Raw genomic sequence first — 72,089 nt, forward strand, 5'->3', positions numbered from 1 at the left:
ATTCATGGGCACTTAAAAAAAATGTGTTTTCTGCTGGTTTTTGATCGAGTTTTCTTTAAATGCTGATTAGATCCTATTGGTTGAGAGTGTTGTTGAGCTCATCTACATCCTTGCTGGTTTCCTTCTAATTTTTCTATCAATTGCTGAGAGATGGTTGTTCATGTAGTTAACTATAATTGTAGACTTGTCAGTATTTTGGCACATACACATTTAGAATTGTTTTATCTTCTTCATGGGTCAACTGCTTTGTTATCGTTTATAACTTTTTCTTTGCTCTTAAATCTACTTTATCTGATATTGATATAGCCATTCCTTTCTTTTGATATTTACAGGATATATTTTTCATCTTTCTACTTTCAACTTACCTTTATCATCATATTTCAAGTGATTTCTTGTATATGGGATATAATCGAGTTGTTTTATTTATTCTAGTCTGCCAATCTCTGTCATTTAATCTGTGCATTTGGATCATTTACATTTAATGTGATTATTAATACGGTAATTCTCAAGTCTGCCATTTTATTTTATGTTTGTTCTCTCTGTTTATTATTTTATTATTTGCTGTTTTCTATTTCTTGGCTTTATGTGGATTCCTTGAGCCATGTTTAGAATTCTATTTCAATTTTTCTATGGGGCTTGGAGTATATTTTCCTATAAGCTCATTTTGCAATTGTTCTAGATATTGCATTCTATACAAACAGGTTATTACAGTCTATTGGTACCATTATTTTATAATATAAGTTCTAGAAGGGAAGTGTAGGGACTGTAGTGAGCAGAAATTATTTTAAGTATGAGTCTCTGAAAATTTAGTAGAATTAATGAAAGTACAAGTGATCAGGTTGAAAAGTCCATTACATTTACAGCAATAAAACTAAAGCCACTCTCAGGCACACCTTGATAAAAATGCAGAGCGTACAAAACAAACACAAAGTCTGAAAGGCATCTGAGAGAAAGGACCTCCAAGGGAACTATTTTTAGCTTGGTGGACATTTCATCAGCAGTGGCATATGCAGTAAGAGGATGGAACACACAGTTAAAGTGCTGAGGAAACATAACTGTCAATCTAGAAATCAATACCCAACCAAATTATAATTAAAGCGTGAGGGTGAGGTAAGGACGTTGAAAAACATAGAGGTGAAGAAAGCCTTGTGTGTTAAAGGTTACAGTGACTATAGTTTAAATTGTGTAGAAGAAATTTCTGAGGGATGAACCTCGTGAAGTATGGATAGTTAAATAAAACCTTAGCTATTTAGATGCTGTAAGACCTTTCAACTATCTTGTGTATGTACACAATTAAATAAATGAAATATGTATTATTATTTGAAAAACATGTGTCCCTTCACCTTTATTTAAGTTGCCATCTGACATTGTTTTTAATCTTAAATTTGAACACTGGCAAAATTATTCTTGGAGGACCGTACATATTGTCATTTTAAAGTGAAACTGTTATGATACTATATTAAATGCATGTAATGTACCCTTAATACCATAAGCATTTTAGAATTTTCAAAAACTCTGAATGTCATACTTCAGAGCTAACACATTAGCCTCTTAGTGTTTCAGGAACGCTGGCAGAAGGCATGGTACTTCTGGGTCCCAGCAACCATGCAGAATGAGCATCATATTTGCATGAGTCTCCCTTGCCTCCAAGTCCCAAGGGAATGATGCAGAGACAAGATCTGTTGTGCACCCTATAATCAACAGGTCTGTGTTACTGCTGATGAACCCCTGTCTTAGAATATCCTCTGTCTTAGATATCCTCTGCTAGGATATCCTCAGTCTTAGAAAGAGGCTGCTGGTCTGCCTGCCTAACCTCTGGCCTGGAGGGAGGCATTAGCTTTCCTGGTCAAGAAATCTACTCTCTGCATTGGAGGGAGATAGTCTCTTCCATCCAAGGATATTTGCTATTCAAGTATTGAACAGATGATTTGGGACAAAAACTTGTCAGCGTCTCTTCGGGAAATGTGGCGTTTCTGATCTTCACGATCTGGTCCATGCCTACTTCTCCAGCTTTATCTTTGGCTGTCATTCAACATGCACATAATACACACCTGCTTGAAATTTCCTAAAAAAGCCATGCTCATATTTACTGAGTTTACAGGATCTTGCTAGTGCTTTCTATAGCTTATCTCTGATATTTTTTCACAACTCAGCCAAGAGTCACTACCTTAAAAGATAGATGAGACAACTGAGATTTTAAGAGATCAAACTGCATCCTTAAATGGCTTGAGCATGAGATTCTGCTCACAAGTCCCTACCCATTTCCAACTCCCTCTTGGCTCCTTTATGTAATTAATCCCTACTCACATGTTAAGCTTCAGCTTACGTGTCATTTCCTTAGGGATTGTTTGAATCTCTAGGCCAGTGAGTTATGCCTCTAATGAGCTCCCATCAAACACTCCTACATCGCTCATCACACTATTTACATCTGTCTTATCACTTGCCTGTTTTCTTCATTTTAATCTTCTTGATGGCAGGAGAAATGTTTGGTCCATCTTTGCACACTTGTACCTTATGTTCTATTGGTCATAGTAAGCATTTTATAAAAATTTGCTGGTTGATGGGACGCCTGGGTGGCTCAGGTCATGATGTCACTGCTTGTGAGTTTGAGCCCCGCTTCGGGCTCTCTGCTGTCAACGTGGAGGAACCTGCTTTGGATCCTCGGTCTCCCTCTCTCTCTGCCCCTCCCCCTCTTGTTCTTTCTCTCTCTTTCTCTCTCTCTCATAAATAAATAAATTTTAGAAGTTTGCTGGTTAAAGGTACGCATATCACCCCACACTTAGTTTTTGATGAATCTTCCATTCCCTGTTAGGACAGAGGACTCTCGGTTTGTCCTTCTTTGAGGTAACGCATAACATAGCACAGAGGTTGTATAACAGAAACACCTACACAAAGATGCCATGTAACACAAAATGAATTGAATGGCTTTGATTTAGATATATATATCTGTGGCATTATTTAGTCTCCAGTCTGAGGCTTTTTGAATAGAGAAAGAGAATATATTTAGCTCATATATATATATAGATAGATATATAATCGTTATTATCACATTAATTTGTATCATTAAAAATGAAATCACTTGATTTCCCCGAAGTATTATATCCCACTAATGTTGTTTCTTTTATTTCTTTAAGTCCATATATTATCTCCGGGAAAATATTCAGGAAATTCTAAGTAGTAAATGAAGCAAAGACTCATTCATTTGTTTTATTTCTATTTTTTCACTTCCTATGCTATCGATGCTTCTCAAGTTAACTCTAAAGGTTTTGCTTTCCTTTTCGTAATTTGGGTGATGAAGAGAACCGTACATCTAGTTTCTATTACGCCTGGTTTAAATAAAACTTGTAGAAATTTACGGCAGCAATGTCTCCAAATAGCGACCCAGGTCTTTTGATGTTAAATTGGCAATAAATCCATTAAACATGCTTTATCCTAAAGTTCTTTACCTTTAATTTTTATGCACACAGGTGAGGATAATGGAATTGGTACAGCCCTATGCAGACTGCAGTACCACCCCTTTCTTCTTTCTTTCTTTCTTTCTTTCTTTCTTTCTTTCTTTAAGTATACATGTGACATTGAAGCTCGTTAGAAAGTGTCAATCAACCTTGGGATTGTGCATATGTGTGTGTGTGTGTGCGCGTAATCAAGAGAAATAGAGAAATAGTATTCTAAGTACACAGATCCCAGGGGCCAGAGTGTTTGGGTCCAGCCACTTGCCTGCTGATTGACTTTATAAACATTGCTTTAAATTGTTTCAAGTGACTTGGTTCTTTTCTTTTTTAAGTGGAAAATAAAAAGAGTATTTGTCTTAAATGTATATGCATGCGTGCGTATACGTATACACATACAATGTATATACTAAAACCTTATCCAGTTAGCACATAATAAATATTAGAAATACTATTTATTATCATGAAAGCATATGATAGCCATATAGATCAAGAACACATAGAGAGAAACAAAATCTTTCTTCTAGCTTTTCAACGAGGTTTCTGTCCCCCTGTGTAGTAACACAGCAACGGTTCTCCATGTTATTTCTTGATGCCTTCTCTCAGACCAACGTCCTGTCTCATGACTGAGACTTCTAATGGAGGGATCAGACAGCGGGTTTATTATTTCAAGTTGGCATCCTCCCTTTGGTTGAAGCAGAGTACATAACCTGCACAGAAGAAGGGTCAGGTGGGGAACTGTAATGAAAAACCCGAATCAAATAATGTTGGAGAATCAAGATCAAATACGAAGTGTATCACAATCAACTCCACTTCCGCTCTTGACATCACTTCTTCCATGGTCATCTCCTACGTGTTTGGGAAGAGTCCCTAACGCTCTCCTCTTTCCATTAGGAGGTCCCTCAGCACTTAGCTGTCATTATATTTACATTAGTTCAAAATGCTCAGTTGATGGATTCAACTCTCAGTATAGCTGAGACGTGTTAATTTGATTCTGGTGACTGCCGGTTGGCCCTCGTCTTTCTTTGGCATTCAGGTTCCTCTCGGGTCACAGTAGGGATCTCAATCTCAGAAGAGTTCAATGTCTCATCTTGCAGTCACTGCTGACGTGATTCAGAGCCATAACAATTTTCCTCTTTAGTGTGAGGTACCATTAACAGAGGCATTCAGTTTGTTCTCTGCCAGGAACTGAGGGTGGGATTAGTTGTATAGCGTATTCTATATGGCTTATACTTCAGGCTTCCATGAAACAAAGTCACCACTCAACAGAACTTTAAATTAGCATACTCAGGAAATCTGGAGCTCCCAATGCAATTAGCATACAGCTGCTAATTATCAAGTGAAATGCTGCATTGAAGAGGGAAGGGAGTTTGCTGTTGATTTGGGCGTTAACATGAAGAGATAATTATTTCAAGCCACTTTACTTTGACATTTTGGTTATTAAACATATGTTTCTAATTTTTTAGCGTAAAATTTTGCTGGAAAAAATGTATGTGGCAACTGTTTCTTAAAGTTCATTTGAATATTATTCAATACATTCATTTGAATTGTGTATTGTGCTATATACATCTGTACCCTTGCAGACAGAAATATCTAAAATGTATTCTCTCATGAAAATTATTGATAGCTATTGTTAACGTGCTTCATGAGTTACAAAATACTATGTGTAGTACGCACATAAATAAATAACTCTCAATAATATCTTTATAACAGAACCAGCTTCTCCAAATATGTGGCCAAGTATTTCATCCATTTCATTTTTCCCATTTATCACTTTAACACACATCACCTTTGTCTTGCAACTCGAGTGTTTCTCTTTTCAATGTCCCTGCCTGGCTGTCCCCAAACAGCAAATGTTGTCCGACCATTTGTAGGGCTTATTCTATTCCAAAGTATGTTTTTAGAGGAAACTTTGATCAGTTGAGGGCTGCCTTTGCTCCATCCTGTCCCCTACCTTGCCATTGACCACCATCCCTAATGGACCTTTCCATGCTGCAACTAGGCCTTTGATTAGACACCCCCTTGTCCCGGCTGCAGGCTATCCCATCATTGGATCCCAAGCCACACCTGTCCTTTGCATATCCACACGGTCAGCCACTGTTCACAGTCTCATGGGTCTCCATGGGTGTGATTGAAATATGAAAAATATCGGAAAAAGAAATAATGGTCCGAGTTAGGTCGGTATGGTTGAAATATAAAGCTTAAGAAAGTTTGTGGCAATAGATGAGCCTAAGCTGATGAACCTGTAGAGATCTCATGTCATGATGGGTTCTTTTAAGCCACGGATATTTTTGAGAAATAGGGGAAATTTGAAATTTTTTTTTAATTGAAATGTTTTAAACAGTGGAGTAGCACTTTCAATTTTTACTTAATGAAGTTAATGCAAACGGCTGGGTGGATAATAGATGAGAGAAGGATAGATGACAGTAAAATATCCAGACAGGATGCTATTGCAGTAATTCATGTGAAAGGTAATGACAGAGAAAGAAGTGGGTTTGGACAGATGGGTAAGTGCTGTTCACTGAAGTAGGGACCACGAGAGAAAGAGGAAGTTATTTTTCTCAATAAAATGAATGTATAGAATCTTTTCTTATTGAGTCATGGACAAGAAAGCAACAAATCCCACATCCATGCATAATTATGGCAGTTTTAGTCTAGCACGAATAAGTATCCTCTTTGCAATGGCGGTTTGTAGTACAACTGAATAATTATATTCAATATATTATTTCACTATATCCCACTTATACTTTTGATCTTCAAAGAAAATCATCAAGGTCAACTGCACATTCTGTTCTCATGTTTTACAAACATCTTCACTCTGCCTTTGAGGGAACCATCTAAGGCAGTTTATTTTACACGATCCAAATCATATCTCAGGTAAATATCAACATGCCGAACTGAGTTATGGGACTAGAACCCAATTTTTGGATACAAAAGATCTTTTGATTTTTGAGCTCTTATATCACATAGCCTCTCAAAAGCAGGAGGCCTGCCCAAAGGTCACATATTTTCTGACTCCATCAAAGAATTAGATAGTTCTATGTAAAGGTTCACATTTGGCATTATCAATCCAATGTTTTACTATCTTTCATTCCCAAACCTCTACCCATTTTAATTTTTATATGAAAATGTAACTTTATTAATATTCCATAGATAAGACTTTTAACTGTACCATTTATATTAGCTACTATTATTCTCAGTGGGATTAAGGAGAAAAAATAAATCCTAAAATGTTTCCAAAATAGGGAGAAAAGAACAAGTGCTCATAGGACTCAGCAACAGCAGAGGTAAGATTGATGGAAGAAAGATAAGAGTAAATATGAGTTCAATATTTCCAAAAAATGCAGAAATGGGGTGCCATTGACAAAAACAGGGGAGCTGGGAGGTGGGACTGCCTTTACAGGTGGGTGGTGCATTTGATTTTATACATGTGGAAATATATGGAATCGAAAGTCATGAAGAAACATTAAATGAAAAGATGACTAGAGTTAAAGACATTTGATTCAACTGCACAAAGAGAAAAGAAAGACTTACGGAGTGACCTAACATCAAGTAACATACCAATTGTTTTATTCAAGTTTATTTTCACAATGGCCTTACAGATGGTTACTACTATCCCATTTTCAAAGATAACATTAATAAGGGTAATAGGAACAATGTGAACTATCGGTTACAATATTCTTAGCATTTGTGATTAATGCACTTAATACTTAAGAAAGCTTTAGAGATAGGTTCAGTTGTAATCTCATTTTCTACAGGAGGACATTGAGGCACACACAGATCTTAGTTCTTGCTCAAGATTACCTACCAGTGAATGCTTTTCACAAGATTCAGATTCAGGTTATAAAGCCTCTTCACTTAACCAATGGGCTTACTTAACGACCTTTTTATCATAAAGGCGCTGCAGTGATGATTGTAGTGGCTTCATGATTGGTCAAAAATAATGTGTCTATGCACAGGAAAGTCGTGATTAAAAGCTAGTCTTTTTAGATGTAGGTTTCCTTGTGTTCTTCATTCCTTCAGGCTTGCTCTTAAAAACACTTTAACCCAGAAAATCAATACAGCCATGCACGTGGACATGTATTGAAAAGAAATGCTACGGTGAAAAGGGCAACACCTGGTGGATAGTTAAGATAAAAGGAACAAGAGGGACAGGGTCACCAAAGGAAAAGAAAGAGTAGCTAGGAAGTAATGAGAGATCCAGGAACGTAGCTTTGACAAGAATTAATGAAGAAAGTTCCCTGCAGAGAGAGTAAGTAGAAAACAGTTGTCAAAGCCATGGAGACAGTACTGCATCTCCGACTGGGCACATGCAACACGCTGTGGTATCCTAGAGACAGCGTCATCCGAGAAGGACCAGGCTTACGCAAACATCAAACCACAACACACAATGTAAGCGTTTCCCCTGCTCTCGATCCTTCCAAGATGTGAACGCTATTTTTAGACAAATAGAGCTATTTTTGCCTTTTAAAGTTTTTATGATTTTTTAGAAAACAAAAGGGTCGCAGAATTTAGGAAACAATAAAACCAGCGGAAGCTGTGTTCTCTGTACTTGTTCAACAGTTACACATTAGCTTTACCAACTGCAAATAGGACTATTATGTATGTTAATGTAACTGCAGCTTTTAAATCATACTTCTGATGACACTATTTTTAGAATGAAGACCTTTAAGAACACTTTCCCCCCTTTTATTCTAGCTCCTCCAACATCGCTACCAAAAGTAGCAATTACTGTCATCAGTTAATTGAATTGATCTAGTCGTGGGGGTTACAGCACACTCAGGAGAGGGTGCCAACATGAGCCTCATAGGTGGTGTCTCAAGTGCTGGGTTGAGAAGGATTTCTGTGATCATCTTTCAGTTCAGAAAGAAAAAAAAAGTGTTAATTGATTAGTGACATCATTTACAGTGGAGGGAAGAAAGGGGGGGGGTATAGAGGGGGTCATAAATCTACTATTCTAAGATTAGGTACTGCTGTGGACTGAATGTTTGTGCCCCTCCCAAATCCATATGTTGAAGTTTTGGTCTTCAATGTCATGGTATTTGGAGGTAGGGTCTTTGAGAGGTGATCCCGATTAGATCAGGTCATGCGAGCAGGTGGGCTTAATGCCCTTATAAAAAGAAGAGACCCAAGGCCTGTCTCTCTCTCTCCTTCTGCATGCTCACACTCAGGGAAGGCCATGTGAGGATATAAGAAGTTCAATATCGACTGCAACCAGGAAGAGGGCTGTCATCAGACATGACATCTGTTGGTGCCTTAGTCGTGGACTTCCCAGCTTCCAGGACTGCAAGAAATAAATGTTTGTTGTTAAGCTGCCTAGTCTATGGTATTTTCCTAGAGCATCCCATGCTGACTAACACAGGTACGTAGGGCCTAAAGAGTAATAACAGTAGCTTCCTTTTAGGTTGAATTCAAAAGAATTCTTCCATGTAACATGGGATGTAGCGGACGAAGCTCTGTAGGGCTTAGCTGAATGAGACCTGCATGCAAACACGATCTACCCCATGATCACAGCAGATTTGAGACGAATGGTCTGCACAAGGGACTGAGGGTGAATCACTGGGTGTGAGAGTGGTAATGTATAAGTAGAATTACTGAGCCCACCCCTGGTGAGAAGGTGGGCATCCCCAGTCCAGTTAGGAGGATGTCTGACACATAGGTTCCGAGTAGGGAAGGGACTTTTTATAGATCAGGAAAAAAGCTTGAGTATATGGTACATTCATTAAAAAAGAAAGAAAGAAAGAAAGAAAGAAAGAAAGAAAGAAAGAAATCCAAAGGATCATGCTAACTCATAAAAATAATTGCAATGAAAACTATTATTACAAATATTAATTTTAGCTAATATATATTGGTATTTACAGCATAACAGGTGTGGAGTTAACTCTATGTATACCTGTTCATTCATTCATTTGACAATTATGTGACTCTAGCTATGTGCCTGGCTCCGCTGTAATGGACCTTGGTTATTCGATGTGAGCAGATAAGAACTATAGTTCCTTTACTTTTCTCTGAATCTACTCTGATATTGTTTATTTTATTTAAAACATTTTTAATGTTTATTTATTTTTGAGAGAGAGACAGAGACAGAATGTGAGCAGGGGAGGGGCAGAGAGGGAGGGAGAGAGACACAGAATCTGAAGCAGGCTCCAGGCTCTGAGCTGTCAGCAGAGAGCCCAACACGGGGCTTGAACTCATGAACAGTGAGATCATGACCTGAGCCCAAGTCAGATGCCTCACTGACTGAACCACCCAGGTGCCCCAGCTCTGATATTGTTTAAAAGATCAATCTAACCAGAAAGTTCATTCAACTCACTCAGTGGAACAACAAAATGAGCTCAGCGCATGGTTCAAATAACCCTACAATTCTCAAGATTTTCTGAAGTTCGAGGTGTGCCAAACACTATCAATATCTATATTGATATCTATACTTTGGGACAGTTAGATCAGAAGGAAGGAAAGAAGGCATATTAACTGCTAAGTCAGCTTATGTGGCCCATAGTTTTCTAATTAGATTTATTTTGGTTCTCCAGGCATCTTAAATGGCAAAGTGCTTTCTGAACAGTGACTTCAAGAGTCGGTTCTAAATATTATTCAGTTTGAGTTCAAATAGAGGATCCAGAGACATTCAATCTTTAAATAATTCTTGATAATTTGAATTTTCTTCCTTCTTTATTTAAAACATTTTTTTCCTATTGCAACATGATATCTGAGAATCAAAATCTGAAATGTATATTCGGCTTCACTTAAAAACCTTATTTGTGCTTCTGCAAAATATCTTGTGAAATGAGCTGGAAAACCACAGGCAGAAATGAAACCCTAGGAAGAAAGAAGCTGTTCTAATTAGCGTTATTTTCATTTGAAATAGTTTATTTTGATTTTGATAATAAGAAGAAAATGAAATAGATTGAAGTTCCAAAAAGTTATTTGCATTTCCTTTCTAAAAATGGTAAAGATTTGCCACTTATTCTCATCATTTAATATGTGTTTCTAGATCTAAAGGAGGCAGAGAGTGGATAAAGAAGGTGAAAGGGCCATGTAGAAAATGAGGCTGAAACAAGGCAACGGGAGACACCCGAAGCCTGGCAAATGTATTTTCCAAAAAGGACGACCTGATGAAGGCAGTGAGGAAAACAGGTGCTGACCTACCTTGGGAAACGGATGGAGTCTCTGAGACCAAAGCCAAAAGGAATTGCACAAAAACAATACTGTCCAGTTGGTACAGTTTCTCCAGGAATATAGGTTAACAATTCTGGGGCAACCGTACATGCATACTGAAAGTGAACAATTCAGTAAATCCGTAGTGGGGTGGGAGCTGGGTTTTTCACTATTGGAGTCAAAATTAGAGATGAGCAAAAGAGGGAGGTTAGAATGATCCGTGGGATGATGCACGAGAGTTGGGGACATCAGCATGGACTTGTGTTGAGCTTAACAGATACAGACGATCACATACAGAAATGCACGTAGATACGTGCCCGTGTAGGACATACTGTAGACACACGTACGTGTATTATTTCTGCCGCTGACAGAGCCCCAACCAGTGACACGCTGTGACATAAATTACTTCTGACATCCCTCACCCTAAGTCTCATAATGCGCTGTTTGATTTGCATAAGCATTTTTGTTTAATTTCAATGTCGAATTTATCTGAAAAAAAATCGTTATCAATGCAGTTTAATTTTCAGATCATGAAAGACTTCTTGTAATGTTACCATTCCTTTTCGGTGCCAAAATGTATGTCAGGATTTAGAAAACTGTTTTGGATATATAAATACAACTTCGGCACATTGTACACCATGAGTTTAATGTGCATGTGGTGTGGTGTGTGTGTGTGCATGGTGGGTATGAGTGTGTGTGTGTGTGTGTGTGTGTGTGTGTGTGTGTGATTTTAATGGACCTGTTTGCATTTCCAGGGTTCAGTCTGTGAATGGCTCAATCCAGGGACTCCAATTACTCTTGGAGAATTGATTGAATGATGGTATCGATGCACAATAAAACTCAACACCTTCTAGAGTGATTAAATCCCAAAATATGCCAAAATAAGCTGTAGTCTCTTTAATAAGCAATCATATCTACACAACCTAAATAAAGACTGGCGGGAACACAATTTCAATTGTAGCCCAACAGCTCTGGAAACACTGGAATTCTCTCGTGAGTATACACAGCTCAGTAAACGTCAAGGTGAGAGCCATTCTAACACTGCCAGTAATCGCACAATACAGATGAGGTTTTTTAGAGGGATTTCTATCCTGTTTCATGTCTGTGGATGGAAAAAGGAAGAGAAATATTTTAAGACAGAATTCAGTATTGCCACATCTCACATTTGTCACCTCGCCTCAGTCTGCGTTTACCTAAAATATCTCACGGGCATGTTGTCTTGCTTTCAAATGAGCATTTTATTAGTATTTCTTCTCTGAATATACTTATCTTCAAGCCTGCAGCCCACTTCTATGTAACTCGGCAATTACAATCCTCTTAGGTCTGCCCAGTAGTGAGAATATACTCACAAATGTAAGCTGTTTTCAGTCTGTAGGATGCAAATGTAATTAGAATGTGGAAGATGGTTTGGAGTCTAACTTTTTAAGGGGAACTTATGGTATGAGATGGAGGAGAATTTTGCTCCCTAACTAATCGGTCCTATTTAGGAGACAGTGAGTTCTTCTGAATGCCGTGAGGTCGACCACGGTCAAGAAATAGCTTCCATAAAAACGTCTTTTTTAATCTATTCAGACTAATAATAAACAATCGTCAACTGTTCGGTGCAATGATTTTGCAGCGCTCTGAGGTTCTTGGAAATATTTCAAAAGTAGAGGCAAAGAGAGACTCCCCTAAGCTTTCTTCCGTCTCTGTTTTAACAAGTACATTTAAAAAACAATCTCATTGCCAGTCAAGCTCTAGGCGCCTGGCGTGAGCCCCCACTCCCACTGGAGGCAGGATCATCAGTCCCATCTTTAAAATAATCGTACTGATACTGACATCTTCCGATTCCAAGGATTCCGGTCTCATTTGGGGTCCTTTAGGGCACAGAATCTCTCTGGGCACAGTCATAATGAAGATATGAATCAGCGTTCACAGTTTCTCCAGAGATAAAGCAAGCTGTAAAGATGTTTGCAGAGCTATTACTCTTGTTTTGGTTCCCTTTGCTTCTGCAACTTAATTTTTTTTTTTTTCTGGATAATGGGACAGCCCATCTCTAACACTGCATAAATGTTTATCAAACCATCCTTTCCCTCGGATAAAGTGCTGGTTGCCACACTGGTATACCAAAGACACCGTTTGGCTTACAAGGCAAAGTTTTCCAGAAATTCCCTGAACCAATATCATAATTAACCCAGGAATCTATATAAAGCTCAACTGAGATGCTAACATGAAAAACAAAATGCTAAAAATAAGTTTCTCCCAATGTTGGTTAGTTGGATTTTAGGATTTTATTCACGTAAACCAACCCCCTGGTCATGGTTCATCGTCTTCTCTAGAACCAGGCACTGGTTTAAACTGCCTGCTGAGACCTGGTCACAAATGCCCACATAGCAGGTTCACGAGAGTTAGACTGGATACTCCAACATTGCAAGGTCTGTTGAGATATGCCTTTAACAGAGACAATAAACCTATAAGAATGCACTGTTCTGCTTGGAAGATATCAGTGAGCTGCATTCCTAATCAAAAGTGATTGCCAGACCAGAAGTCACTGTTACAAAATTTATCTACACATTGAAGAACAAAAAATAAGAAATGTAACAGACTTTGACAAAGATTTAAAAACATCAGAAACATAAAATGGTCAGAATACTAAATTTCTATTTGTCATCATTGTGTGTGTGTGTGTGTGTGTGTGTGTGTGTTTGGTTTGCAAATAAAGTTGTAAAACTATGACTTTATGCTTTTGCAATAAAATTATAAAGTCCCCTTCGTTCTCTTTCCTGCCCCCTCTCTTCCTTAGAACAAAAGCTAAAATGCTTGCTCGCTGATCCCTACATAACTACGTCATCCATCTGTAAACATCCTATCCCATCCAACATGGCCTCTGATGGAGGGACATATTCATGGGTCAAATAACAACAATTCTTTGGGAATTAACACTGAAAGAAATCTAGCCCCATACTACTCTCTCCAGGATCCACAATGGAGGCTATTACTTGTTAAGACTACTACCGGGGAGTAGGGGTCTGGGACAAGACCGTGTGAAAGCACCACACACTTCATTTCCCTTACTGATAGGCAGCCATTTTTCTGAAATCAATTCTCCCTGGGTTGCTGCAAGGCTTTAGTTAATTTCTAGAGTTCTGACAAAATTGATTTTGACAACATGTGCTAGTTTTTTCATTGCGTTTATGGATGAGTAAACGTTCAGAGGTCCATACTCTGTCCTCTGGCTGATGTTGCCCTGGTTGAAATTCTTGGCACACGGGGAGCTAGCTCTCAGCTGGGGTAGGGGATGGAAATAACTTCCACTTTTGCTAGTTTCTTAATACATTGCTTTTCCATGATGGTTTTCTTAACCCAACACACTCCTATGTAAATAATCTCTTTTGCAAATTATTCTTGTTTAAATCCTTTGGAATGTGTCAATTCTTTCTCATGGAACCATGGACTGATATATAGTAATAAAATTCAATAGCACCCAAACATTTCAAATAACAAATATGTACAAGACAGAGCGCTAAATTCTAGACTGCTTTTAAAGAAAGCCACAATAGATTTTCGATGACAACATAATTTTGTAACTTTGCCTGCTGATAAAATATTTCCTTTAAACCCACTTTGCTTTAGATATAATCCATTCAACAGGCTTTTACTTTCCTTTAAGAAATTGCTACAGATTAAAAAAATAAACATACCAAAACAAATGAAGGATCACATGTATTTCTGTAGTTATTATGGAGATTAATATTTCTCATTAGTATTTTGAAGGAAATATCTATAAATACTTGGGGAGTGCCAATTATAAATGTTATTCTAATTTCCTCAAGCTCTTTTACTTTTGTGATACAATATTTAGATAATAAATGTTTTATTTTTCTTAATTGAATACTGTTTATGTACCGAGACATTTTGTTTAGGGATTTAATTTAGAGGAGATAAATTTTTTGAAAGATGCAGAGATTTTCATGTAAAAAAACTTGAAAGGACTTTTCATTGCTACACTGTGTATAAATGCTACTACAATGGAATTCTGGTTCTACGAGTACAGAAGAGATACGTGGTACTTAAAATGCAATTTAAATAAAATAAATTATTTGCACATAATAATAATTTAAACATAATAGTATAGGTATGTGAAATAATAATATGTAGTTTTTCTCTCGGTGACCTTTATTAAGTCATTTATTTTATTTCACTGTGTCTCAATCTTTCATCTGAAGGAACAATAAGTTGTATACTTCATATATGTCGTCCTAAATTATGGTATCAACTTTTTGAATACTTTGAAATGATTATAGATTCACAGAAAGTTGCAAATATAGTGCAGAGAGTTCCTGTATCCTTGGCAAAATTTCCTCAAATGGTTGCACCTTATACAATTATAGTACCATATCAAACCCAGGAATTTTATGTTGTTGCAATGTTAATGATATGTTTATATTATTTTCATTATTATTTAATATTTTATTATTTTATTATTATTTTATTTTATTATTATTTATTAATAATATTTTAATTTATTATTTAATATCAATATTTAATGTTACTAACATTATTAATATCTTTGTTAATAATATTTTCAACCAAAGCTGTATCTGTCCCATGCCAAGCTTTGATAAATTAAGTCAAGTAATTTAAGTTTATTATTTTAATTAATCATTCACAGATTAGTTCAATCTTAATAGTTGGTTTTGTGATTCCAAACGGAGGAAAAAAAATAGCCCCCAGAAGGTTCTTCAGTTTTTCTTCCTGACATGTTTAAATTTTGCATGATTTTTTAAAGGGAAGAGAAAAAACATTTTAGGAAATTAAAATACTCAGTATTTTCTGATAGGTCAAGCCCTGGGTTTTGATATTTGTTCTATATCAACTATTCATCTACTAAGTGTGGCCATATTATAAAAGTAAGCACCATTACATCTATAGTAATTTTCTTAAGTTGGTATTTTACTAAATATTTCTATCAATAGCTAGCCACAATAAGTTCTTCTGACATCTATACATACAATGTCATTCACTGGCACGTCTAAGTTGATTTATGCTGCTCTTTTAGGGGAAGGGACCTCTTTTTATTTTACCTTAAATGGCTCTACCCTTTAATGTAAATACTCCAAATATAGTAGAACAAGCATACAGATAATAGGGTCTTGACATAGCGTTAATTGGAGCCCACGGAAATGTGCAGCCGCTAACATAAGACACAACATATGTATAATTAAATGTCATTTCTCTTTTTTAAGTTCTTGTGCAAAAAAAAAAGAGTTTTATAAATATTTTTTCTTTCTTGCAAAGGAGTGGCACTCATTAAAAAGAATTGATAATTTCCAGCTTTCTGTTGTCATTTCTCATTTACTCCTCTGTCATCAATTTCTTTGTAAGAGGACAATGGATGTGATTTTTAGTTTCTTCTATCAAATAACTAATTTTTCTGGGATGCGTACATCTAAAATGCCTAAATTACAATACGTACGGAATGCCTAATAGATTTGTAATTTCAGAGTGATCACAAGAAGGAACTGGAGGAGGGGGTGGAGGTCTGTGTTGAGCTCTTTCCTGCTGCTATATTGTCTAAAGGTGCAGATCCCTACTGAAATGAGGGATATGGGAGAAACCTAGGGCAGGAAATCTAAACAATAGTGCCAATATGCTAGTTAGATCATCACATCTGTGATTGTGTGGTCAGGCAATTAGGACTGATGTGTTAAATGTTACCCGGGTAATAAGAATGAAACATAAGTCAACTCATGTAATGACTCAAGGTTTACTTGAAAATTGAGTCAGTCACTTTTTTCTCAATTTTATTACTGTATGAGTTTGCTTTTTATTTTGATTTTACACATTATGGTAAAGGGGAATTGAAAGGATAATGAAAAATACATACTTAAGTGCATATCAGTCAAAGAATAAGGTTTAAAGGCCTGTAATTAATTATTCTTATAGGGGGGCGCCTGGGCGGCTCAGTCGGTTAAAGCCTCCGACTTCGGCTCAGGTCATAATCTCACGGTTCATGAGTTCGAGCCCCGTGCTGGGCTGTGTGCTGACAGCTCAGAGCCTGGAGCCTGCTTCAGATTTTGTGTCTCCCTCTCTCTCTGACCCTCCCCTGTTCACGTTCTGTCTCTCTCTGTCTCAAAAATAAACATTAAAAAAAAAAAAGAATCATGCTTATAGGAATATGAAAATGCCCAATTTTGTTAAAAAAAAAAAAAGGGATCTAGCAAATATCCTAAAACCATGCACAGAAGAAAACTTTCATAAAAATAGAAGTGTGGTCAGTGATACACATACATTCATGAAATTTAAGCTTACTTCAGTGAAATTTGATAAAGGACAGATTCTTTAGATTTACAAATAATTGCCTTTTTGTATCTGTTCTGCCAATCATTGCCTTTTTAAACTTAGTCCCTGCAATCCAATCACTTCAGAATCTGTAAAGATATAAATTTTCCTCTATCAATGTGCAATCTATTGCGTATAGGTTAAGTGTGCAGGTAAAAAAAAAATTGTTAATACAACAAAATACAAAATTCAGTCTCTTTATTCTTTGGAAATTAAAAGTGTTCATGAATGAAGAATCCTATACACAACCACTGTCTTTCAAAAGTATTACAGTGAAAGAACATTCTCAAAATTTGTGAGAGCTCACAAAACATAGGACATATGTTCTCTCTCTTAGAAAAATATATTGGTACACATATTTCAAGAAAAAAAAAGCTAATCAGTTTTCAATGAAAACTTGAATCTAAATTAAATGTGTTTAGTGAAATCTAAATGATTTTTCCAAATTTGAGTATAAAATTACCCCCAAATGTGAATGTTATCTTAGAAAATAATCCCAGACTAAACAAAGATGGAAAAACATAGAGGAGAATGCGGGGTCACATAAGCCAATGTTAAATTACTACATATTATAAGAAGAATAAAACAATTATTTCCTTAATTCAATTAAAAGTGAGAAGAAAAAGACTCATATTTTAAGAGAAAGCAAAATTACTATAATTAATTTTGTGAATCTTAAACACACAAGACCAAAACTATTTCACGTGTATTTATTGTTTTTGCAAGTGCTCATAGAATGTTCGCCAAATAAACCATACCCTGAGCCAGAAGATAGGTCTCATTAAATGTCAATGGATCAACATCATACAGACTATAATCCCTACTCATAAAAGACTTAGCTACGAAAATAAAACTTAAAAAATCACCAATATTTGGATATTAGGCTATATACTTTTCAAGAATTCACAAGTCAAGGATGAAATCATAATGAAGATAATACAATATTTTAGAATGAGTTATAATGAAGATACAACATATCAAAATTGTGGAAGGTAGATGAACAGCGATTTAGAGGAAAATTTATAGCTTTAAACATATAAATTATAAGAAAAATAATTTAAAATAAAATGTTTGAATTTTGATCTCAAGAAGCTAGACAAAAGGGGTAATATATTGAGGCAACAGCCAAATAATAAAGAAAAAAGATAAAAACACAGTTTTTATTTCTATTAATCCCAAATCAGATCAACTGAAGGAGAGAAAGAGTGTAAACACTCTGGTGTTCTTACAAGGATACTAACACTATTATCTTGGGACCCTTGCCTTTTGGGCCCACTTTAACCTTTATTACTTTCTTAGAGGCCCCATTTCCAAATATAGTCACACTAGGGGTTTGGGATTCACCATATGAATTTTGGAGGGACACAGTCAGTCCATTGCAAAGACCAATAAGAAAATGTGCATAGCAGCTTTATAAGTAATAGGCTGAAACTAGAAATAATCCAATGTTCATCAGCAGAATTGATAACTCAAATGCTTAATGGTACAATCAGGGGACAGAATACTAAACAGCAATACAAATAATTAATTATTGATACACATGATAACAAGAATGACTCTCAGCTCTATCGTGAGGAGCAAAAGCAGTCACAAACCAAGGATTATATATCATATGTATCCATTTATAAGAGGTTCAAGAGCAGACAAGGAATAAGCAAATAAAAGCAATAATTTTACAAGTCAGAATAGTGGTGACACGGGACGGGGTAGAATTAAGAAAAGAAAATAAAATACATACAAATGAAAAGAAAAAAAAAGTTCTTTTCAGAATGTCGGTCGGTACAGGATGAATTGTTTCCCATAATTCAAATGTTGAAGTTCTAATGCCTATACTTCAGAATGTGACTGTACTTGGAAATAGGACCTTTAAAGAAGTAATTCAGGGAAAATGAGATCATATGGGTATAATATACTATACTATAATATAATATGATATAATATAATATAATATAAAGTATAATACAATATAGTATAATATAATATAATCAATAAATATAATCAATTAATATAATCAATTAATATAATCAATTAATATAATATAATATAATATAATATAATATAATATAATATAACTGGTGTCCTTATAAGAAGAGATTAGAACATGACACACGGATCATGTGAAGACACAGTGAACAGATGACCATCTATACACCATGGAGAAGCTTTAGAAGAAGTCAATCCTGCAGATACCTCGATCTCAGACTTCCAGCATCCAGAAGTGTGAGAAAATAAATTTCTGTTGTTTAAGCCTCTCAGTCTACAGTACTTTGTTATAGCAGTCCTGGGAAACAATACAACTACATAAAGCTAATAACTGCATTTATTTATTATTTATAATTATTTATCTTAACTTCTAGTACTTAAGACAGAGTAACAATGGCGTAGAAATAGAATAAATCTAGTAACGAAAGGAAAAAGGAACTCACGAAAATTACCACTGATACTGAAAATGCCATTTAACAGATATGACAGTGCATATTAGGGAAAGAAAGCATAAACTTAAAAAAATAGTTTATAATAACAGAAGATCCGTATGGAAAAACAACTGAACCACCATGTTAAACCACAGACAAAACTCATTTCTGGGTTTATTAAAGATCTGGTTGTAAATGTCAAAATTATAAAATATTTAAAAGACACTGTAGAATATTTATTAGTTTAGATAGGAAAACACTTCTCAAGCCAGGTTCATCAAGTACAAACCACAGTGGAAGAGAATGATAAATTTGAGAATAGTAACATTAAGAAATTATGCTCATTAAACTAGACCATAAATCAAATGAAATTAAAGCCACACACTAATAAAAGATATTTCCATACTGTGTAACTGACAAAAATTTAGTATTCCTAAAATATGAATAACGTCATTGAGTCTATAATGAAAAAAAAAATCACACAATCCAAAGGAAGAATGGGCAAAAGACTTGAGTTTTACAAGAAAGGAAACAAAAACGTTCAATAAACCTAGGAAAAGAGCTGTCACCTCATTAGTGATCAGGGAGATGCAAATTAAAGCCATTTCACCAGAGTGGTAAATACTAAAATCTCCAAACAATCAAGCGCATGAAAGAAAGTGGAAAAATAGGAATTCTTTCTATATTGCTGCTGTGAATCTAAATCATACAAAAAAAAATGAAGAGCAATTTGTCATTATCTAGTCAAGTTGACGATGGACAAATCCTGTAAGTCAACAATGACACTGCTTAGCGACATGGTTGAACCTATGCCCCCAGGAGACATACAGTGAATGTTCACCACACGGTTTGAAACTGTCCAACGATGGAAACAAGTAACAGTGAAAACTGGTAACATAAACATAACAAATTGTCCATGTTCCTAAAACTGCAATGCAGCAGTGGAAATGAATGACTTAAGCCTTCATGTGTATGTATGAATAATTTCTCAGTAAAATTTTGAGTGAATGAAGGACGCCACTGAAGAATGCTTTTGGTATGATTCAAATAATTTGACAAAGTAAAACAATTTACTTGGGGAGACCAAATAGTTTAAAAAACAAAAGAAATAGTAAGCAGACACACAAAACAAAATTCACACCGCTGCTAAGCTATGAATGTGGGGGAAAGGGGCCAGGGAAGGACAGACAGGACTTGAAACTGATGATGGTCATGTCTGCACTACCATTACTTGAGTTATTATTCAATTCTTGCACTGTTCGCCTTCAGAAATTTCACTCGTTTTATAGAAATCCTCTTTTTCTAACCAACATTTTATAAACAAATAAGTGCTTTAATAAATAAACATTTTTTAAATAAATGTTAAATACATGGTATCTATGAACTAAAAATGACCATAATTCGGGTAATTAATAGTTATTTATTTAAATTTCATGATAATAGTATGATTCTTTTAATATTTAATAATTTAATCTTTAATAGGCATTTACAGAGCATCAGAGGGGCAAGTCGGTCAACCTGGCTACCAGCTATGTTTTTATATAATCTTTAAGAAATTTATTAACGTTCTATAAAATACAGGCAATTCTAAAGCTATGGGAAAAAAGCTATTATTTTTCAGGGTTTTTTTTTTTGTGAAATTACATCAGTGCTGTATGTGAATGGATTAGAAATACTGGGTAACAAGATAAAGTTAATTTCTTGCTATTTAAAAAAAATAGGGGCACCTGGGTGGCTCAGTCATTGAAGCATCCAGCTCAGGTCGTGATCTCATGGTTCGTGGGTTCAAGCCCTGCACTGGGCTCTGTGCTGGCAGCGTGGAGCCTGCTTGGAATTCTCTCTCCCTATCTCTCTGTCCTTCCCATTCTCTCTCCGTCTCAAAATAAATACATAAACTTAAAAAATAAGCATTACAAAATAAAGAAAAAGGAATCTTTCCACAATAGGCAAGTCTTTAGAGTGAAGAATGAAAATCCTGCTTCAGTCTCTTCTGTTCGACTTCTTTTCCTACTTTTGGGAACAGTGTGTATCTCTCTGAACCTTTTAGTGAGCATTTACAATTAGATGGTAAGTTCAAAAATATGTTTTAGATAAGTTAAGTCTTTCTTTTGCATAAATATAGTCATACCTTCAGTATGTCTCTGAAACCCTTCATTCTTCACTTAATACATTTTGAAGATTTTTTTTGTGTCTCTTCTACCATTTCCATTGTATTTAATCTCAGTGAAGTGTCTTACCCATGATTTATAAAACTAGTCCTCTGCTGATGGATATTTTTGCTGTTAATGTTGCACCATTAAAAAAATATTGCAAATATCCCCATGATTATTTCTGTGTATACATAAATTAATATTTCTATAAGATTCCCTGCACAGATGTGTAATTGCTGAGCAATTTTTTACAAATGCAACCAAATTGCCCTTCCAAAAGGCTCTGGCAACGTTCATTCCCCAAATAATTTTTGAATACAGCCTTTCCCCACATTTTTGTCAGCTTTTTCTAATATCGGAAGGACGGGTAAAACATGGGAATTTTTAATTTTTCAGTTTCCTGGTTACTAATGAGTTTTAACATCATTCTATGTGAATAAACATTCACCAACTGTGAATTTAGCGAATGGCCTTTTCATTCACTCTATCCAGTTTTCCTTTAGTTGACTTTTTCCCCCACGTGTTTATCTGTGGGAACTGTTTACAAGTTAACTGTTAAGCCTTTGTCTGAAAAAATATTTTCACAGTTTGACAGGTGTTTTGAATAGTTATGCTGTCAGATCTTTTCCTACCACTCTTTTTCACTGCCTAATATTTTTTTTAGTGTACTAGGTTGAGCATGAAAAGTTGGGGAGGTTATAAAATCGTTTTTAGACAATATTTGTGCTTAGAAAAGTGATGCAGATAGCCTGTCTGGAGTGGTTTTTGACCAGAATCTGCCTGTAAGGCAGCACTGCCCTAATTGAACTTTGACTTTTTTTTTAACGTTTATTTTTTATTTTGAGAGAGAGAGAGAGAGAGAGAGAGAGAGAGTAGGAGCAGGGGGAGGGCCAAAGGGGCGGGGAGGAGAATCCCAAGCAGGCTCCGCACTGTCAGCACAGAGCTTGATGTGCGGCTCAAACTCGGGAACCGTGAGATCATGACCTGAGCTGAAATCAAGAGTCAGATGGTCAACCAACTGAGCCGCCCAGGAGACCCGACCCCATTTCCCTTTGTAATCACAAGGGGTTTATATTGAAGAATTGTCTTCCTTAGTATTCTATAAATCTAAGAGTCAGTATGTTGATGTGGTATTAAACTAGTTTCATCGACAAGTAAACAAAGTAATTTTCTACATTATTTCTATAAGAAAATGAATTCCAAGTTCTAAGTAAATGCATAATAAATACACATTTTTGAATGCACCCTAATTTTTAGTTAATACTTGGAAAGGTTAATGTAAATTAAATGCAGTTTTTTTCATAAAAAAAAAAAACCTGCTTTGGCTGTACAATTGTATTTAGGATTTTGTCTCAACAGGGACAATAAAGCTGTTACAACTTTTTATCCCCATCTAGTGGCAGAGCATATACTCTTAGAAGGACACATACTTAGATTGAAATTTCAAACTGGGAGAGTGGGTATTTCATGACAGCCTGCTGTATCTTATTTGAAAGGAATTTTTCAAATATCAGGCATATGTATGTTCAGAAATGGAAACTGGGGGCTGGTTTTGCTTATGGTTTAGGCTTTTTTTTTTTTTTAGCACTGAGAATAAAAAGCAGAGCACCAAACAAATGCGTTCTTCTTAATTTATTTTACATTTACCATCTATTAAACCTTAAACTTCAACATTTAAAGGCCACTTTTTAAGAAATAGAAATGTTTTATTGAACAGTTAAAAACCATTTCTACTGTCTACTTGACTTTGGAATTCTTCACATGGTAATTTACAAACATTTTCTCTTATGAAGCCATGTTAATCCAGTATTTCCTTCCCAATAATATTGCTGGAAGCATCAGGAGGAAAGAAAATAAACATTATAACCTGATGAGTGGTCGACATTTCCTCCTCATGTTCACATGCTAACTTCTCGCTACTCTTTACTAACCTTGAGTTATCTCATTATCTGATGACAGAAAGAGTAGGTTTAACCAAGCTTTTATTTATTTTTTTTTAATTTGGGGAACTCTTTTCTTTAATTTTTTTTTGAACGTTTATTTATTTTTGAGACAGAGAGAGACAGAGCATGAACGGGGGAGGGTCAGAGAGAGGGAGACACAGAATCTGAAACAGGCTCCAGGCTCTGAGCGGTCAGCCCAGAGCCCGACGCGGGGCTCGAACTCACAGACCGCGAGATCATGACCTGAGCCGAAGTTGGCTGCCTAACCGACTGGGCCACCCAGGCGGCCCTAATTTGGGGAACTCTTACCTGCAATGTATGTATTCTTTACTTCATGGCTTATAGTGGCATCATTTTGTGGTTCTAAAAACATTCTTCTCTAGAGCTCCTTGAATGCCATCTTGATTTCTTCCTTATACAGGAAGTATAAGACGCTAAAATGATGTCACAGCAATATGCAACCTGGAGAGCCCCACGTTGGATACAATGGGAAGTCTTCTCCTTGCAAAGGGTCTGGCACTGTTCTGGGAGTCAGGTGGCAGGGCAGTGACAAGTCCTGGAGCAAATTATTATAGCATGAAAATATTGGCAGGTTTGGAAAGCCTTCAAGGAGTGACGTCAAATTAACGAGGTAATGTATGCTGTGATTTGCTAACGACTCCCTGCCGAGATCGACACTTTAAGGTGAAGCTCAAACAGCTATTTTCAACGTGGAATTCTATTAAACAGACATAAGTTGCAATTATGCTAACATTATAATTATTCTACCTGCTAATTTACTTTCAGATATAAATACAATATAATCATCTGTCAGAATCATATTCAGAAATCATGGGACCCAGCAGGTTCCATAGACAAATGTGCACTTTAATAAGAGAAAGGGCTCTGAAGGTAAAGTAACTTTCAGGGTGCAGCCGGGAAACGAATTACAGACTTAGCTGAAAAAGAAGACTTGTCATCACCGCCTCTCTACAATAGGCAAGCCCTTGGCATAATGAGAGTATGAATTTGGAAGAAAAGCAAAACCCTAAGGCACAATTACTGCCTTATCCTATAGAGGCTATAGACAATGCATCAGCAGACTAAAATCTATTGGCTGGCATTTTCTACATGCCTTCTGTCCTTGATAAATATATTTAGGCATTATTTAAATGGCTTTATTATTTTAGTCTTATGGGAATCAGTTGACAAAAAGTATGTAAATATTTTCTTACCTTATTCACATTTCCTTTCCATTTTTGTGATCAAGTATAATCTTCACAGCCATCATATTTTGGGTTATTTCTTCAAATGAATATCAGCAGAGGGGCACTTCGGTAGCTCAGTTGGTTAAGCACCCAACTTTGGCTCAGGTCATGGTCTCCCAGTTTGTGAGTTCAAGCCCTGCGTCGAGCTCTGTGCTGACCATTCGGGGCCTGGAGCCTGCTTGGGATTCTGTGTCTCCCTCTTTCTCTGCCCGTCCCCTGCCTGCACACTCTCTCTCTCTCAAAAATAAATAAATATTAAAAATTGTTTTAGTTATAAAAATTTTAAAAATAATAAAAAATATTATCAGTAGTATATGGATAAAGTATTACCTATAATACGGTTCATGGACTATATATATTATATATTAATATATATATATAGTCTTACAGTTAAAAATTTATTTAAATCACTTTTACTTTTAAGCTTTGAATATGTGTTTATAAGCATATGAATATATCAATTCTTTTGACAAATTTTGTGTATTTGTATTTGTATTATTTATATATTTATTTGTTTATTTTTTTTTTATTTTTGAGAGAGAGAGAGAGAGAGCATGCAAACAGGGGAAGGAAGGAGAGGTAGAAAGAATCTTAAGCAGGCTCTATGCCCAGCGTGGCATAGACTTCGAGATCATGGCCCGAGCTGAAATCAAGAGTTGGATGCTTAACTGACTGAGCCAGCCAGGAGACCCAAAAGTTTGTACACGTATTATACCAGAGGCCTGTTCTGAGCCCTGGAGATCCAGTGGTGCCTGAGATGAAGTTCCTCTGCCCTTAAGGAACACGTATCTTACTGTAAACAAGCAGATAATTCAGGTGGTTTCAGATTGTGATGGTAATGACGAAAAATTCAACAGGGTGATAAGCTAGCTAGGATGATGAGCAAAGTTCTGTCTCTTGCAGCTCATGAATTGTTCCATCATCAATTCATCAAAATGCTTCCGTTTCTTAATTGTTGCACTTTGTTTTGTCCATGTGATAGAGAAATTTCAAAAGCTACAAACCGTATTGACCTGGGTCCCATAGTTCAGGAAATACTGTCTTCTAACAAATAATACACTATATATCGGTATATATACATACATATATATGTATTTGTCAACTGTCAGGTTATATTCCATATACTATATTACAAATAGAATATAAGTACATTACAAATTTATGAAAAAATCGTGACTTGCCATTTCTTAATAACTTCTCATATTATTTTAAAATAAATTTATTTTACAAATGTCATTATATTAATGTTTATGTTAGGAAATATTATAAAACTTCTGATAACCAGTATTTATCCATCTTTTTACATTTGTAGCCTTCAATAATAATGGCTATTGACCAACTGAAAAGCAACTGGGACAATTGAAGACCTTATACTTTAACTTTATTTAAACTTAAATTTTTAAAAACTGACATTTTTGAAGCGTCTGGAAAACTTTTGAGTATGTTTGGAACAAATTGGGTATATAAATCAACTACGTTGACTATAAGCCTCGTGAAATCTAAATACGGAGCAAATCTTTCCAGCGGATATTTGACATGTAGGCATTAACTGTAAAATGCACACTGGGCTTTCAAAACGTACTATGCCAATAGTTAAATATCTCATCATTAATACATTATATTAATTAAGTTTTTAAATGGTAATATCTTTGATATATTAAACTAAAACCACTGTTACAATTAAGTACACCTGTTTCTTTTTACTGCTTAAAGGGGAAATTGGAAAGTTTCAAATTATATATGACTCATATTCTATTTTCATCACAGAGAGCTTCTCTAAGCTGTAATTTCGAAATTAAAGACCAGTGTTTGACAAATTCCTCTATTCTGTGCGTATTTAAGTATAATTCTTTGTGTTACTGACTTATACTTCTTTACATTATGTTATCACATTATGGAGTCCAAAACTGAAGTATTTTCTTCTTGCTTCTTCATGGAGTGACTTCATCTATATATTGACCTGATGTTTTTCTCATGATTAGAATAGGGTTATGGGCTTTGGGGAGGAAGACCACAGAGGCCATTTTCTATCCATCCTGTCAAGGGTACCGACCGTCACCATTGATTCTGTCTCGACACCTGGCTGATTGTCTCCACTGTAACTTGCCCTGTACATCTCTCTAATTCCTTGAGAATGGAGTAACTGCATACATTACCTGGAGTTCTTCTGCAAGAGAGAATTAGCTCTTCTCCTTTCTTTATTAATTCATCCCATCACTTACTTATAATCAGTATGGACTCCCGGGTATTTATTTCATATGTTGGGAAGAGGGAGCAATCCTGTGTTATTTATTATGTTGCTCAAGTGGTTCCAGTTTTGGAAGCTCTTTTGGCTGCTCTGGTCCATCTTTGATATATCCCTATCAGTGCAGGAGTTTTTATACTTTCTGGCACTACGCTGAGATGTGCCAGCCTCTCATCTTTATATATATTTTTATCCCAGTGCTAGAATCAGCCATTTCTCCCAGGAGCTCTGGTTCTTTTTCCGGAAAGATGGTTTGAAACTAAGATCTGGGAACTAGGTGCGCTTGTTGCTAACTGCAAATTTCTGGCTTTCTGGCCCTCTCAGCTGACAGAACAAGGAAATATATCTGAATTTACTAACCCGTGTAGACACGCAGATGCATAAATCTTTCATACGTAACCACCTGTATGTATATTATGTCACTTGGAGTTCGTCGTGGTGTCTCCAACTGTGGTGTGTGACCACATGCATCCTGCTGGCCTCCTCACCATGCAGACACATAAATTCCCACTCCAACCATAAGAAATCTGGCTTCCAACACCTGCCTTCCTTTAATCGATTGCTTAATTGTACTATGAATCTCTCACAGGAGATCGCGTTTCAACCACAGTACAGAACCCACGTGTCACTCCTTACCTTTGGTCTTAAGCACCCCATTCATTTCCAGAGTTACTTAGGTCAGCATCGTTCTCTCCCCCCGCCACCCCCTTTAGGGAGCTTTTTTCATAAATTTGTAATGTACTTATATTCTATTTGTAATATAGTATATGGAATATAACCTGACAGTTGACAAATACATATATATGTATGTATATATACCGATATATAGTGTATTATTTGTTAGAAGACAGTATTTCTTGAACTATGGGACCCAGGCCAATACGGTTTGTAGCTTTTGAAATTTCTCTATCACATGGACAAAATAAGGTGCAACAATTAAGAAACGGAAGCATTTCGATGAATTGATGATGGAACAATTCATGAGCTGGTATAAACCATCACCACCACTTGCCATATGGGGTAGATTGAAGTGATAATGGAAGGAATGTGGAACATTCTACAGCAGAATAATAACCCTTTTACCAAGCTTTCATGGTGTGTGTGGGTTTGACTTCTACAGCATAATCATGATACAGATTTTAATCAAAGGTGATTACCTACAAATTATTTTATTTGAAGCCAGCCTTATAAAGTTAATCTGCCAGGTAAATAAAACTAAATTAAAATCTAGAAGGAAGAAAGGATTCGGCATTGTGGCTTCTCTTTTCATACCGGAAGAATATCGAGACGAGAAAAAGAAGTATTTGAGAAAACGATTTAAAATAACAGTGTACTCTCTACTGGTCCTCGCCTACCTGACCTTTTCCCTATCGGCATTGATCATAGCCCTTCAAGTAGAAATGCTTGAAAAACTAATTCCAATAATCTAGGAATGATTATTGAGATCTCAAAGGGAACTGAGTACTAGAGACAGGAAAACAGAAACAAAATGGACTGAACACGTCAGTATTTATTTCATTCGGAGGAAGTTCAAAGCAACTTCGTCAAGGTGATAAACTACATTTTTGGTACTATTAGAACGCAAAACAATTCTCTTCTGACTGCACTTGCAACCAGAAATGCTGAATTCCTGCCACTTCAGAGACAGGCGTGAGGGAAAGGAGACTTTGTGGCCCAAGATCCAAAGCCTAGAATATTGGAATACCACACCTGGTACACATTCCATTTTTACATAAAATGTCTCAGGGTCCAGCGTGTAATTCATTTTGCATTTCCTACAATCTGTAGGATGGGAACTCACCAGTCAATCTCAAATTGCAAATGAATTACTCTTCAGAATCGGTATACGACTGTACGTACAACCACGTTCACTTTGAAGATGTTGAGTGAAAAGGTTTTAAAATGTCATGTCTTGAGCATTCTGGAAATTTCCAGCCCCAGCATACCCAGCATACTTTCATTATACTTATTCATTGTATGAATAAGTTCTTATTCATTGTATGAAAACTTCCTATTTATTTTGATCACAAGATTATCACCACGAGCCTAACTTATATTCAGTCAAACCTCACTGAGCCAATCTTTTTTTTTCTTAGCTGACATTTGGGGTACATTGGGGTCTTCCTTTTCCAAATGTGGAACTCTGAAGATGCACAGAATTATCTCTAGAACGTTGCACATGTCTGCTCCTAAAAGATAAATTAATGGCTTACTATTGGCCACTGTATTTGTTCCCCTACCTGCTTAGGCCAACGGTACATATTTTTTCAACGGGAATTGTTATATGTAGTGATAAAATACAAGTGCCATAAACTTGTTTTATAGAAATCAATGTGGTCTAGAAGATGTTAGTGAAATCCAGATCCTAATTTTGTTGTCAAGTGCAGTGTGGAGAAACAAAAGTACTCAGATTGTCTCATCCAAGCCCTAAAGTTCTCACTCCTCTTTGAATGAGCTGAAGTTAGAGATCACTGTTGATACACTTCATGCAAACAAAACAAAACAAAACAAAACAAAAAACCGTCTAGAACTTGTCTTTAGTAGGAATGGCAAAACCTCTACAATTTTAACTCGATATATCCTACTTTTTATAACTTGATGTGCAGGATCACTTATTTAGAAATCTTTTACGTTCAGTAATATTGCTGATTTTCTGTTATGTTCCAGGAACTCTTCTAGGTCTTAGGAAAAGAAAAGGGAAGTAAGAAATTCCTGATACCAAAGAGCTCAAAGTGCAGCAGGAGACACAATATCATATACTGTCAGTTCTTCAATAGAAAAGGAGTAAGTGCTCAGGAAAAACAAAGAAGAAGCTATAGAAACTCCCTTTGCTCTTTTTTCTGGTTTAAAACCACAGGGAGATAAGTCACAGGATCTTTTAAATAATTGGTAAATTGTCTTGTGGCAAATGAATGCTTCACAACGGTTCATGATTCAGGCATAATTTTGAGAATCACTGGTTTCTGGCGAAGTGTAATTGAGATATTATGTGTGTATCATTTCTAATTGTTACTAAAAGTGTTAGCATATAATCTACGTAAACATGGCCTTGATATTTATCCCGCAGACTGACTAAATGATGAGACAAGCATTTCGACTTCTAAAAATAACACATTAGCAGAAAAGGGTTCGAACTTTGTATGGGGATATTTTTAGGATTAATGAGATGCAGTCTTAGAGGCAGTTTGGAAAACAACAATGAGAAAAGCTACATAAACAAAGTTGTCACCATTATTCCAAATCAAGATCCTTGATAAATCTGGAAGAGATTTAATTATATAGCTGGCTCTTCCTTATACATGGGAATATTTCATTGCTCAGCACCACATCAAAGGGATGAAATTGACTCCAAATGTTTCCCTTCGGGGCCTGGAGAGGAGCCACAAATACAGAGTCAGTCCTAAATGCAAAGCGGAGTTCATCACAGGAAAGAAATTTTCAAAAGAAGAAATAGTGAGGAGAAGAGAGCATGTGAATGAAAACTAGATCCGGGAACCTTTGATAGATGATCCCGTGGCTTTCCCCTCTCCATGATTCTTCTCATCTTCCCAGTTTCACCAGGACCCCTGGCAGGTGTTATAACAGTGCAGAGAAGAACACAAATCACAAATGCTTAGGTTTTCGTTCCGTTGGTTGGTTCTTGTTTGGTTTTCAATGTCAAAGGCTAAGACTCCATTATAAGATACAAAGATTTGGGAGAATACATCAAAAGCTGCTTTCTCTCAGGGGGTGATGTCAGAGCCTGCCGGGTTCTCAGACCAGCCAAGCACATCTCAAGGACCTAACCCAGTCTGCAGACTCTTTCTATAAATAAAGTTATGCTGCGAAACTTGTATTCCTTTATGTATTGGCCATGACTTCTTTGGTTGTGAGAGGGAATGTATGGTCCACAAGGCTGCACGTATTTACTAGCCGACCTTTTCCAGAAAAATATTGCCATCCACTGACGTAGACTGGGGTGATCCTTGAGAAATGGCTGGAGGCCCTCTCTGCCCTGCTGGCCCCAGGCCAAATCCCCAAGGGAAGGGCTGTAGGTGGAAGTCGCAGATGGATGGGAGAACTAAGAAGCAAGGAACCAGAATAGTTGGGCATGAGACGGACATTTCGATTTTTGCCACCTGTAGCAGGTACAGGGGGCTGTGCATGTACGGGCACAGTAGGCACAAGACTTGAGTTTCTCTGACATATAAGGCGTTAGAGGAAAGCAGTTAGTTGGAAGCAAATGTAGTTAAGATAAAATCCCATTGTAGGGGAGTAAAAAGGAAGGGCCAGAAAGTTGAGTGTGTTGACGACCACCATCCATTGGGTACAGGTGTCCCTCGGATGTTAGTTCAAGCAGCTGACCCCCGACGACCGCTTGTCTTCGTGCAGTGGTAACCCCACAGCTCCCATCCGTCTTAATCCCCACTTCACGGACCTTATATGCGAACTAAGGAGACTGTGAGACCCAGAAGTAACTGAGGGGACCCAGACTTCGCTGAAGTAACCAAGAAATGTCCCTATATTAGGAGACATTTTAGCTTTAATCAAGGCTCGGTGGTGCTTTCGGGGTTAGGGAGACCTCAAGCCATCTTAAACTTGCCATGTGTCTGTTTCAATGCTCAGGTGCCTGCTCTTTGTAAACTTGTGTCCAATATTCACATGAGAGCAGGAAAAGCTGTGACGTGAACTTACAGAGTGATGTGGCAACGCGTGGGATCAACTTTTGTGTTTGATCGCCTGCCATCCAAACTGTGCTCTAGAATCGATGGTTTGTTTAATATGAACATCCAAACGCTCTCGCTGTTTGCTCCGTGCGCCTCGAGCAGAGACTAGCAATTTGGGCTTGACATTCTTTTTCTTTCGGTTATCCATTCACAGTCAGAATCAGCGAGGTAAGAAACTTTTCATTCTCCGGTGATGAGTGCCTACGTTCTGAACTAAGGCAGTACCGTAGGACTGGGAAAGAGGAAAGATGAAAAGATGGGTTTGAAAATAAAACCTATAAAACGCAGGGGTAATTGTGTGAAGGTACACTACAGAAGTTCTCCAGGATGGTCCCAAGTTTTCTGGCTTGGGCCACTGGGGGCATGGTCTTAACATCAATGTGGATGCTGCAAAATTAATTGGGACTGAATGACAGGATATAAAAATAATTCCAGGTTTGCAAACATTAAGAGAAGGGGCCTGTGGGATACACAAACAAATTTGATTTATTCCTATATATGTAGATGTAAACTTTAATTTTTTTTTTAATTTTTATTTTATTTATTTATTTTTAATTTTATTTTTGGGACAGAGAGAGACAGAGCATGAATGGGGGAGGGGCAGAGAGAGAGGGAGACACAGAATCGGAAACAGGCTCCAGGCTCCGAGCCATCAGCCCAGAGCCTGACGCGGGGCTCGAACTCACGGACCGCGAGATCATGACCTGGCTGAAGTCGGACGCTTAACCGACTGCGCCACCCAGGCGCCCCTGTAGATGTAAACTTTAAAGGCAATTCTTAAGCCTAGAGATAGAGATTTGGTAACTAACATTAAACTCGAAATTGTCACGAGAGATGGATTTTTTTATAAAGTTCTGATGTTTCCAACTGAGCACCGATTATTCCTGTCACTCTTAATGGGTAAATTTGTCTCAGATTTCCTTTAAGGTCCTACCATTGCCCCCATATCTGATACCAATGGCACATACATCATTGAATATAGGTTATTTATGCTGTTATGCCTTGCAAGAATGGGTCATGTATCTTATCTAGGTTTCATAAAAAAGGGTTTTCAAAAAATTTATGTAGTTTTAAATTCTCCTTAATCAGAAAGGCAGTGTGATAAAATGGAAAAGGCAAGTAGATGGGTTCAGAAATGAGGTAGATTTGTGATTTCTATCAATTCAGAGCCGCCTTCAATTCCTTGTAAAAGGGTGACGGGATGAATATTCCTGCACACCTAAAGGAATTGTTGTAAGAAAGAAATAAGACTTGGTAAGACTCAGGGTGCCTGGGTGGCTCAGTCGGCTAAGTGTCCGACTTCTGTTCAGGTCATGATCTCACGGCTCTTGAGTTTGAACCCCACATGGGGCTCTGTGAGGACGGCTCAGAGCCTGGATCCTGCTTCAGATCCTGTGTCTCCCTCTACCTGCCCCCTCCCTCCTCACGATCTGTCTCTGTCTCTCAAAAATAAACATTAAAAAAAAAAAAAGAATTGATAAGACTGTTTCCAAGATATACTGTCTTATAGCAGTGAAAGGCAGTATAATTATTCATAGCATGTCAGATCTCTGACGTTTGGTTTCTTAGTCCGTTCAGGCTGCTCTAACAAACAACCACAAACTAGGGGCACAGTAGGTTGAGCGTCCAACTCTTGATCTCCGCTCAGATCATGATCTCACAGTTCATGAGTTCAAGCCCCGCATTGGGCTATGCACCGATGGCACAGGGCCTTCCCCTTCCTGCTTCTCTCTGTCTCTGTCTCTCTCTCTCTCTCTTTGTCTCTCTCTGTCTCTCTCCTCTCTCTCCCTCTCTCTCAAAATAAATAAATAAACTTAAAACAAAATACCACAGACTAGGGGACTTATAAACAGCAGGCATCATTTCTCACAGCCTGGAGCCTGGAAATCTGAGATTAGGGTGACAGCAGGGTCTGGTGAGGGCTCTATTCCTGGTCTTATCTTCACAGGGTGGAAGGGGGTGAGAAGTCTTTGTGGAGTCTTTTGCTTAAGGACATAGATCCCATTCATAGGGCTCCTGCCTCATGACCCAGTCACCCCCGGAGGCCCCACTATCACCCTAGGGGTTAGGATTTCAACATATGAATTTAAAGGCCCACAAACATTCAGACTCTAGCATTTGAGTAACACATTTGATGCTATATCTTATAATTTAATATTTAGCAAAATACATCATTCTGCAAAGACTTAGGGGAAAAAAAAAAACCAAAGCAATAGGGCTTTGTACGTAGGCCAACATATTCACAGGTTTGTCACTCTATCAGGTAAAAATAAAGAGCTGAAATACATAGCATTAATTATCGTTTCTTATATTAAAACATTTGTATCTGGTTTGCTTTGTGGACTTGTAATAGCCATTGAAACATTTCTACTTATTGTTTCAATTCTGATACAACAACCCATTTCTTCCTCACAAAGTAATTATCCGTAATAATGTGAGGGGTTTTGTTTGGTTTTATTATCAAAGCAATATGGAATCAAAATCATCAGGTTTGTTAATTCAAGTCAGACATTCGCATGCATAATCCTGAGAGCATAGCTTAATATGACCATTCTTTTCAACACGATGGTAGTGAGAGAAATAAAATGCCAGATGGATAAAAAGGCAGTAAATAATTAAATCTATAATAATTTGACGGTGGTTTGAAGCAAAAGGGAAGAAAAATACATTTTAACATATATCTCAAAAAGTTATTCAGTTCTTATGAAATGCTAAACCAGTGTTTGTGACCAGTGACATTTAAATTCATCCTCTGTAACAAAATACATTTGTTAATGTATTTATGATGACAAAACTTTTTACCAAAATAAAGCACTGCAAGGAACAAGTAGAATGTTGAAAATAACACTTAAACTCAGTTGAAAATCTAATTTGTGCCAGGCGGGCTGCTAAATGATTTACATGCATTATCTCCCTTAATGCTAGTGACAGCTTTGAGGTTCAGTGTTAATGCTTTTCTCAAGAGGACCCTAAGGCTCAGAAAGGTTGATTAACTTGCCCAAAGCCAAACAGCTATTATGTAATGGAGTCAAGATTCAAACCACCTCTTCGGGACCATAGCCCCAGGTCTCTAAACACAGCCGGTTGAAATCTATAGAAAATTCTTCCTGTTTTCTTTTAGAAATCAAATGCAAAGCACTACAGAAGGGTTACAAGATCAGGGGAACATTAACACTGGTTTGTACAAATATTGAAGACCACAAAGCCGTCATTGACTGGTGTCTGCCTTTATGAGCAGAGACAGGGGATGTGACCTCAGTATATGTTTTGATCTATTGATACGCATGTATTTTTTGCATTAACCAGTCCTTCACCATATATTTATTCAGTGTTTGCTACCAAGCAAGCCTTGCCCTTACCAAATTTATTGAAACTGCCTTTGAATAGCACTTGGAAATTCAGAAGAATCCCTTGATAGGTCTGAACACTGAAAATTTGGTTTTATCATCACAAGCAAAATATGTCCTTAATAGACAATTAGGCCTGGTATTTAATCATGGTCTCAAAAAGGGTTTTATGTGAACTATTCTAAAGCTAAAGTCATTATCCTCTGGCAGACAAATAACAAAATGTAATTGGTTTCTATCAAATAATTCCATACAATATGGTAAATTTGTTTAGGTATCTTTGGGGTACGCTTTGTTCCTAATGTATCCTGGCAGGTTCACCTGGAAACCATGTTGATCCATATTATTAGGTGCTTCATGGGAAAATTACTGAGGATTTTGACATCTGCTATGATAATTTTCCAGGCTCAAGACTATTCCACTTCTCTCTATGGTAAAAAACAAACAAACAAACAAACAAACAAAAACAAAAAACCAAAAAGCTTCAGACATAGAAGCAAGGAGCTATTTTCAATTGGAACAACTCAGATTTATTCTTTAGTAAAATTCCAGGTTTTCCCCACAAGCAACATTCAGGCAAATAGTGAGTTTGTTCCTTGTGGAATCCCTGAGAAAAAAATAACGAAAAATAAAGTCATGCACCTCCACTATTTACTCTCAGTTTTAAGTTTCCTTTACCGTTTTCTTTACGTAACAGAATCAAGCTGGTTAAAAGGAATGTACCCCTGCCTATGGTGATGTAGAAGAGAAAGGGGAAAACATGATCATGTAATGATTTTTTTTCAAATACATGCAATGCATATTCTAGTACATCGACAATGAGTATTTACTGATCTTCATGGGGCAAAATATACATCTTTGAAAGCATTTTTATATTTGAAGACAAACCCACAATTTGTAGTCCTGGAAGTAGAGAGGTTTAAAAGATTGTCAGTCAAGATCCTACCAGGGGTAGATGACTCAATTTTATTTGGGGCGATAAAACATGTTTATTTTATGAGAAAACTGGTTGAAAGTACTCTCGAAATTAATGGGAATCACATCACAGAATGATTAATGGGAATCATTCTGCTTGTGGAAATAGGAAAGCTGACGTCACTCTCGACCTAATCAGTGATGATTTGGCTTGATCAGGGGAGCATTTTATTTCGGACTATGTAATGTTTTGAAGATTGCTTCCGAGTTTGTCTCTGGAGAATCTGTTGTTATTTTTGCTTGGTGTGATATGAGAGGATTTTCCCCCCTTTGTATCATTAAAGATGCAGGACTGTATTTGAATATTGACCATTTCTGTGGTCAACTGTTTGGTCATTGATAAGAGCATTGATTGATTCTCTTGTTTGTTTTAAGAGATACTAGAAACCACAAAGCATGATCGTCAATGGTGATCATCCTCACCCAGTTGATCTACATATTCATCAAAACTACTATCAAAATTTCAAATGGCAGTTTTTGAAACTGGCAACAATCTTTAGATTTATAGGGAAATGCAAGAGATCCAGAATAAACAAAACAATCTTTGAAAAAAGAACAAATTTGGAGGACTTACATGACCCTGTTTCAAAATTTAATACAACTTTACTGAATGATCCCGGAGTAAGGATAGATCTATCAAACAATGGAAGAGAATTAAGATTCTAGAAATAAGCCCCGACATTTATGGTCAACTGATTTTTCACACAGGTGTCAAGAAAATGCAATGGGGAAAGTCCGAGTGATATGGAAGAATTGGAGGCCTTGATAAGATCTCTTCCAGTTGAGGGAGGGGACAAAGAATGTGATGTCTGTGGGTTTAACGGGAGGGGAGATTGCTGTTTTAAGGCATGTTTTAGGGTAAAGTAAAGCACACAACTGGGGCAATACTAAAGAAGAAACAGGGTACAAAATATACACTTTTGTATTTTGAGATGCTTGTGGAAGGCTCCTTGAGAAAGAGAAGGGTGGAGGTAGGGAAACCATCCCCAGTGGACAGGAGCACACGGCACGGTGCTGGGTAGGCAGGCCAGCTCCAGAGCCCCTTTGAGGGCAGTGGGTAAATGTGGGGAGAAACCTCGGAGGCACCTCTCCCACTGCTTCCCTCTCTCACTGCAATAGGAAGAGGGATCAGAGGTGGCTTAGAGTGAGGATAGGGAGTGACTGAATGCTGGAACGAGGAAGCAAAGCAAGAAAGGAAGGGGCTCCATAGGACAAGCTTGGCTTGGGTTGCAGCAAGGACCCCCCACAGTTTACAAATGATGACATTACCGGTCCAAATGAAGAATTTACACAATTTCCTCACTTGTTACCGATGAATGACACACATAATAAAGCATAAAGCAGTGGAATAACTGAAATGAGAACATTCCATGTTACCAAAATATTTGTTCCTTAAAATTCCTAGGATGGTAGTCAAGAAATTCATGAAGAGAAACCAGGCTATGTATAATAGCATGTTTTTAGATCTTTCTAAGGGGTGGTCATGTTTTTTTTTTTTTCTCTGCAAAATTAAACTAGTAAGCCTGACTACCAGGTACTGAGAAATAAAGGAAGGAACCAAAATACAAAAGATGAATAATAAAAATAGTAATTTTAAAAATTCAATTCTGAAATTGAAGGATTTCATGTTTAGGTAACTTCCAGGTAACTCTGATAACTTAATCATGTCGATTTGAAGCAGTCTTGTATAGGCGATGATGGATATTTCTTTGACCACCTGAAATTCTCCTTCCCAGGATGCAATCTATCCTACCCAAATTGCATCTGACCAAGCCACTTTTTAAAATTAAAACGTACATAGAGCCTCCTGATCGGACAGCAGAAAATGTAAGTGTCTAGCCTAGGGTTCAAAAGGATTTACCCCCTAAATTTACTGCCTCCACGATGTCATTTGTTTCCCGATACCCCACAAATATTTCAATTTGGCAAACATTGCCTGACATCGTTATCTCATTCCCATATTTAAGCCTGGCCAAAAAGTCTTCCTTTCCTTTGGAATGTTTTTTTTTTTTCTTTTTGTAATCTAATTCAGGTCCCTTCCCTTCTTTCTACCTTCAGAGTTCATATTTAAGAAAAGAAAGAACTCCTTTAATTAAGGTTTTCTTTGCCAACACGTGTGATTGCATTCTGCCTATTATCGCTTTCATCCATTGTCATCTTTACTCTTCATGTGGAAATTAAAACATACTTATCAGCTATTTATTCTCTGTGTATTTTTCTCCATTGTCTGTCAAGGTTATACACCTATAAAAACAGAGTCTAAATCTTGCCGATTTTCAACCACCGTTCCAGGTCACAGTCACTAATGCACCTGCATTCTCGAGATACACAGAAGTGTGGTTAAATGATTCCTGAATATTAAAATACAAATACAATGAACAAGGAGCTTCAGTTACCCACCTGGGACCATAACCAACTAGTATTTGTGCCAGTTGACTTTCCAAAATGGCTCACTGAGATCTGAATGGTGACTCCTGTGCCTCAGCAGTCTCCTGTGTCAATCAAAGTCTGCAAACACAACCTGCTATTTTCTCCTCGTTATTTCCCCTCCCTTCTTGTGGATTCTCTAATAAAGCAGAAAAGCAGATAATTTGCACAATTAATCAAGCAAGTGAATCATTAGAATGACAACTGTTTAAAGTTTGAATGGTAATTTTCATTCATTCATTCATTCTATTATTTTAAACACTTATGATCAAAAGCTGTTACTTACTGAATTGAACTTATCAAGGAGACCTCATAATTAGAAAATGCTTTTACAGGTGCCACAAAAATCCCAAACCATATTTATGATCAAATGGTAACATTACTCTTGGACATTCCTGGAAATGTACCTCAAGGTTTTATTACACTGTGTGATCTGTTATGTTTTTTCTTGATTCTTTACGACAACTTTCTAAAATTGTTCCTTGAAAACTAGAAGACACTGCTAAAAAACAAAACAAAGTGGTCATTTGTATCTTGCATGAAAATATTTCTAAAATGCAGCTAACAATGTATAGAATAAATATATGGGACATATGAAAGGGAGATTTTGATGTGTGCAGGGTTTGGAACAAACCAGTTGAATTTAAGTGTGAAAAAAAGTGATACAGAAAAAGGAATGATCAATTTCATCCTTTTTGGAAAATACTGAATATTATTTTAGATAGTAACCATAATCTCTTTGCCTCTTATTCTTGGGCCTAGCTCACTGCCTTTATAGAAAAAATGTCAGCACCGAATCATTAATATTTTATGCTACATCATCACTGATACTATATTAATGTTGTATATTCTTGCCCTATTAAAGATGATCATATTATTGCAATCCAGGTGTTTTCATACTAACCAATCTTATACTGGCATCTCTAAGTTGCAAAAGCAAAGCTTCCTTATCTATAAAAGGCTTCCCTCAGCTTAGCCTCTTGGAGTAAATGTGTCAGTCAATGGATGCCTGCCTTCATTAACTTTGTGAAGCATTCTGGAAAAGAGGCAGACCCAGTATGTTGGGTTGGGTGTTGGGCGTGCTGTCTTAATAAGCCAAAGTTGCAGGCTGGTCAATGTCCCCATGTTTCCCACCTACAGTTTACTCCAACCTCAAAGTAGTCTTTTTGATAATGCAATTCTTTTTTTTTTTTTTTTAATTTTTTTTCAACGTTTTTAATTTATTTTTGGGACAGAGAGAGACAGAGCATGAACGGGGGAGGGGCAGAGAGAGAGGGAGACACAGAATCAGAAACAGGCTCCAGGCTCTGAGCCATCAGCCCAGAGCCTGACGCGGGGCTCGAACTCACGGACCGCGAGATAGTGACCTGGCTGAAGTCGGACGCTTAACCGACTGCGCCACCCAGGCGCCCCTGATAATGCAATTCTAATTGATGTTTCATGACCATAGATATTAATTGATCAATGCAGGTAAAAGGGATATTTAGCATCCATTACTGGAAGTGCTGTCCCACACTTCAAATGACATCCACTAGTGCTGACAAAGATGTGAGAAGATAGTGCCAATAATGCTGTCAGAAATGACACCCTGACATAACACTTTCTACAACATGATTTGGGCAAGTCTTGCATCCGTAAGCGTTTAGCTCCTTTAGTAAATAGTAGCTGTTGATATTGCTCCTTACTGATCATGCGAGGTACTCAACATTCTTCCAATTAACCAAAGCATTTCTCTTGCTTACATCTAAAATACTGTCTAATATTAATGCAATCTTTAAATTGTTTTGGAGTCTTTAGTGAAGGCAGAGAAAAAGGATATAAAGTAATAATAAATATAAGTATTAAAAAATAGTGTTCATACGTGATACATAATTCCTAAAACTCATTTTTTAGAATGGTTTTAGGTTCAGAGCAAAATTTAAAGGAAAGCACGGAGATTTTCCATGAACCCCCTGCCCCCCACACATGACCCTGCACAGTCTCAGCATTCTCCAGCAGAGCGATGACCTTGATTACAATCGCTGAAGATACATTGACACATAATTACCAACCAGATTCCATGGTTTGTTGCGGGGTTCATTCTTGGTGTTATACATTCTGTGGGTTTGGATAAGTGTATCATGATATCTATCTGCCACTCTGGTATCTTGAAGAGTATTTTCACATTCCTAAAAATCGTGTGTCCCCTTCTCCAACCCCCTGGCCTCACTGATCTTTTTACTATGTCTATAGCTGGGCCTCTTCCAGAATGTCATCAATGGAGAATCACGCAGTGCGTAGTCTTTTTAGATTGGCTTCCCAACAATAAGAAAACAAGGCACTTGATTTGAAAAATGGCCCAAAGACCTTTCAGACACCTCACCAATGAAGATACACGGATGGAAAGTAAGCATGTGAAAAAACGCTGCATACCGCACAGCACCAGGGAAATGGAAACAAATTAAAACAATAATGAGTGGCCAAAATCTAGCACACTGACCACACCGGATCCTGGCGAGGATGTGGAACAACAGACACTCTCCTTCGTTGTTGCAGGAACGCAAAACCGTACAGCCAGGGTGCAAGACCGTTAGGCGGTCTCTTGCTAAACTTAACAAGTTCTTTCAATACAACCCAGCAATCCTGCTCCTTGGTATTTACCCAAAGGAGTTGAAAAGTTATGTTCACAGAAAATCGTGCACTCAAATGTTTATAGCAGCTTTATTCATGTTTGACAAACCTGCTAAGCAACGAGGAAGTCCTTCATCTTGGAGAGGTGAATGGAGAGGTGCAATGCAGTACCTCCAGACAATGGGACGTTGGATTCTGAGCAGACATGAGCCACCAACCAGGAAAAGACATGGAGGGACCATAACTGCATGTGATTAGGTGAAATATGACACGCTTTTCTAAAATGAAGAGCTCATGTTTCTAAAACACGCGATGAGAGGTTTCCTCTGTGGTATGTAAAGTGCTCGGAAATGGTCTCTCCTGCCCTCATAACCAAAGCAAAGCAAAGCAAACCAAAACAAAACAAAACTCTATGCCAACTGAAAATCAAAGACTTTACTTATATCCATCGGAGAACTGAGATCACAGGACAACACGTAATCCCCCAGAATGGGAGGCACAGGAGAATTCAGGCAATGCAGATCAGCTCATGTAAAGCAGGAACCCCCGGAGTCAGCAGCTGGAGAGTGTAGACTAGTCGGGAAAGATACAACTCCTGGGGTTATGGACAAGCCTCTCCCTCTCCACCCCTTTTAGAAAGACCTGGAAGATACTCTTGCTTCTTCGCATGGAGATCCGAATACCTTTTTTCGTGAGCAACTTTTATCGTAAAGCGTTTACAAAATTTGTCTACCTGCCAGCACATTGACTCAATTGATTCAGTGGGTATTTGCAGTCATTGAATTGCTTGGGCTTCTGAAGGTTTATGGTTAAGGTTAAGGTTATGGAACTTTAAAGATGATACAACCTTCTTTTTAAGTTTATTTATTTTTGACAGAGAGAGAGACAGAGAGAGAGAGAGAATGAGTGGGGGAGGGGAAGAGAGAGGGAGACACAGAATCCGAAGCAGGATCCAGGCTCTGAACTGTCAGCACAGAGCCCGATATGGGGCTCGAACTCACGGACCGCGAGATCATGACCTGAGCCGAAGTTGGATGCTCAACCGACTGAGCCACCCAGGCGCCCCAGATGATAGAACCTTTTGTTTCAAAAGATATTTTATTAGTAACACTATGAATTGTTAGCACAACTCATCTGCTAGTTTCTGGGCTAAGCACTTTATAAACATTATGTATAGTATTCTTGCAAATACTCCATAAGATAGGTTCTGAATTCGATCGCTATCCCGTGATTGCAGGTGAGAGTAAGTTTAGAATTATGAAGTTTGTCCATGGTCACACCAAGAATAAGTAGTTGGGCTGGAAGCTAAACCCTGCTCAGGATGTCGCCAAAATAAAAATATGTAGTCTTTCTGTCAGTCTGCCTTTGATATCAACCACTTGCTTTTCCTAAAATGGCACAGTTTTCTGAACAACTTACCAAGTCTGTGTCTTTCAGGAACAAGGCTTAGACTGCCTAACAAGAATAAATGTCACATAAATTATCTTCATCTCCATCACCACGAAAAAATTTAATAAGATATGTCTTACAAAGCCTCGGGTAACGAAAAGATTTAAAAAGGATAACTGTAAAATGTTGGGGAGGAACATGATCCTAATTAGACATTTTCCCCATCCTAAGGCAACAATCCAGAATGGTTGAGACTCAGTGAATGAAAATCTCTGGGAAACATATAATTAAAAATATTTGGTATCAGAAATATTTTATATCTATTCTGGATAACTGTACTTTTTAAAATAATGTGAAACAGTAGAGCAGCAAGTGTATGAACCAGCTGTAGACAAATGGAATGAGAAAGGCAGATGGCTACATTTTATTATTTTCAGGAGTCGAGCTTTCTTTCTAAGGGTCTTTAAATTTTTCATTCATTTGACCAAGAGATTCTCTTTCAACCTTGATTTTCCCCACATAAGCTTATTTTTCTCCAAGGGTACTTAAGTAATGAAGAGTCCCCTCACATAAGAATACTGGTTTTAGAGCAGTTTCAGGGCTAATAACTCAGTCGCTAATGACATCAGCTAAAATGCAATTTTTCCATCCTTTTCCTCTGCCGGTCTCAGTGTGTAAGCTGTGGCTACTGGTGTTGTTTCCTCAGTCTGAAAATGGCTGCGATCTCTCCAAACAATATGTTCTCTTACAACTCCCCAAAGCCAGAAAAGAGAATATCATCATTTTCTACCCATTATTTTTCAAGTAAAATGCTACAGAATCACCCCTAAAATTCCGGTGGTCACAACATGTTTTTCTTCATTGGTCAAAATTCTGTCACAAGGTCACTCAAATTATCCCTGGCAATGCGACTCACTTGCTGTGGTTAGCTTGGACTGGTCAAGGTTTCCTCCACTGGGCCAACAGAGGACACCGGGTCCTAGCCTCCGTGGAAGCAGGTTGGGTTAGCAAGGAAACAGGAGAGCCTGGTGCCACTTCTTGGTTCCACTTCCTCTCACAGGCAAAATGGCTCCCATCACTCATCAGTGCAGAGGGCCGGTCCTCTTTTTACCCGCTCACATTAGAAAAATAATTGTAGGAGGTAGTTGCCTGCATAAATATACTGTGCTTCTACTTTTAGTAATCTATTTTTTAATACAATCCCATGGGCCTGAAACCTAGACACCCATTCCAGTGTACCTGATGTGATAAGTACTAATAGAAATGGGAAGACTAATAGTGATAATACTACTGGGTCATCAAATAGTATCACTGAGTGAAAAAATTATATATATATATTATATGTGTGATTTATATACATTTATAATTATATATATACATATATAATTATATATACATATAATTATATGTACATATATTATTATATATACATAATTATATGTACATATAATTTTATATATATGTATATATATGTATATATATGTATACATATATATGTATATATGTGTATATATATGTATACATATATATGTGTATATATATGTATATATATGTATATATTTATATATATGTATATATGTGTATATGTGTGTGTGTGTGTATATATATATATATATATATATACACACACACATATATATATATATATATATATATATATATATATATGAATGTTGGAGAATGTTGAATCTCCATGTGGAAGACCCTGGAGTCTGTTTGCCTGTGCCAACACCCATTCAGCCTGCAAACACACACATACACACACACACACAGGAGGAAACTTTTGGAGGGGAGGGACATGTTAATTACCTTTGATTGGGTCATGGTGTCATGGCTATATGCATTTCTCCAAACTCATTAAATTATACGTGTACTGAATATGTTCAGTTTTTTAAAAAAATATTAATGGCAGGTGTGCTTAAAAAGCTACAGTAACCCAGGACAACATAGTATTGATAAACAACAAATGGATCAATAGAGTAGAATATAGAGTCCAGAAATAGATCCACAAAGATAAGACTGATCAGTTTTTTTTTTGTTTTTTGTTTAATGTTTTATTTATTTTTGAGACAGAGAGAGACAGAGCATGAATGGGGGAGGGTCAGAAAGAGAGGGAGACATAGAATCTGAAGCAGGCTCCAGGCTCTGAGCAAGACAGATCAGTTTTTGACAGGTAGGTGTACATAATATTTTTAAGCGGAGAAAGGCTTTTAAAGGCTATTAAAAAGGAACTGGACCTAAACCTCACACCGTGACACAAAAATTATCTCTCAACAGAGAATGTATCTGAATGTAAAATACAAAACTGTAATTTCTTAGAAGAAGCATAGGGAAAGATCTTTGGGTTCTGGGGTTTGGCAAAAGGTCCTGAGACAAGATACTGAAAGCACAATCCATAAAAGAAAAGTGATAAATTAGATTTAAAATATAAACACTCCGGGGCACCTGAATGGCTCAGTTGGTTAAGCGTCCTACTCTTGCTTTTACCTCAGGTCGTTACCTAACCATCCTGAGTTCAAGCCCCAGTTGGGCTTTGCACCGACAGTGAGGAGCCTGCTTGGGATTCTCTCTCCCCATCTTTCTCATGCCCTCCCCTGGTTGTGCTGTCTCTCAAAATGAAATAAATAAATAAATAAATAAATAAATAAATAAATAAATAAATAGAGATTTTCAACACATAAAAAAATAAGACGTACATACTTTGTTTCCGTTGTTGATTTTCTGTGAAAGACGCCGTTAAAAGACTTAAAAGACTCACTACACACTGAGAAAATAATTGGGAATATTTGACAATGCACTTGTATCCAGAATACATACATAGCTTTCAAAACTCAACAGAAAAAAAAAAAGCAAACCTACGGTCCAAATATGATTTGAACAAAGACGTCACCAAAGGGGGTATCTGAAAGGTGAAAGCACATGTGAAATGATGTCTAACATCATTCGCCCAGAGTGGATATGCAAATTAGAACCCGGATGATACACAACCACACGGGCATTGGAAAGACTGAAGAAGAGCACACAGGTGACAACAAGAGTTCACCAGAGCACGAATCTACTGGAACCCTCCCACATTGTTGATGAAGTGCAAATGTTTACGACCTGGAAACTCATTTGGCAGTTTCTTATGAAGTTAAAACTAAACTTGTTATATTAATCAAAATTCCCACTCCTGAGTATTTGCCCCAAAGAAATTTATGTATATATATATATATATATATATATATATATATATATATATTTGTTCCCACCAGTGCTTATGTTTTATAGAGCTCTGTCCTTAATTGTACAAAATGGAAACAACTGTATTTCCGTGGGTGAATTGATAAAAGACTGTGGCACTAATAATCACAAATGGTTTACAGAGCTTGGCTGGATGACTCAGATAATATTCTGTGCGAAAGCCAGTTTCAAATGTTTATCTATGTATAATTCTATTAGCGTGATACACTCAAAGGGACAAAAATGTAATGATGGAGAGCGTATCTGTGGTTGGCTGAGTTTGGGGGAGGCTGGAGTGTGTGTAAAATTTAGGGGATGGATGACGGACTTGTGACCTAACAAAGCCCGGGTTTAAATAGACACATTCATCTTATCATATATCATTCTCTTAATATTGTGAACATGGGCATAGCAGGAAAGTACATGATATGCGGGAAAATGTCGATACGGGAGTCTCGTTAGGATAAAAGATATACAGATATAAGGAACTGTTTTGAGGTATGTACAATTAAAAGTCAGGCAGAAAACTGGCACAAATTTTAGTGTTCTACCTGGAAGAAGCTTTAAATCCACACAATCTGCTCGACCTTTAAGTGTTCACATCTTAAATTACATATTGTTGTCTTGTTTATTTAGAGAATCTCAAGAGTCCTTGCTGTATCCCTCAAGATCGTATTTTGTGGAAATCAACCAGTTGGACGAAGTTAAATTTCTATGACCCTAGATATTTGAAAGTGATCTTAAAAGTTAAATAATGTAAACAATGGTGTGCTTGGAAATGTAAACAAGAAAGCATGAGACAGAGAGGACATATCTTTGGTAAGAAAACATTCTAGCATGCAGTTCATGGTTTACAAGATGATTTCAATTCACTTTCAAATATCTCTTAATTTTTAAAGACTATTCATGCAGGTAAGCTGAATTCTGTGCCTTTACCAAATAAGCTATCATATTCTGAGGAGAGATGTCTAATTCATTTACTAAAATTAACGGCAGGCATTTGAGTAACAACTTTAAAGAAACAATGCACTTAGTATTGATTTGGCTTGGATCTGTCTTCAAAGTTGAACGGAGTATCTTATGTTAGAGGCAACATTAGCCATATTAGAAAATATGAGAGAGTTTAAATTGTTTCAAGTGAAAAAAAAGAGCTTTTTGCCAACGAAGCCACGTGTGTTTCTTTTCATAGAAAGACAGAGTTGCCAGTGAGTACAGTAGAAAAAACACAGATACTACCAGAATTGGGGTATCGTGTATGCTCGTTTAGAAAACCCCAGCTCTTCGGTGAAAAATGTAAGTCTAAGCAGCGTTGAAAAAGCAGAAGAAAACAAAGTTTAAGTAAGGGTGGGGGTCGGGGTGGGGGTGAGTAAAACAGAAGGAACCCTGGTGTTGGGAATCAATTTTAATAAGTGGATTTTGTTTCTCCCTCCTGACCCTGAATATTTTATTATCTTTTCACTGCCTGCTGATAGAAGCATATTCTTCGAATAACTGCATTGGCTTTGTTTCAAAAGTAAAGTGTACATTTATGTTTTTAATGGTAATCAGTGGTATATCAGTACACTGTCAGATCATTAAGGCGAACTTACCCACGTAAAGAGATACAGTCCCTGCGTATATAATCCAAGGGCTGTATATACACCTTTACTTACATGCTAGAAGCTAGATGCTAGATGCCTTCACACTGATGTTTTTAGCACTTTTGAACCCATGTATGTGCTGTGTTCTCCCAAAGATTTTCTTCTGAGATAACATTAAAAGTAATGTTTGGGGCGTCTGTGTGGCTCAGTCGCTCGAGTGTCTGACTCTTGATTTCAGCTCAAGTCATGATCCCCGGGTGGCTGGATCCAGACTCACATAGGGCTCCAGTTTGAGCAAGGAGGCTGCTCAGGGTTCCGCCCCCCGCCCTCTGCCCCTCTCCCTTCCTCGTGCACTCTTTCTCTCTCTCTCTCTGTCTCTCTCTCTCAAAAATAAAGATAAATAAAAGTAATGCTTGTCAAGCACTTACTTTGTACCTCATAACTTTTATCGGCCACTCATGTACCTTTAATCCTCATAATAACAGCCTTATTCGTTAACTGTCCTTATTAAACATGTTTTGCAGAGAAGGGCACTGAGGGGTGAGAAATTAACTCACGGTGAGGTGACTAAGGAATGGGAAAGACAACCCTGCACCCCGGTTGTCTGGCTGGGTCCTGTCTCCAGCCGGTTCTTGCCCAGCGACACCCAGGAGAACTGAAGCTCAGAGAGTCTAGACAGTTCAGAAGAAATAGAGTTACAGTTTCTGAAAATCTAATGGCTTCTCAGTGGAGGTCAACCAATCCTAAAGAGAAAAGTGCCAAAATAAAATTCATGACTAATTTTCTTTATTAAGCAGTATTAGGTCTTTAGAAGTATATTAACAGAATGGCGATTTTAAACTTGCAGGATGATCTGATGATCTGATTTGATTAAACTGGAGATTTTGCTAAAAGCTTGATTGAAAGAGTAGAAGCATACAAAGCTGAGAGTGGATCTTATCAAAACGTATTACGGGGCGCCTGGGTGGCTCAGTCCGTTAAGCGGCCGACTTCAGCTCAGGTCACGATCTCGGGGTCCGTGAGTTCGAGCCCCGCGTCGGGCTCTGGGCTGATGGCTCAGAGCCTGGAGCCTGCTTCCGATTCTGTGTCTCCCTCTCTCTCTGTTCCTCCCCCGTTCATGCTCTGTTTCTCTCTGTCTCAAAAATAAATAAAAAGCGTTAAAAAACAAAACAAAACAAAACAAAAACGTATTACCTAAGGGAAAGTCTAGGATACAATCTGGTGAGGGCATGTGACATCTTGCACCGTAGTTCCTCGGCATTATGAAAAATAGGGGAATTAAATAGAATATCTGATAAGTCTGATAGTATCCTGATAAGTTTGGAACAAACAAACTGATTATTTGCACTCCGTTTTAATTCAGTCTTGTTCAAAGAGTAGAAATTGTGCGGCACCCACTTCTCGGGCTTAATTGAGCAATCTCTGAAGAATAGATCACTGTGACAACATCCACAGCACCTTGACTTGCCCCTTCTCTTGCGAGTCCCTATAGGGTAGCTTCACAACCTTTAGGCACAAGTCTAAAGAGTCCCCAATATTTGAGAAAAGGCAATTAATATGAAATGACTGGACAGCCACTTTAAGCAATGGTACGAAGCGTTAACGTTTATTTTATAATTACTGTGCATTAGAAAAAATATTATGTCTACATATTTTACCTTATGTTAGATATGCCCTCTGGACAATAATCTAAGCATGGATTTGGCCAAACGGGACTTTTGAAGGACTCTGTTTAAGGGATCCAAGGACATATCCACTATTAATTTCCTAAAATCATTCTTTTTCATCCAATCTTCCTCATGCCCACCATCAGACTGCCTGCCCCCTGCCCCACCACCCCATTGCTTCTGAGTACCTGGCCCTCGGTTAGGAATCGAGTGGAAGAGCTGGTAAGCAAGCAGAGCTTCTGGAACTAGAACATTCACAGTCTGGTTGGGAAGAAAGGCTGGTGAAGGTAATTGAAATGTAATCCGTTAGACAAATACACAGGTGCTTCTATTTTTTCAGGCAGTCTTGCAGGTGTGAGGCCATAGATTGAAACTGAGTGACGATTTCTCTGCCCTCGTGGGGCTTACCTCTTAGAGGAAGGGGCCATAAAATAAAAGAGTAGGCAAATTAAAGGGTAAAAACCATGTCAGGCAGTTAATAAATGCTACAAGTAGATTAGCGCAGAAACAGACAGTGCCTAGGAGAGAGCTACATTTCTGTTACTTACAATGGAAATAGTCCTAACCATTATACATTCCTGCATCCATCACAAAATTAATGTTGCATTGTCAAGGTCACCTGGAAATACAAGGGTTATTGAGCACCATGACCTCGTCCTATAGGAATAGGCACTGCTTATTTTTGTATTTAATTAAAAAGGATTTCTTTATGGGGCGCCCGGGTAGCTCAGTTAGTTAAGTCTCCAGCTTCGGCTCAGGTCATGATCTCACGGCACATGAGTTCGAACCCCGCACCAAGCTCTGTGCTGACAGCTCAGAGCCTGGAGCCGGCTTCGGATTCTGTGTCTCCCTCTCTCTCTGCCCCTCCCCTGCTCACGCTCTGTCTCTCTCTCTCCATCAAAATAAATAAACATTAAAAAATTTTTTTAAGTATTTCTTTATGAAGATATTTGTATTCACAATCCACATAAAGAAATTCATATACCACATATATAATTTGCATATATTTACATATACATATACAATTTGCATATGTGCACGATACACACGCACAATTTGCATATATTTGCATGTACATCGATTACAACGACTGCTTACTGTCCCCTAATACTCATTCTTCCATTCCATTTGGTAATAGAATTCAGATTTTGAGCTGGGTATGTGGTGCCCAAGAGGAAGATAATACGTCTTCCTTTTAGTTAAGTGTGGACCTGCCACTAAATTCTGGCCAATGGGGTTTCAGGAATAACAGCAGGTAAGTCTCACGGTCATTCCACACGTCAAGGCATGTGCATTTCTGTACTCTTTTTTAATTCTCTGCTGGATAATGTGCAGAAGTAACAACTGGACCTAGAGCGGCCATCCTGGGCCCTGAGGTGACGTTGAAGAGGAGGACTGCACAGAGATGAATCATATGAAGAGGCTGAGTCACCGACATCATGTGGTGCCATCTCGGCATTGGATCATGTAACTGAAATTCTTCACGAGAAACAAATAAGCTTCTACCCTTCTATAAACTACTTCTGTTTTGTCTTTGTTTTCTTTTATTTGCAGTGAATCCTAAACTGAATAATGTATTATTTTTTAATATATATGATATATATATTATTATGATAAAATTTATTTATTTATTTATTTATTTATTTATTTAAGAGACAGCGCAAGCAGGGTAGAGGGACAGAGACAGAGAGAGAAAGAGAAAGAGTGAGAGAGAGAGAGAATCCTAAGCAGGCTCCCTGCTCTGCACAGAGCCTGACTTGGGGCTTGATCCATCGACCCTGGGATCATGACCTGAGCCGAAATCGAGAGTCAGAGACTCAATCAACTGAGCCACCCAGGTGCCCATTTTATCATCATTTCAAGCACAGAGACTGATGTGGGGCTCGAACTCACAAACCATGAGATCATGACCTGAGCTGAAGTCAGACAGTTAACCAACCGAGCCACCCAGGCGCCCCATCATCGTTTTCTTAAAGATAAAGACTGTAGCATATCTTTCTGTATTTCACATATTGATGTTTTAATCCATCATAGGTAAATGGTATACACTAACTTTCTAAATTATATCATTACAGGAACACCTTGGATGGTGGGTAACTTGTTCTGCGAGTGTTCCACAGGACGAGCAAACATTTCTAATAAATTTTAACTTGATAAATGAGCGAGTCTTGCGATACGAATAGTACGTGACACTGAATGGCACATGACCGCAACTGAGCCAATGGTTTTTGAAATTTGCTCTGATATACAAGTGCTTTGGATTACAATCATGTTTCCGGAACAAATTATTCTTGCAAACCAAGGTTTTACTGTATTACTTTATATATAGATTCTTCTGGCCAAGGATTGATAAACCTACTATAGACTGTACTGATAATAGATATAAAAAAAGACAGAGGTAGCTTATACTCCATAAAATAGCTTTTATTGGGTTCTTCCTACATTCCTTATGCTTTACTTGCATTATCTTGACAGCAAGAAAAAGTCTCCAAGATTTTATTTTCCCCATTTGTTCAACAAGAAAACTGAGGCCCAAGATTCTAAGTAAAACAGCTAAGAATTTTAGCTTATGTCTCTTTGAAGTAGATATCATATGTCATTAATGGTCATTGCTCTTTTAAGAGGCAAAACGTAAGAATAAAAAGCTGTAGTCCAAGGGACAGATTAGCATGTGCTACAAGAAAAGCACCAAGGGCTGTGGGAATTCAAAAATGAAAAAGATCTAGTCCCAAGAAACAACTCTTAACTTCTAACCACTTTCTAATTAATTTTCCTCCTTGAACTAGTTCAACATACATCTTAGATACTAAATGCTTTTAGATCTTTTGGTCTTGCTACAGAATCAATTTTTTTCTATAGAATTTCTCTCCTTTGACGGAATGTTTCCCATTCTTTAAAGAAGACATTTTTAATGTTTGAAATGACCGATAAATATTTTCATTATTCATATTCCTAATGTATCAGAGGCTGGTGTCTAGAAATATGGATGCACTACGCATGATACGTTCTTTAGCTAATTGTCAGTATATTGCTAAATCATATCGCTTCCTGCAAGGCTCTCTAAATTTCATGAAATCATGAAATTCTCTGCATAATTAATAATATTCGATCGAATGGTTTATAGTCAAGCAATTTCCTCTTCTCATTTTAGAGAAAGAACATTTATCATTGTTCCTTAAGAGCTGGATTTCTGTTTGGGCAAGTGCATAAGTGTCTTTCCTATTAGCAGTGGCATGTAATACATTTGCTTGACTATAGAAAACAAGAAACAGCAGTTTTAATTTATGTCATGCTTAACAGGCCTAAACCTACTCCAAGAAAGTAGTAAATCGTTTATTCATTTGGAAGTTCATAACTCTTTCATGACAACAACTTAGGATAGAAAGATCTCATCATAGGCATTCTGGCCCCAAAATAGTGTCTATTACTCTGGACGCCTTGGGAAACATTTCAGCATGTGAATTGTGTTGATTCTCCATTTCCTTCAGTTCTTTTATTTTGTTTTTAATTTTTTAATAGTTACTTTTTAAAATTTATTTTCAGGGAGACAAAGACAACGTGAATGCGGAGGGGCAGAGAGAGAGGGAGACAGAGAACCCCAGGCAGGTTCTTGCACTGTCAGCACAGAGCCCCACGTGGGGCTCAACCCCACAAAATCGCGAGATCGTGAGCTGAGCCGAAACCAAGAGTCAGATGCTTAACTGACTGAGCCACCCGGGCACCCTGTTCCTAACTTCCTTTGGAAGAGATTCATGTTCTTTGCCTTGACCAGGTTTTGGAAAGTCCATCTGGATTTGCAGCCTGAATTACCAATCGAAAGAAAATTGGTTTGCTCGTAGTAGATACCTCTGCAACGATACTAAAATTAAAATTACTTACTTTGACATCCAGCATCAAAAAAACTGTCAGTAAAGGCCATCTTAGTAGGAGGGGCAACGAGCTCTGGAACAACCGAATCGGTGTAATGACCTTTTACGTTTACAAAGCTGTAGATTATTCAAGAACATGAATTCCACCCAGAAGCAAACACCATTAACATTTTAGTGCGTGTTCTCACAAGCCAATTTCAATGTGCTCTTATAGTGTTTGCATTATATTAATTGTTTGAAACGACCAGCTCCGTTTGTGGCCCCTGCAGAGCCAATAATGAAAACATTGATACTCCTTATTGCCAGATGAGATTGGCAGAGGAAAACTATCTATGTAATGCAGATATCAGCTGTCTGCCACTCATGCAACTGGATCCAATTTGTATGAAACCTAATTTCGTATCCCCTGTCATTCTAAAATTTTCTCGAATGGCTATGAATTCCTGCAGACCTTTGTCCTGTGACTTTCTGCTTCCGTGTGTCTAAATCTTTGAAGTTATCTCTGTCCCAAAGGACTTACCAAATTCTGTGCCAAGCAGATGCTTAGAACCACAAAAGAAATTCACTACCTACGAATAGCATAGCATTTCCCAAATTGCTTCATTTAAGTTCTATGCTGTATTTCATCTAACAATTAACAAGCAGGTTTTACCGATCATGTCCCGTACATTCTGCTGTTGTTTGCAAGGGTCTCACTGAAATATTTAAGTAGAATATTTAACCTATAAAATATAATCGTTTTCTGTTTTAAGATTGTGGGGTTACTGTTTGCAGGCAAGTACCATCTACTTCTACCTAAAGACAAGTTCAAAGTGAGAGAAAGCTATCAACGCAAACCACACATTTCCCACCTAGCCTGGCGTGAGGGGTGTCTCTGCTCTCCGCTCCCTATTATAGCGGTTGCACTGATACTTGGTTAGATTACTCCTTGGGGGATAGTCGTTGTGACAGAGTTGTGACAGTGCATTCAGTCCTGGGCAAAAGAATAACTTTAGGTAGAAATTTGGCCCGGGATGTTGTATAACAACAAGTTCAATACCCCCTGACTGCCTCCCATCCTTCCACTTCTGAGTGACCCCAATGTACCTTTGCTTCCTACCACTTTACCCCTCCAATGCAACGGTTCACCATAAACCTGCGGTCCCCTGCTCACTCTGTCTCTGGCACACATTTCTTTTGTTCCTGGTTTAGACCTCTCCTTGAACAGGCACCTCGGTGGCTCCGTTGGTTAAGGGTCTGACTTTGGCTCAGGTCATGATCTCATGGCCTGTGAGTTCAAGCCTCGCGTCGGGCTCTGTGCTGACAGCTCAGAGCCTGGAGCCTGCTTCAGATTCTGTGTCTCCCTCTCTCTCTCCCCCTCTCCAGCTCGTGCTCTGTCTCTCTTGTTCTCAAAAATAAATAAAACATTAAAAAAAAAAGAAAGACATTGTTGACCTCTCCCTGAATAGTGTTCAGATTCATTCACAAGGTCAAGAGCCTTGATGATGAACATCCCCAAACTCACCTCAAAATGGTGCCACAGTTGAAGTCATCCAGTTCTGGTAACCGAGAAGCTCTTCTTTCGTCTCCTTTTTGTCCCTCAACGCCCTCATCAAGCCATTCATCAGAGCCTGCTGATTGACTTTCACAACGTTTCTCCAGCCCCCACCCCCTTCTTTTGCAATGCTCCTCTCCAACCACCAAGCTGGTGCACTCATGGCTTCTTGTCAGACTATGGCGGCAGCCTCTAAATGGCAGGTCCCACTAGCCTCACCTTGGTCTGCGTCTGGGAGGTCAACAGAAGTGTTCCTCTTAAAAAGCACCGCCTCGCCCGTCACCCTTCCGTGGTGGGTCAGAGCTGCCAGCAGATGCTCCCCACGCCTCACAGCCCTGTAATCTGGCCCAAGACTATTCATTTCATTTCTAGAAACACTTTGTTAGCAATTTAAAGCTGCAGCAACACTAATTTGAGTTTTCCCTGCACCCCCTTTACTCTGCCTTTGTTAATAATTTCCTTCTGTGTGGAATCTCCCTCACATCCCAGTCCCTGACTGACCAAACTTCCCAAACGAGCACCCCCCACCATTAATACTCAGCTCTGACACTGCCTCCTTCAGAAAATCTGATTTTTACTGCACAGAGTAAAATGCCACATGTTCTAGACAGGTGGTTCTGTGATCCCTGAAGGATATTCTCGGTGTTTGCTTTTATCACGTTTTTACCACAAAAAAAAAAAAAAAAAAAAAAAAAAAAAATATATATATATATATATATATATATATATATATATATATATATAACTTCCATGTTGACCACAAAGCTAACATGTGTCATATTTGGATGGAGATTACTGGAAAGCTGAGCTCAACCGTGATGGTCAACTGTGGTGTCTTTGTGACAGTCGAAAGAACTACCACTCAGATGTCCTTCAAAAGAACCAGTTGCCAGGAGCACGGTTGACTGACAAGTGACCCTCTGGACCCTCTGGACCCACCTCTGAGTTTCCATGGAAACCACATATCCCTCAGGCTGCTTCTGGACAGTATGGAAGCATGGAGAAGGTACTAACACCAGTTCATCCCTGCCCACTGGGGGGCTCTTCACATGTGTGTCCTTGGTTCAGGGTATTCCCGTGAGTGTGGTCAATACTCCTCAGAACGGCTCCATGATCTGTGCACAAAACCCCTTCTTCCTCCCTGTGGACAGTCCTACGACCTGCACTGCTGTCTGAAGAGGCTCCATGCCTGTTCTCATTCCCTCTCGCTTTATCCAGAACATGTGCAGTCCATCCGCTCTTCTTGTCTCAGTACTTGCTTCTTAGACGCAACCACGCGTGTCTTCTCTAACACAGCATCTCCGAATGTTTAACTCTGTACGTGGCGGTGAGTTTCCCCCGAGGGAGCACCTGGAAAACAATGTGGAAACTGCATGGTGCTTGATAAATTAGTCTCAGGAGTTTTATGACATCATTTCTATCCTGATCCCTGGGTTGAATCAGTCAGAGGCTCACCCAAATTCAAACGAGAAGTTCCAAAAAATGTATGGTTCCAGGAATAGACTACCACAATCGTTATCTTCTTTTTTTTAAACAATGTTTACACGCTTTTTAATTTTGTCTCTAAATCATAATTTAAATAATAGTCAATTAAAACATTTAAATGTTTTATGTTTTTGATATTCAATTATACTAATTTCATGTGTGGTTAGAAAATAAAGCTTATAGACTATATTTACTGAAAATTTAGAAGTAAATACACCACCAATGTTTAAACGTTCATGGGAACTTGAAGCGGTATATTTTGTTTTCTTCAGCTACTATTGACTGGCTAACATAGTCAATAGCATCTTAATAATTTAAAGCCTTTATTGCCACGTTTACATTTCTTCTATTTTATCTGATACACATTGAGACACAATATGTCAGATGACCATAATGTAATTACGTTTTTAATACTACAGTTTAAGGCTTTATAATTTCGCCTATGAATATTCATAGTATAACACTTCTAAATACTTTAACTTTTATCAATATAATATTTTTCAATTATTATTTCTGAAATTATACATCTATATAATTTGAAATTAATATTGCTATTTATATTTTCCTTTGGTCTGAGTTTACGACTCAGTTTTAAAAAACCTGGGATATGCCCAATGAGGAGAAGACAGCTTGACAGTTATCGAATTTAGAGGGCTGTTCCCTGGCAGCTGATGGGTTCAGCAAACAAAAGGAGAATAAGGTGCTTGTGTGGCTCAGTGGAATAAGCGTCCACCTCTTGGTTTCCGCTCAGGTCATGATCTCACAGCTTTGTGAGCTCAAGCCCCACGTCAGGCTCTGTGCTGACAGCTCAGAGCCTGGAGCCTACTTCAGAATCTGTGCATCCTCTCTCTGTGCCCCTCTTCACCTCATGCTCTGTCTCCCTCTCTCCAAAATAAACAAATATTAAACAAAAATTTAATCATAGAAACAGACATTTTAGGGATGCCTGGGTGGCTTAGTCGGTTGAGCATCTGACTCTGGCTGGGGTCATGATCTGATGGTTCATGGGTTCGAGCCCTGGTTGGGCTTTCTGTTATCAGTGCAGAGCCCGCTTTGGATCCTCTGTCCCCCATTCTCTCTGCCCTCCCCACTTGCACTCTGTCTCTCAAAAATAAATAAACATTTAAAAAAACAAAAACGAAACTGGAAATGCTAGGACTAGGGAAGGATACTCTATTGTTGTTGACAGCTAAGGATGCACCTGTCCCCACGACTTAGATAAGAACCGACCACCAGTGTCAGCATGACCTGGTTGCTTATTACAAGAATGCTTTCCCAGGGAAAGATAAGGGTGGAAAGCCATAAATAACTTTATTGTTTGCTTCAGGAAAGTCCTACCGATCCATTTGTCAAAGACAATGTAGCCCACTGACTTGGCCCAACAGTTTTCTTACCGAGACCATCTTCGGGACCCTCACTTGGCAGTTTCCACCAATCCTAAATTATATATTATAAATTTTTCCGAATTCTGATCTGTTCCTTGCCTTGATAGAAATGCCTTAAACCACTCTTCCTTCCCACCTACAACACTATTAGTGAGTGGTATTCTAATAGCCGTAAGTTCTAATAAACTTAGCTTTGATGTAGAACAGTTTTCCTAGTCGTGTCTTCGTGAATTTGACAATTTAGTGGTTTCACCAATGTCCACGAAGGGCCTTTGGCTGCCAGAACCCAAGATTGGAAACTTGTAAATGACATGTTCCACCAAGGCCCTGACAGCTTCCCCGGTAGAGCTCTGAGGGCTAGATGAGCTGATCATCAGATCTGAGCGTCAATCCCTCTTCACTGATCTGTGAACTCCTAAATTTAGTTTGTCTCCTGGAAAAGAAAAACTCTTTGGGGGAATCCTTTCGTTATCAGATCGGATTCTCAGTGGAAATCTATTTGCTATTTGCATCTATCGATGCTCATCATGATTTTGGAAATCTATGAAAAGATTTTCATTTAAAAGAAGATGGGGGCAGGGCACCTGCATGGTTCAGTCGGTTAAGTGTCTGACTTCGGCTCAAGTCATGATCTCGTGATTTGTGAGTTCGAGCCCCACACCAGGCTCTCTGCTGTCAGCACGGAGCCTGCTTCAGATCCTCTGTTGCCCTCTCTCTGCCCCTTCCCCCCCCCCCAATAAATAAACATTTTTTTTTTTTAAAGAAGACGATGGGGACATAGGAATTGATAAATCTATTCCTTGATTTTGCCTTAGGGGCTGCAAAGCTCAGAAAGTTTCTCCTCGGACTGGCGTCCATTTCTCAGATTGTGCTTCAGGCCATTCATTAAATTTCACGCAAGCTTTTTTAGTATTGTTGTATTTTGTTCGTAGGAGTCTGGAAAGATCTCTTTCTTTGTTTTCTGGCAATCGCAGACACTAGACTGGGGACCTAAGACACAAGGTGCAGAAGGAAAACTTTCCACTGACTTGCCAGACTCGTGAGTATTTGTGTCCAAACCAAAGTTCATGCTTTCTCTGCCGGACGCTTGCCCCTTGTGTGTATTGACACTGTAAGTGCAATTCAGATGACAATCTGCCACTTGGGTAACTTTCAGTGTAAACAAAATTGTTCACTTGAGAGGATCTTTAGACTACAAAGTACAATGCCAAATACTGAGTGGTCTGCAAAGCCAAAACGTCTAAACCTAGATTATCTCTTAAAATTGAATTCCTGTGAGACTCTGAAAAGACCATTAGTGTTGATGGTAAGTTCTGGTCCTGTTCTGAGCTGAGACACATTGTCAAACACTTGATGAATGCTGTACGAGCGAGACTAAAACTCACAAATAATTTAAAATAACTCTAGCAACATATGTAATTCAGGACTTACCAATGCATATCGTCTGTTCATATGCTGGTAGAAACCTCCAAGCAACGTTAAGAAAAATGGGATGGAGAGGGTGGAACACAAGCTTCCATGAAAAGCTGATGATTAGTTTTCAAGAGAAGAGCATTGCTAATGGGGTCAATTCATTTGTGTGTTTATTTTATTTATATGTCTTTTGATGTTATATTTGTTGCCTTGGGAAAGTTACTTAAAATTTTCTGGAAATCAGTATCTTCATCTGTAAAGTATGTGACACTCATCATGGTGTTGTGAACGTTGGGTATTGATGAACGTAAATTCTTAAGAGCAGTGCTACAGGAGTAGTAAAATCCCCAATAGATATTCACTACCAGCTTCTCTATGAAATCTTCATTCAAGGTTAATGTTTTCTATGATGATTTTAGGGAGCGGGTTATTTTTTCATAAATCCAAAGAAGGTGTGTGTTTTCTTCTTTGTGGATCCAGGGTAAAAGTATTGATAATCTGCCTTATTTCCTTGCACACACAGCTGCCATATTTGCCTACTGGTAGTATTTTTCTCATAATAATAGCAGTGCCCAGCTCAACACTTGCAAAAACGCTTTGTGGATTATAGACTAAAGTTCATGCTACTAAGCCTGGAATTTCAATTAATCCAGGACCTGAGTTCAACCCATTCTTCTTCTATAATACCCAGTGTTGTGCATCATGTATCAAGTGACCATGGACTACTCACCTTCCTATGGCGTCTGACTCTTCTGTTTGTGTACGTCATAATTCAATAGGGCCCTAGCTACTTAAATTTAGAATGTCCACAAAGCCTATCACAAAGTGATTTAAATATGCAAGGCAGGTAATCGGGGCAATAGGGTGGCTCGGTAGGTTAAGCGTCCCGCTTTGGCTCAGGTCATGATCTGGCGGTTCATGAGTTGGAGCCTGCAGTAGAGTTCTGTGCTGACAGCTCGGAGCCTGGAGCCTGTGTCTCCTGGATTCTGTGTCTCCAGCTCTCTCTGCCCCTCCCCTGCTCACACTCTGTCTCTGTCTCAAAAATAAATAAACATTAAAAAAAAAAAGGTAGGTAATCAATTTGTGTTGGATCTTCAAGTACACACACAAAGATACAATATAATCAGAAGGATTACATTGGTGGTAGATGAAATTGCTCCTATTGGTCATAAAAGGGATGGAATAGAATTTGAAAACTGAAAGCAACCAATGAAGGAAAGAGCCAGGTAATCGTTTCGGGCGAAATGTGAATGGATAATTTGTATATTTCATAATATCAGAATAAAAACATTACCCTACCCACAAGCTTAGCTAGAAGTTAAAAGTAGGTGAAAGTCACCTATCTTGTATCCCAAAATCTTTGTTATAGAAAAATCATAAAAAGGTAAGGATGAGAATCACAAAGAGAATATGCCAGGATTTACTCAATTTATTTTAGGCTGATTTCTTTCTACCTTTAGGCAACTAGTATATCAGGGTTAAGTAAACAGAGATGAGTGGGCAATTGAATAGAATAACTAAAATGGAGGCAAAAACGAAAGAAGAAGAGAATAAGGATAGAAAATGTTTATATGATCAAATTCTAGAAATGAAATCTGCTGGGTATATTGGTTCTTTATTAAGTCCTTGAAGCTACTAGGGATTTAAAAATAGCTTCAGTCTGTAAAGTTTGCACGGAATTTCCTATTCTTCTTAAACCAACACTTTCACCCAAACCACAGAATGCAATTTCAGTAAGTGCTGAACTTCATTATTTTGAGATCGCTTGAGAGCCTTTATGATTTCCTGGAACTGTCCCATCATACAATACCTCACGATCAGCTGTTCTTAGAAAGTATACTTCTCACAAATACACACTTGATTTTTATGTTCAATCACTGAACAAGTTACCCACCTACATTTATACCATCTTCTTCCCTCTCCTAAAAAAAAAAAAATCTGTTTGTTTACGGCATTAGCAAAACCCATAGAATGGGGATGCGTTACTAGAACACGTTTCACACTCGTGAGCATTTAATCTACACCCACAGGGGTTTGCCACAGTGAGAAAACTGAAGACAGTGGGGTGGCTAAGTACTTTCATTTTCACATGTATGCTAATAACACAGGTTAACCAAGCCCCGCTGAATAAAACATATCTGCCTAAAAAATATCGTTTTCAAAAATGCTTAGGGGTACACGGCAAAGTGGCCATTAACACCAAAGCGTTACTTACAATAACAGTTATAAACCTATTGATACAGATTCACGTAAAGATTCGCCTGTGAAAATGTAGAGCAATGCTACCAAGTTCGATAAGGTTTCCTCAATAAAATTGGCATCTCCGTGATCTGGTGATTCGGATTCAGTTCCCCTAATGAACAATAACTCCATTGAGAATTGATGGACAGTCGTAACACCGACAACCTTTTTTTTTCATCAGCTGCCTGGTCTCTACCTTGGTTTTCGTTTGCTATCCAATCTTGCTGCTAGCTTTCCAAACGTGTCTCTGACTGAGTCATCATTGACATATACTCTTGCTCCAAACAAAAGGCAGTTTAGTTAACCCATTCATCCAATAATCAATTCACTAGATATTGAATGCCTACTATGTGCCAACACCCAGCCAGCTGCTGATCTTCCCAAACAGAAAATAAAGCGAAGTCTTGCCTTTCATCGCACATACTCCAATGGGAAGCAAGGGTGCGATTACAGAAAACTACAAAGCGGTAGGTGAATCGGTAGGAGAATTGGAAACAAAGGGGTTGGAATTGTTTTTACCAAGCTCCCTGCTGTGTAGGCACATCACGGAGTTCTCGAAAAGTCAAACATTTGAATAGTATGGAAATTGTTACCATCCCCTTTAAAATGTGAGACCTAATGTCTTTTTGAGCTTCCTCCAGCATAAAATAATGGGGCAATTAGCACCAAAAAACGTCAAGGTAACTAGACCAAGTAACTATGACAGTGACTTTTTAAAATGTTAAAATACAAATAGAAGAGATATACTTAAATAATTGAATTTCCTGATAAACCTGTTACATGCTCTCCCCTTCTTTTTTGTTTTTGGAAGCAGTCTTACCTCCTTAATCTTTAAATAAGTTGACTTGCATCATTCAGTTTTTAACCACAGACTGTTAACATTTGGTTTAGCAGATAGGAAATAGGACTTTGGTTTTTTAAAGCTAATTTCAAGTCATTTTATTTGACAAGAGATGAGAAACAATGACAGGTGTGTGTTAACTACTCAACCACATGCAGGAACAGGTTTGCCTTTCTTGTCTTCTATGATTGTGTTGTTGTAGGTGGTGGTGTTTTGTGGGGAAGGGAATATATCTGCCAGTTAAAAAGAGAGATATGTGGTATCTTTTATTTAAGCAGATTGAATTTTATTATCTGTTCAGAAATTCTTGCCACAGAACTTGATTTATCAGAAATTATTAACGGATTATATTAATAGCATGGGAATAACAAAGGTTCTATATGTTACATACAGTTTAATTAATATCAGATTTGGACCCATTGAGGCAACAGCTAAGAACATTTGTAGACCATCTTGTGTTCTCCTAGCATATTTCTTAAAAGGGTAATTAGTGATCTAATTGCAGTAATCACACCCAAGCCTTACCTGAAATTTCTTATAGATGGTTGTTCTGAAAAGCCTAAATTTATAATATTTCATAAGAAAATTGGCACACATTTAAGATTTTTAATTTTTTTTTTATTTCGAAGAGATAACAAGTGAGTGGGGGAAGGGCAGAAAGAAAGGAAGACAGAATCCCAAGCAGACTCCACACTGTCAGTGCAGAGCCTGATGCAGGGCTGAAACTCACAAATCGTGAGATCACGATATGAGCTGAAATCAAGAGTCAGATGCTTAACCGACTGAGCTACCCAGGTGCCCCCAACTGGGCATAAATTTAAATGTCATATCTAACAAGGTAAAATATGAAAGCATGTCCAGAATGTAAATAAATATAAACAGTTTTTAAGGTAGACGAGTAGGAAGTTCAGGAAGGTTCTTTCATTTCTATTTGAGCATTTAATCACCATATGCTATCAAGATATATCATCAAGAACCCCTCAGATTTAGAAAAACATTTTTTAATGTTTATTTATTTTTGAGAGAGACAGAGACAGAATGCAAGTGGGTTAGGGGCAGAGAGAGAGGGAGACACAGAATCCGAAGCAGGCTCCAGGCTGTCAGCACAGAGCCTGACGTGGGGCTTGAACTCACGAGCTGTGAGATCATGACCTGAGCCGAAGTCAGATGCTCAACCGACTGAGCCACCCAGGCGCCCCTAGAACCCCTCAGATTTAGGCTAGAATCTACCAAAATCCAGTTGATTCTGGGTGCAAAGATAGAATCTGGCCGGCAACCAGAATCTGTGCTTTCATAGACTAACTTAGCAACTTCATGTCTTGAAACCATTTCAGTGGGAAATCTGATTTATTGTTTGACCGGATATCAAACAGAGGTCTTCTTACGTAACATCACCAGCTGCAATAATACCCAACTATGGAGAGCTTAGACAGATCAGGAATGCTCTCTACATTAGGCATTTAATTTATTTAATCCTCACAAAGAGTCTGGGAGAAGTAACATTATTTTTTTTTCCCACTTTACAATTGATAAAACAATGAAAAAGGGGGTAATTTGGTTAATATCACACAGTAAGCTGCAGAAGCTAGAATTCAGACTCTAAGAGACAGGCTTCAAGCCTTGCTCTCTACCACTGGGCAATCTTAAATTAAATTAATTATATATGGGTTCTCTTTCCTTCCTTTCCCCCACCCTCTTTGAAAAAAATAATATATATATGCACACATATTTCCATTTAGCATAGCATCCTCTCTTAATCCAGGCAATAGGCAACTATGAATAGTGTTCTAAGGTGTTCTAAGACACAGTATATAAAATGCATTACAATATATGTTGGAAGAAAGCTCGTTGAATATTGTAATTTTCTATTTTAAAATGTAAAGTCAAGGTACGGAAAAATATCTAGATATTTAAATATCTAGTATAAATCTCAGAATCAGAAAAATAAGCCCTGAAGGAAGAAAACACATCAGAAGAGAAAGAGCAAGTCTCTTTATCATGAAAACATGAGTACGTTCCAGTCTCAAACTCTGGGCCTAAACAGACAGACCAACATACAATTTTTGAGGAAAAGAATGTCAGTTCTATTTTCTGGTTCAGCGACTGGTTCTTTTGCTACATGTAAACAGTTGCTTAGGTATTTCTCTGAACTTTCTTTTCAATTTTTACACTTAAAAAATTTTTGGTAGTTGTATTTGGTTGATTTCTAAACTGTCTGCTTATCTCCCTTTCATAGTTTTAAATTATAGACACAGCTTTTAAAAATGTACAAATGCACAGAAAAGGAAACTAATAATAAAGTTCAGCCCGGATTTCTGTTTAAAAAAAAAGTCATCAAAATAAATGTGTTAGCTGTCAAGACCTTTTTGGCTCATTAGTTACTTCTTCAGCCTTTTACTGCTCTTTTGTGATATTCATCTTCCATATTATTTTTTCCTAAAATTATAGAAATAATAAAAACTATGTAAAGTAATTATGATTTATCATGATCTTTTCTTAACCTCTCAGCGTCCTAGTAATGGACGCTTGATACTTCTCCCAGAGAGCCTGTGTGTTACAACTCCCACTGGTCGCAAGAGGCATTCTTACCGGAATATTCTCAGGATGTCGCTGATCTAATCTAATGTCCCAGCTATGAACATAACAGTCTTGAGGGTCCATCATAACTTCTTACCCTCCAGCACATTTCTGGGCGTATTTAGCTGTGTGTAACAGAAGCTTGACCCATTAGGCTTAACTAAATATTGGTTTTTCAAAACAAAACAAAGAAGAGCATCCGTTTTCCAAAATACAGAACCCAGAAGTTGATTTTTCACGATGATAAACTGTCGTCCCCCATGGCAATCCTGTCTCAGGCTCCTTCTATCATTTTAACTTGCTATCCTTAGCGTACGGGTTCCATCATCCTTGGCTCCCTGAGAGATATTTGCAAAGTCTCCAGCTCCCTATGGGCATCACGGGCAGATACAGATTCAGGAGAAACAAGAGCCAGTAGGAAAGGAAAGTATAAAGGAAACTTTGCCTATTACTTTCTTTTTTATGAAACAGATCTATATACAAAGAATGATTCCTTTTGCCTCAATGGTATTCAGCAGCAGGACGCTTACTTTACATATGCATGTTGCTGAAAGAGAAAAATGCATTTAACCACCTTTCTAAAAAATTTAGATGCTGAGAATTATTTCCTAAGGAAAGTGATGTAAGTGTATTTTATTCCCTTTTTCCCCTTTGTAAAAGCCATATGAAGTGATGTCTAAATTCTGGCGAGTAACATTCTTTTGGGTATGTAAAAGGATTTGGTAATGTCTGAAAAAATCACAAAAAGGTAATTGATTGTGCTATTGCAATAACCATCCTGCTCAGGAAAATACTTATGAAGACTTTCATCAAGTCTTTCAAGTGCTTCTTATTAATATTAAAACTGTTTGCAGTATGCTGACGCCAGTTGTCCAGAATGCCAAAATAATTTTACTCACCGTTATTCATCTACTCTCCTAACTCCCGAGTTCTTAATCATATCCACGGTCTTGCAAAGGGAATGATAACGTAAGCTAGCTTTTTTTTTTTTAACGTTTATTTATTTTTGAGACAGAGAGAGACAGCGCATGAACGGGGGAGGGTCAGAGAGAGAGGGAGACACAGAATCTGAAACAGGCTCCAGGCTCTGAGTGGTCAGCACAGAGCCCGATGCGGGGCTCGAACTCACGGACCGCCAGATCATGACCTGAGCCGAAGTTGGACGCTCAACCGACTGAGCCACCCAGAAGCCCCGTAAGCTAGCTTTTCAAGGAGAGATCTAAGCTGTCGAAATGAGCGAATACAACTACGAAATATGCCCATTGCCTGTGTCAACCACCACCTGGATGTCATCAGTGGAATGGTCAGGCCAGAGGCACACGCAGTGCCTTGAATACCCGAATAGGCACATTTCTGAATGCAAGACAAGTACCTAGTCGCTTTATAGTCATTCCGATCTCTTTGAAATCAGAGAAAAGGAAATTTGATACCTTGATGGTATGCCTTTAATACTGTTTTCCTATTTTAAGCTCAGTTAGTATATCAGTATTTTCTTAAATGATAGCGCACAGGGCACTTGTTTTGTGCTTTCTTAACGTGCTCATCAAAGAATATCTTTGTAGAGATCAAACAAGTCCCTTTATTGTAACAACCATGACTTTGGCTGTTGGGTCCCACAGCAAATACTCAAACTGAGGGCGTTGTTGGTCGTGAAGTCGTCCAAATACTGACCCACGCTTGCAATTGATATATTCTGTACTATGTTTTTAAACGGGTGTAGTATAAATGCTTGCAGTTTCTGAAGTTTAAACAATTTTTCTTTGGCATGTTAAGTGCAACGCCGACCGTTCAGGTTATCTGAAAATAAATACCATTAGGGCTGCTTATCTGAACCCTGTCATATCCAAAATTATTGGTTGGTGAAACATAAAAAAATTCATAGATATTAAGATGAAAATTTACAATGCATTTAAATTAAATTATGTTAAAATGTAAGTGCCGTTCTGTGTATCACTCCTGTCTCGCATATCACACCAGAGAAGTTATAGTGTGCTTTCCTGTCTTACAGGAAAATGTCAGCAAAATTATTCATTCAGGGTGACTGGGTGGCTAATTGGGTAAGCGTCGGAATATTCAGCTCAGGTCATGATCTCACGGTTCGTGAGTTCGAGCCCCACATTGTGCTCTGGGCTATCAGCACAGAGCCTGCTTCGGATCCTCAGTCTGCCTCTCTCTCTGCCTCTCTCTCTCTCTCTCCTTCTCTCTCTCTGTGTCAAAAATAAACAAATATTAAGGGAAAACAATTTTTTTTAATTTTTATTCATTCTGTAAAATAGCCGATCTACAGGAGCTTTTCCTTGAAATACAGCTCAGAGCTAATTTACTCAGAGCTGATTTCAAGTAATTAAATTGATAAATCGTAACCATTTTTCAGATTGTGCAAGAAATACACAGCGGCGGTGTAAAAGTTGTCACGATCATACGTATCCGAATGAGCATTTAGCTGGTAAAACATTGATGTGATCCGTTATTAAGTTTCTATTTAGGACGCGTGTGCTTGAAGGACAGGGTCACACAGGTGGAATGAGCAGTGAGTGGTGAAGTCACCAGGCCGGACCCACAAGCTGCGGACCCACAAGCTGTGTGTGCCGTTGCCTCCTGTACCCTCTGCACATGCAATCTGGACCCAGGTTAGGAAGCTAATTAAAACTTCTCCCAAGGCAATCTCAGTCATGAAAGAGGAGGCAGAACTGGAGACAAGAGTAAAAATGCAAAAACCCAAATAACAGTATGATAACATCTCCCCCTTCACCACAGCCACAGTCAGAAGAAAATAAATAGAATGCAATCACCAAAATTTATGTGAAATTATAAAATTACATTAACAATTAAGATGCGGTGAACAACGAACGCAGTCCCCAGAACAAAATGTGTCCGATTATTTCACGTGAGGTACTTGGACATATTTGACCGAAATCTGTTCAACGGTCCAGTAGAAACGGGTTGTTACCACTGTGAACACGAGGGATAGATGCAGTGGAAAACTGAGCTTTGTCTTCCAATTTTGTGATATTTGGGGATAATTCAGCTGAATTTCTTAGGCCTGAATTAGAGATCTATTCCAATTTTGAGCTTCAACTATGAATGCATGGAAGAATTCAGTGATGTGCACATTAACTAGGTTGTAACTAAGTCTAAAACGACATCAATATTTTCATAAATCATTTATTTTATTTTATTTTATTTTATTTTATTTTATTTTATTTTATTTTTATTTTTGAGAAAGAGAGACACAGCATGAGCAGAGGAGGGGCAGAGAAAGAGGGAGACACAGACTCCAAAGCAGGCTCCAGGCTCTGAGCTGCAGCACAGAGCCCGACACGGGGCTCGAACCCACAAACCACAAGATCATGACCTGAGCGGAAGTCGGACACTTAAACGACTGAGCCACCCAGGAGCCTCAAGAAATCATTTTTTAAAGTCCAGGCTTGAATATTACAGGATGCTTACCCAATTGTATATGATGTTGTTCTTTGGAATTTAATCAATCATTTTTTATAAGAGACATGGAGAACCCTTGTATTTGTCCTTGTCGTTTTTACTCAGAATCAATCACATGTCTTCTGTCATGAATCATAATCAGCAGAAAAGAAAACACGCAGAGAGCATCTCACCCAAGCTGAAAGATCCTTCCACCTAATGCTTGAAATCAACATTAACCTGAAGTGAAAGGGAAAAATAAAATGCACTTGTAATCCTACATGCGTTTTGATAAGCTTTGGGAAATTATGAAAAAATATGATCTCATTTTTCAATTGTTATTTTACGTGTCATAAATACAGTACATTTTGCAGGAAAATTAAGACTAGTCATTCATTTTTGTCCTTGAGCTAGTCAACTTAAAATTTTTTAACCCTCTCTGATCATGGTCTTTAAAGCTGAACGTCTATTTTTATGAACTCTTAATGGCTCATAAGGATCTTGTGGAGACTTCCAGAAAAATAAAACTTTATCTTACTTTCATGAAACTGAGGTTTAAGTGTTCAGATCTTAGTATCACATAATCATCAAACATAGAGTCTCCATCAAATCACACTGGTTTTCTCTAGTGTATCTATTCTCCCGCTGTTAGTCTTTTAAATTGCAATTCTAAGAAAAATTCATAATCAGCATTCCAAGATGCAATTATATCTATTTAATAATTATTCAACCCTTCTAGTACATAATTTAAGTTTTGAGATAGAGATTTTATGTATATACTTAGAATGATTCCTGACTTGGCAAGTATTTCTCTGGTTTTAAGCCATAGTTCTCTACTGATGACGTTTATTCCAAATAATCAGAATACCTTCGCGATGTTGTCTGGACTAATATTATTGTATTCATAATTTTGGTTCCTCATTCATGGGTTTGCTTGATATAAAACTTAGTGTCGTTGAGGGTTTAGTTGGGGACCAGTGCTCCCCACGCAGACAGTTGGGTTGATCAAACATCTCAACCCAGGGAACACTGCATTTTGCAGGTGCAGAAGGCTTTTTTTTTTTTTAATTTTTTTTAACGTTTTTATTTATTTTTGAGACAGAGAGAGACAGAGCATGAACGGGGGAGGGGCAGAGAGAGAGGGAGACACAGAATCGGAAGCAGGCTCCAGGCTCTGAGCCATCAGCCCAGAGACCGACGCGGGGCTTGAACTCACGGACCGTGAGATCATGACCTGAGCCGAAGTCGGCCGCCTAACCGACTGAGCCACCCAGGCGCCCCAAAAGGCCGCTATTCTGATGCATTTAGTCGTTCATATGTTTTCATATAAATGTACATGTTTGGAGACTATTTTAATGTCCTTCAGTGCATGATACATACAAAATTTTGCTTTTAGTTTTCACACAGCACTTTTGAAAAATCTGTCCATGGGGACGCCTAAATGGCTCAGTTGGTTAAGTGTCCGACTTTGGCTCAGGTCATGATCTTGCGTTTTGTGGGTCCCAGCTGCGTGTCGGGCTCTGAGCTGACAGCTCACAGCCTGGACCCTGCTTTGGATTCTGTGTCTCCCTCTCTCTCTGCTCCTCCCCTGCTCATGCTCATGTTCTGTCTCTCTCTCTCTCTCTCTCTCTCTGAAAAAAAATTAAGTAAACATTAAAAAATTTTTTTTTTAAATCTGTCCATGAATTATGCCCACTGCGGGAGCATCCCTCCGAGCACTCCTCAGCCAGACCTCCAGAGGGGCTCCGGTTTCCCTGGGTGGGAAACAACACTCGAGCAAGCGTCTCCTATATGCCCCCCCTACCCCGTGTTAACGTCGACAGGGGTGTACGCTCGGAACAGGACTGTTGGTCATAGGTACGTGAATGCTTAATTGGGTGAGACCAGACTTCTCTTCAGAAACTGCAGCTAGAACTTTCTTACCAGCGGTGCAAGTGGGTTTCTACGTTCCCCACATCGCCTAGTTTATAATGCATTTGACAGTGTAGTAAGCGTGAAGTGACAGGACGTTGTTCTTTCAGTTGACGTGTTTCTAAACATTAACGAGTTTGAGCATTTTTGCAGGAACTTGCTAGGCTTCTGGGGTTCCCCTTGGACAGACTGCCTGTTTACATCTTTTGACGATTTTCCATAGAAGTTCCTGTCTTCTTATCCTTACGTTTTCTATGATTCTCTTTTCCAGATATTTGTTCTGATCGAATTTTAGACAGCACAAATATCTTTTCTCAGGTTGTCCCATGGTTATAAACAGACTCAAGGCATAGTTTGAGAATATTATAGACGTCAAAAAATCCTCCCTTAGAACAAGCTAATATGTTTATAATTATGAAAAGAAGCATTGCTCTGGTTATCTTTTCTTTTATTGCATAGAGATCATTTTTGTTAAGCAAATTTTCTCAGTACCTCATGTAGTAAGATAGTTTATAATAATATCAACTTGCCAAAGCAAAAGTTAAAAAAAAACTCATGTCACAAAGATTATTCATATTTACTAATATTTCGTGCATAGGATATATGATATGTAGATAATTCTGCTTGCGATATTTTCTGTCACAGTAACTATTGAAATTAAGAGTAATTTGCTTTGTAAATTTTGCTTTGTAAATTACCTTATAAATTTACTTGGTAAATTGTAATAAAAATGTATAATTTTAGGAAAGTTGTTTCTTGTAAATCCAGAGTTTCCAAATGTTTACATTTGATTTGGGCCTTGTAGTTTAGTTGGTCAACCAGCTTCATGTTACTTTTTTTTTTTTTTTACGTTTATTTTTGAAGGAGAGACAGAGCATGAGCAGGGGAGGGGCAGAGAGAGAGGGAGACACAGAATCCGGATCAGACTCCAGGCTCTGAGCCATCAGCACAGAGCCCGATGCGGGGCTCGAACCCATGAACTGTGAGATCAGGACTTGCGTCAAAGTCGGGTGCTTAACCGACTGAGCCAGCCAGGCGCCCCTCATTTTACTTTCTAAACCATCAGTTGGTTTTGGACCAACGATTGTTCCATTTCAAGACTGAAATTTACCATCACAGCACTTACAATATGTAAGGACCATCACAGGACTTACAATATGTTGTAAGTTACATATTGAGTCAAGGCAGGTGACTCAGTCCAGTGATCGCCATTTGTAAAAAATAGTTCAAAGTATAACCCAATGGCTTACTGGCATTGGGCTACTGCAGGCATATTCACATCCTTTCGCTCATGCTTTTCGTATTTGAGACTCCAGCAGCACAAGGGAGGAGCCCTGGACGTAAACACAAGTCCATCTTACCACCTGTGGGAAATGTGGCCTCTCTGTTCTGAATTTCTTTCATTTACTTCACGTGACATTTGTGAGTAACCAATTATTAAATGGATGTAATATACTTACAACAGTCCCTGACACTTGTTAACCGTTCAATGAATGGCAGTTATTAATATCTTCCAGAAATTTCTCCCATTTCAAGGCCCAGAAATTTCCCGCCTTTCCAAGGAATTCCTCCCTTGAGTTTAGGAGAATGTCTCCTCCCTCAAAACTTTTGTGCATAGACGTGATTCACAAGGATTTGGGGATTTGACTATACTCTATATTATACTCTTTCAAAAATACTTTGAGGACGTTAATTCTATCTTTTGAAACATATAGCAAGTTGCTAAAGATAGAGACCATTTTGGTATTTTTCACTTAGATTAGCCACCATGGAGAAGGCAGAAGTCTTAAGGATTTCTGACAAACTAATCGTTCTTTACAAAGCACAGCAATTAAGAAATAAATTAAGGGAGTTTGTGTTCATTCTGCAATGATTGTTATTTCGTGGAATGTTTTAAGAGAATAGTTTGAGTTCTTTTATAAGTTTTAATATTAAGTCCCGCACCTGTGATCACATAAGTATCCTTCAGGTAGCATAATAATTTCTTACCATGACTAAAAGATAGCTAAATGTGAAGAATCTGTTGATTCTGATCCTCTCCTTGGTTGGGATGGCCCTATGATGAAGGCATATATTGGAGAGCAAATTAAAGGTTCGATGAGCAGTGGAGGCTGATTTTGATTCAGAATGTATTTAAACAAATGTCCTATTGATTTTTTTCAATGTAAGCTCAAATGTATATTACCGTTTCAGAACTGGCCAGGTGTATACGGTTTAAATTGCCTACACTGCAAATCGTCAGTGTCCTTTACATAAATCTCCCTTCCTCCTTGGGAAGAGACATTTCTCTCCTCTGAATCTTTGAGAGCTGAGGGATACAGAGGGACATGAAAAGGAGAAAGGATTTAATTGGAAAGCAGGATTTGATGCTGAAACGACTCAACAATTTTCTATAATTATGTTTCCTGCCTCATGGTCAATCCTTTTCCTACACGGGTTTTCAAATTTTCTCTCTAACAAGCGGAACAGACAATTACTTTTTTGTTTTAGATCTGTCAAAAGTACCGGGGGCCTGACCTTCATGCGAGGGGCACAAGGCCTTCAGTGAGTCCCCTCTGCCCACACA

Source organism: Panthera pardus, unplaced genomic scaffold (assembly GCF_024362965.1).
Source record: "Panthera pardus isolate Hobbes unplaced genomic scaffold, ASM2436296v1 HiC_scaffold_15, whole genome shotgun sequence".
In the NCBI taxonomy this organism is placed as follows: Eukaryota; Metazoa; Chordata; class Mammalia; order Carnivora; family Felidae; genus Panthera; species Panthera pardus.